The sequence below is a fragment of the Arachis stenosperma genome, chromosome 10, assembly GCF_014773155.1.
Source record: "Arachis stenosperma cultivar V10309 chromosome 10, arast.V10309.gnm1.PFL2, whole genome shotgun sequence".
In the NCBI taxonomy this organism is placed as follows: domain Eukaryota; kingdom Viridiplantae; phylum Streptophyta; class Magnoliopsida; order Fabales; family Fabaceae; genus Arachis; species Arachis stenosperma.
This window is the reverse complement of record NC_080386.1, coordinates 119,580,793-119,652,881: the sequence shown is the minus strand read 5'-3', so window position 1 is coordinate 119,652,881 and position 72,089 is coordinate 119,580,793. Positions and strand designations below refer to the sequence as shown.

The following is a 72,089-nucleotide window of genomic DNA, read 5'->3' as shown; positions in this document are numbered from 1 at the left end:
TTGTCGAATCAGACTGGTGGTGGCTAGGCTGTGTGAGCGTCACTTTGCGATTGTGATTTACGAGATTCTCTGGCTCTGCCTCTTTATCTCTGGTTCTTTGACTCTACCTTTTTAGCTCTGGAATTTGGATTGCTGCTGCTCTTCTCCTCTCCTTCACTGGTAGTTCAGGTAAGTTAAAAGCTCTTTTTTAATTTTTATCCTCTTCTATGCTCGATCTGTTGTTGTGCTTGTTTCTTATTGATTATGTTGTAGGTTGAATTGATATTACCTATCTTTATTGGCTTATCAATTATATTACAGATTGATTATATTGTTCAATTTAGAATATGGTTTTATACGAATTATAGTAGGTTTTCAAATTGAGGTTAACTTATGTGTTCATGTTCATTGCAAGCATGTATATCATATCAGTATGTTGTATGTATATGATATAGCTTCCGCATTGTTTATTGATTTTTCTTCTTTTGAGATATACAATTTTAATTATTTAGTAATCTAAAGATATTATTAGTGTATGCTGTTTTTGCTTTATCTATTAAATAATCTTTGAATTCCTTTTTGTTTAATTGGTTTATTTAGATATGGAACATGAAACTCGTATTGTGAAAGTCAAGGCTCATTTTCCTTAATATGCCTTGGTTATTTTTTAGTTAAGGATACTTCAATCATCTCTATTTTGCATTAAAGAATGAAGTCCAATTTAGTATTTCTTGTTAAAGGTGTAATTTCATTAAGAGAAATTCTGTTGTTAGGATAGAGTTTTTTTTATTAAGTATCAACACATAAAAGACATGAGGTGTGAAATATAAAGGATACAATGTGAATTAAAAAGAAATAGTATAACTTGTAAACTAAAAGAGAAGCAATTTTTTCCAAATAAAGGTTCAGAATTCAGATTGATTGTGTTTTATTGAAAGAAAAATAAGAAACAGTGAGAATAAGAATAGATAAGAAAAGTACTCCATAAAAAAACTTTGAGTACTCAATCTGAAACCTTCCATTGCACACTTGCACCAACAGATAAAAAGTGAGAGGTAATAAGATATTGTTCTATTTTATTTTTCTCTATTTTGTTGAATTACTTAAAATGCTTTATTGAATTTTTTGTTGAATTCCTTTTAACTGAATGATTAAATTGTTGTTGTGGCATTGAAGACAATTCTTGAATTTTTGTTATGCTAATATTTTTTGTTCAAATTGGATTGTTGAACTTTGTTGTTGAACTTTAGAAAAAAATTTGCTTTGCTCTATTTTGTTCTGAATTACTTAAAATTCTTTATTGAATTTTTTGTTGAATTTCTTTTAATTGAATAGTTGAATTGTTGTTGTGGCATTGAAGACAATTCTTGAATTTTTGTTATGCTAATAGTTTTTGTTCAGATTGAATTGTTGAACTTTGTTGTTGAACTTAGATGGTTGTAATTAGAATTAAACATAATTTTATAATTTTTGTTGCTGATGAGGATGGAGAAGAAGAAGATTTGGATGCTCTAATTCCAGATCCTAATTTGAATGATGCAGCAAATGGTAATAAAGTTGTTGGTGCTTCTAAGGATCCTTTAGCAATTTTTTATCTTGATGATGATGAGTTTGAAGAACTTTTCCAAGGACCTCCTCCTCTTGCTCCTGAAAATGAAGATGATAATGCAAAAGATTTTATGATTAATGAAAAATAGAAAGATTATTAAATGACTTATTTAGACTTTAGTTAATTAGTTGTTCAGTTATTTTTTAGTTTTTTTGCTATTTGAAGTTATTTGGTATCGTATAAATTTGTGAGTTATCAATTTGTTTGAGTTTGATTGTTTTTTTATAACTTATGAATGGTGACTTTTAACTTGTTATGGTATAATATTAGTTATAGTCTTTTAAATAATTTGGTTTATTTGAGATTTATTTATTATTTGTAAAATAAATTTTTGCTATCAAATTTTTCATAATTTTTATATTTTACGAGTCGCGTTTAAGTTTCGTCTTACGATTTAACGAATTACGATTCTGAATTAGATTAACGAGTCGAGATAAAAACTATGAATTCACTACCTTAATTAGGAGTCCTCATTAGGTGCTAATGGTAGCATCAAATTATTATAATAAAAATAATAATAACAACAATAATAATAAAAACAATAAATCATTGCAACAGGATAAGAGAATGAAAATAATAATAATAATAATAGAAACACTAAAACAAAATGCTAGTAATAATAATAATTATAATTATAATTATAATTATAATTTTATACTAATAATGATGACAATAATTTACGTTATAATTATAATAATAATTACTAATTTTAAATTAATATGAATACATTAACTTTGTTGCTTAAAATTACCAATTTCAAACAAATAATTTTTTAAAATCCCGAGTAACATAATTAATGGTAAAAGTATAATAATGCGACTATAATAATTTTGAGCAAAATAAATTAAATTATTAGTTTAAATTAAACTTAGTTTCTATGCGTAATGATAAATCTGTATTCTATATCATACCCAAAATTTATGCATGTCTTTTAATTAATCCATATTATCTCAACGATGTAGTAGTCATGATAATAGACAACAATTCTTTAAGTAGTTTCACTATTTAGGGGATATATATTTATATTCTTTATACCATAATTACATATATAGAAGAAAATAAAAAATATAAAAGCCTTGGATTCAAAGGAATCATGTCTCCAAAACCATTCCAAGTTACAAAATACTAAATGGGTAACTCAAGTCAATTTGAATTCAATCTCCAACAAATTAATTGCTACTTTATCAAATTCAACATCCAAATACAAGGTCACAATCAGTCACTGAGTTCAATTCAGTCCCAAATTTTCAAGCAACAAGTCCAACCAAGGTATGTCAGAAATCAAAGGTATCTAACAAGAAACAATTGTAATCCAAAACCCAAGTCAAACTATCAAACAAACATGAGTCAAAAGACCTCATTTTCTTTTGGTGTTTTATTGAGGTGAAAAGTTAGCATGGAAGCATTGTATCCATTAGAAACAACCTCATAAGAACTATGGGCTGGCACAACGTCTTCTTCTTGCATTGAATCTTGAACTATCTCCCCTATCTCTTCCGGAGTCCCTTGAATCTTATCTCGAACTAAACCTGAAAGATACATCATAAGCAATCAAGTCCAAGGTATTATAAATTATACAAAAAAACATGGTTAAGCTTAACACTATAAACGTCTTGTTTGGCTTACGTTCCCAAAGTCGTGTAAGACCTCTTTCTGTACGAATGAATTTCTCCCGAGACGCAATTTCAAGTTCAACAATCAGACTATTCATAGCATGCCTGTACAATATAATAAAGTACAATTTGAAGCAGTACAATAATTGGAATCTATAAGTCATCAACACAACTAATCAGAGGCACTTTTCATTCAACATCGGCAACATTTCAAGCTTTGAGACAACTAAAGAATATGCCAACTGAAAACCATGGTAACTAATTAAATAATAAAGTGCAAGTAACTAATAAAAAAAGGCAGAATTTGATATGGACTAAATTTTTGTTCAAAACAAGCAGAGTTTAATACGCAATTCAAATATTCAAAGGTACGGACTGATACATTCACTACCAATAAATTACAATAGTGAGTTATAGATTTCAAAATATGCCATTTCAAAATATGCCATTCACTAAACAAAACAGTCTTAATCAATATCACTAGACTATCAAAAAGTTCAAGTTTGCAGTTAGATGAACATTATTTTATTAATGATTCTCCAAAAGGGATACATGATTGACCACGTTAAGGAACATACATTGCAAAATCAAAATCAAAATCAAGCTCCAGATAGTCCATATTATTCTATCGTGGACAAGAACTTGGAAAAAAGCCAAAGAAAACAAAAACAACATCAGAAAGTGGCAGAAGCTATAATGAATTATAAAATGAATGAAGAGACAGTATTTGTAATTGGTTGCAGCTGCAAGAAACCTCTCACGAGGTTTCATGTTTCACTATTAACAAAATTACAACCACGATTTCTTTCTTTTCTCGTTATATATTATATATTTATTCAAGACTTAGTATTAAATTAGTAGTACCATATAATGGTAATAAAATAATTCAGTTCTATCTCTTTTTTCTGTAATACAATGAATAATAATATTCCACTTGAGTTATCATAAATCGCAATGTCTTGTCTACTAATTAAGGATATATATCATAAAGAGACATAACATAACCACTTGGGTGGTGACTAGTTTGTGAATTGCAACTGTTATAAACAAGTACTATCTTGCTTGATTTCTTTATTACAAAAATGAAAAGTATGACCTAAAAATTCATACAGATGAAATGGACCCAATACTTTTAGCATGAAATCAAGAGCATGTGTTAATAGAAAATTTCATAATTTGACTTTGCTAAACTATTGAAGATCTAAAGCACTTTACTCCTATAGAAAAAGATTGGGAGGTGAAGGGATCCTCTTTGTTCCTGAATTGAATTAGTAGAAAACAGTCAGTTACTAAAAATATATTTATTTTAGTTTTTGTAAATTTGAGTTGGAAAATATTTATAGAAGACTTGGTCAGCATCAAAACATACCATTTGGTGCATGCTGTGCCCTGTGGGGCTAAGTGGCTAAATAAATGGAAAAACACAGCATATTTGAGTGCCACCTCTAACAATAATAACACGTATTTGGACATGTAATAGCACGGGTCAACGTACTCTCATATTGACAATTCATACACTTGGTCCCTAAATTCAGATTTTACCTTCACCTCCTCCAGTAGTTGGTGCGAAAGAAATATCTCTGTGCTTGTTATGAACCCGAAGTGGAATTTCTTGTGATACTTTGCTCAAAATTGAATAAAATCCTACAATGTTGAGAGTCTAAAAAAATGTAAGACCTTTGGTCGTGTCTTTTGTTTACAGGATAATAAAACCACTATATTGATTGTGGCAGTTTAAAATAGTAAAAAAAAAACCTTTTTGCGGGCAAACATATGAGATTGTACTGTCCTAATTTCTCCATGCGCTATACTAATAGTATCACCCATGTGCCTGCGTGCTAAGAATACATCCAGCCATGAGTTAATAGGCGACTTGTTGAACCAGAAGTCTCTTGCAAATGATGTTGCATGCTCTAGCAAAGAGAACGGAGATGCCTGTTCAATTACCTTGCAAAACCAGATGCTAGAGTCACAAAGAAAGAGGTCCCTCTCTTCTAATTTTTCTGGTAAGTTTGATCATGTCAATCAATATATAACTCTAGGTACAGTAGATTAAACAAATGACAAATTAAATAACTTCAGGATAAAATATATTATTAACATCACTTTCCAGGTGGATCAATTGTCACTAATGAGTAATATGATTCAAGTATTTTTATGTTCTAATTTCTCTTATATGCTAGTTGCTAGTTAATAATATTGCAAGTATCTAACTCTCAACTAGACTATACATAGAATAATAGTGTACATTTCCTATATTGATAACTAAATACATCTATAAATCGACAGCCTCTTCGCAAGTATCGATGGCATCAGTGGTGGGTTCTTCTAAATTGCCATTCATTCTCAACGACAAACCTTCGACGTCACACTCAAACAACCTAGTCAAACTCAGTTCAGGAGAAAGTTCGACCTGACAATGTTCATTGTCTTAACGCATGTCAAACAAATCTCTTGGCTTCACATGGACTACTACACTCCATTACTTATCAACTTCATCATCCACATAGTATACAAGGCGAGCTTCGGATGCAAGAATATATGGTTTGTCATCTTTTCGATCACCGGTATGAATCCGATGAGAGAACTTGACCACTCTGTGTCCCAAAAAGTCTTGTTTTACGCCTCTACCAGAGGTGTTGTTTTCCCAGATACATTTAAATAAGACGACTGTGAATTGACTGCTGTAATTCAACTCAATGATGTCCACCAGCTTTTCGTAATACGAGACGCTACCAATAGCAATATTGTCGCGCTTGCTTGTGTAACTCCTAGTGTCAGAAGTGACATAAACCCCACTATTCTGGGGTTCTAAACTTAAATCCTTTTATGTTGTAAGATGTAAAGTGGCTAACTTGAACATTGGGGCCACATGCAAGGCACTGCAATTTATTCGAATGCTTGATGCTTCCCAATGGAATCTGGCAGGGGACAATTACGTGTTTCATCAGTTTGGGATACAAATGACAGGACGCAATCGAATATGTAAATGGATTAATCATAATAGGATTTACCTCAAATTTGAACCACTCGAGAAATTCTTTGTGCACAACATTGTCTATGTGAGACTGGGACATTGTTTTACTTTGCAACTTTCTCTTTGTGATGGCCCTGAAATCACTGGATAGATCACAATAATTTCATGTCAGAATTTCCAACTATAGTAGATCAATATCGTATTCCATAATTTCAAATGCATTTACTCTAAGAATTTTTTCATGGTCGAGCAATTTACCAATATGTGATGGTAAGCTTGAAATTTTCAGTTGGTGTGAGAGTTTAAAAAGAAGCAACCCCCATAACCTTTCCAACCTCTGGGAACATGGTTGCACTTTTATTAAGCATAGGTTCACACGGTCGATCGTCAACACGCATTGGTCGATTAATCCTACTCTCGACATTATCTAGTTATCTTGAACATGAGAATCTACTCAGATAAGTATCCCTCTGCAATTGAGCCCTCTGGTTGTGATCTATTACACACGTACTGCTTGAGACCTTGAACATGAGAATCTACTCAGATAAGTATCCCTCTGCAATTGAGCCCTCTGGTTGTGATCTATTACACACATACTGCTTGAGACGACATAGGTACCTTTGAGAATATAACACGTGACTTAGTATGTGTGGGTTACCGGAATAAAAAATATAAACACAAATTTATTTGATAATTACCTTTCAATTAGATATATCCACCAATAATGTACTGGGCCACCAAGGTACACCTCCTCGACCAGATGCATAGTCAAGTGAACCATGACTGTGAAGAAAGAAAGGGAAAATCATCTCCAAGCGGTACAGGGTATAAACCACATGATCCTGAAGAAGAGAAAGTTGTTGAGAGTCTATGAATTTGTTGTATATTCTGCTAAAAAAGGATGATAAATCTTCCAGGACAGAAGACACTAGGGCAAACAATGCATTCCTTAACGTAATTGGCAGTAGATGTTTCATTAGACTGTGACAGTCATGACTTTTCAAGCCCAACAACTTTCACTGTCGTAAGTCAACATAGCGAGAAATGTTGCTGGAGTACCCATCTGGAAAGACCACATTCTTGATATCCTTAGAAAAACATCCTTCTTTGGATTGGACATAGTAAAGTTGGCGGAGGGGTACTTTCCATCTTCCTTTGGCCATAATTCATGCTTGATTCCCTTCAACTGGAGGTCTTTTCGAGCTTTGAGGTGGTCTTTAGGTTTACCTTTCTCATTCAGTATGGTAAAAACTATGTTGTCGCACACATTCTTTTCTATGTGCATCACGTTAAGTTTGTGACGCAGTTCATTGTTCTCACAATATGGGAGCTCAAAGAATATACTCCTCTTCTTCCAAGGAGACTCGTCTTACACGGTAGTATGCTGTCTGTGTGTCCTTTTTCTAGCAACTGATTACAACTTGCCAAGTTGAACATGCACATCCTCTAATTGTCTCATAATGTCTCCACTAGAGAATTTGACAGGTAGACCTCTAGCATCTATCTTTCCATCGAGTCTACCCCAGTCTTTTCTATATTTGTGATCATGATTCAGAAAGCGACGATGATCCATAAAACACTATTTCTGACTATGTGTGAGTCGGTTAGTCTCAGTGTTCAAATTACACACAAGACAAGCTCTCCCACCGTACATATTTTACCCGGATAAGTTGTCTAAACCTAGAAAATCGTTGATTGTCCATATCAACGTAGCATACATCTTGAAAGTTTTTTTCTCGTTAGCATTGTATGTTTCAACACCAACCCACAACTACTTCAACTCATCGATCAAGGACTGTAGGTAGACATTTATATCATGTCCAGGCATTTTAAGACCAGGAATAATTATGGAGAGGATAAAAGAGGCGGGTTTCATGCAAATCCAAGGAGGTAGGTTGTATGGAATAAGAACCATGGGCCAAATTGAGTGCTTTGAGCTCATGTTTTCAAAAGGGTTGAAACCATCACTAGTTAAGGCTAAGCGAACACTGCACGAATTGTTAGAGAAGTCAAAATATCTTCTGTCAAATGCTTTCCATGCCTGTTGTCCCTTGGATGCCTATACATACTTTCAGAGTTACGACCTCTCTTATGCCACAACATGTCAACGGCTGTCTTACTAGACATGTATAACCGTTGCAATCATGGAACAAGGGAGAAGTAACAAAGAATCTTCGTCGTTTGCAGTTTTCCATTATTCTTCTTTACAACCATGTTGATCCCCACTCTAGAGTTCTGCTTAGTCTTTTGCTTCCATCTCGATGTCCCACGTCATTCACATTTAGACAACTCTTCGTCATTTCCCTAGTATAGCATGCAGTCATTTGGACATGCATCTATCTTTTTATACGCATATGGAGCTTTTGTATGATCCTTTGGCATCGTGCATATTGCTCGAGTTCTGCTTAGTCTTTTGCTTCCATCTCGATGTCCCACGTCATTCACATTTAGACAACTCTTCGTCATTTCCCTAGTATAGCATGCAGTCATTTGGACATGCATCTATCTTTTTATACGCAATATGGAGCTTTTGTATGATCCTCTTGGCATCGTGCATATTGCTCGAAATCCGTCATGCTCAAAGGTGTTTGCCAGCAACTCTAATATCATTCCGAAGGCCTTGTCGCTTATTCTGCACATGGACTTTATATGATACAACCTCACCAAGAAAGAAAGCTTAGAGAACTTTGAACATTCCAGGTATAACTCCTGCTCTCCATCATCAAGTAGGTCATGAAAATTGCAGGGAGTAGTGATTAGAGTTAAAAAAATACTTAAGACAAAAGTATCAAAGAGGTAAACAATCGATTCTTAAAAAAAATAAAGACTTTAAAATTGTTATAGTTAGTTAAATAAAAAAAGCTAATAGAAAAAGGAATTAAGTTAACTAGTTTTAACATGTACATCAAGCTTCTAAATATATATAAGTTTTGTTACCAACTATATGTGTACTTTTCCCGGGTTATTGTCTTATTCATATTGTGGACCCATTAGTTTAACTGAATAAAATTAAAAAAGATTTAAATCTTGGTAATTAATATAACTCGGGTAATCAACCAAAGACTTAGTTGAGTATCAAGATAAAATAGGACAAGTGCAATTTTTTGTTAGGAGATGAACTACAACTCGAGAAAGCATCAAGAACCTGCAACTCACAAAGTTAAAATTAGCACAATAAATGGCCAAGATCACTAAAAAAACCGAAAAAAATATGGACAGATTACATGGTAGTTCTCGTAGGTCAGAAAATCTTCACCAAAAATTGCACTAAAATATTATTAGGTAACGATACAATAAACTAAGAAATGTAGCAACTGAACAAGTTGAAAGGCCTTGTGACAATGAAGACCACCAATGCAGTTACTTTAGCCATAACAGATTTTTCCCAGCTTGCATTTATACATAATCTAGTGGGTTTCCTTGTGTATGCACCTATTAGTAATCTTGATTATACTATTTGGTAATACAAGCAAAAGGAGACAACTCATGTATCTACTCACTTTTTCACGCACATTTTTGTTTTATTCAAATTCAAGTTCAAATTCAAATATATTTAAGATTAGAACAATCTATTTACTAGGGGTGTTCATAAAAAACAAAAATGTGGTTAACTGGTTAAAAAATCATAACTATGTTTTGGTTAATTAATTTAATAAAACAATTTTAAAAATTATATTCATATTTTTTTAAATTAGTTAACCAAAACCAAATTTAAAAAACTGATTTTTAATCGATTAACCAAAACCAAAATCAAATTAAAATCAAAACCTAATTTCAAAACAACAATTCTTCCATATGCATACAGTACGGATAGGACACAGTTATGTATCCTCTTTCTCTTTGTCGTTACCATCAACACGGTATAAGATACAACCAAGAGTGGTGTTTACTTACTATACATGTCAAATTATGGTTGTAAAAATACTAATTGTTAAACAGAAGCATTTTTTATTTTAAGAAATAAATAAATTGTTAATGATGTTTATTCATTTAATAATTATATCAAATATTCTTCTAATCATAATAATTGCTATCTATTATGAGGTTGACGTTGAAATTAATTATTTATTTAAATATTTTATTAAATAGGTTCATGAAAAGAAAGAAAAAGTGCACGTAAGGCATACTTTACGTTCACACTAGTAGAAAATTTTAAAAAACACAATTAAGAACTAAAAAAAAATTCAAACCGTTATGAATATATTATCTTCTTCCTGTTAATTTGTTATGTGCCGTAGTTTGTAGCCCTCATTTGATGAACAATCTAAGCCATTATCGTATGTGACGGCTATTTTTTATTTTTCCAAATATTAATTTATTAAACTAACATATAAAAATTATTACATACTATATAATAAGTTATTTATTGTTTTGCTGAAGTGAAAAGTAAAAAGAAAAAGTTCAAAAAGACTGTGCCATTGTGAAGTGAATTATGCCTTATTTAAATAGGAAAGGTGTTGAAGAAAAATAGAAATATTTGTAATGGAAGAGATTTTATTATTTACAAATGTTATTCGTATCATTTAGAAAGAAAAAAATATTTTTAGATTAAAAAATTCAATTTAAAAAAAAAAGTAAAAACTTGGGTTTTTGTATGTAAAAAAATTAATTTTTGTATAACAATCAATTTTTAGGTGTAAAAACTATTTTTTTGTGTAAAAACCGTTTTTAGTATAAAAACTGATTTTTCTATATAAAAACCGATTATTTTTTTAAATCAAATTTTATTTTAATAACTGATTAAAAATCGATTTCAAATTTTATTAATCGGTTAATAACCGATTTTATCATGTACAATCAATTTGGTTAATTAACTAATATTATATTTTTGATTAACCAAAAAATTGATTTAATTTTTAGATTAACCAAACCACAAACATCCCTACTATTTACAGTTAATGGCTCCTTTAAACTTTCGCTCAAGAAATCATTCAGCTTAGATCATTTTAAAATGCTTATTAAAGGTAAATGAATGTGTCATCAATGCTCTTTAAAACTTTATCCAAATAGCAAGTTTTTTTTATTTTATTACTTTTATATTATATCATGTAAAATTGTATTTTTAATCGTCACTAATAAAATAAATTATTTTTAGAAATCTGTAAATTGTAATGATTCTTTTTTATTTTTTAATTTATTGTAACTTAATTATTAAAGAATTTCTCCCCTAATTAATCACAGTTTTTAAACATTTCTTTCTCCTCTTCATATGACCATTTCTAAGTTTTCACTATTTCACTTACATTATAAAAATAAACAACTTTATTTTTAGTGATAAACCACAAATCAATATAGAAACTATCATATTGAACTAAGATATAGATTCAATCATAAGATTCTATTATCAATGTCAATTTTGAAGTTCACTTCCAAGTTTGTCTTACTCTATTTTTTGTATGAATTATTATCTCAACTATCAATAGTCTATAATAAATTCATAATTTTCTCTTGTCCAAAAAATTCTCATTGAACATGTTTTCCAACATGCAATTGGACTAAGTGCCATATGTAGAGAATATGTAGAGAAGGGAGTTGCCATATGTAATGGTCTTCAATAATTACATAACAAAATAGTCCTATATATATAACAATATATGAGTTATACATATTCATAACAAACATCTCAATTTTTATAACTATAAACAAAGAATTACATATGTTTATCAAAGCAACATGTCATTAACCAAGGGATCAAGGTAATTATAGGAGGAACCATCTCCTTTCAAACACAAATTTACCTTCTCCTTCAAATTCAAGATATTTTCTCTAATTTTCTTTCCTTTATTCCCACCCATTATTCTCTTAATAACTATTTCTATCTCAACCCTCTTAACCTTCCTTTTCAATTTTTTCCCAACCTTCCAAACATCGCTCACATATTTAGCATTCACCTTTTGATCACCAAAATAAGGCATATAAATTATAGAAAATCCTTCACAAACACTCTCCAAAGTTGAGTTCTAACCACAATATAATGAGTCCAAAATGCACCAACAACAGCATTAGATAAATCACAACAGTATCAATTTGCTTAGATTTTGTCCCATAACCATAACCAGTTGTTTAATAGTTTGTCTCACAAAAATTATTTTATAAATCTCTTAGACACACACATATAAACACAAATACACCCATTTGGGCATATCAGAAGCCAAATAAAACTGAAAAATAGTAATCAATTAAGCTACCAAGCTTGCCCTTCATCCTTTTCCACATTGCACAATAATTCAAATATTCATAAATACATATTAAGGTTTGGTATTTTCTAAGTCACCCTTGTGTTCAAGAATGAGGTTTTTCTCCTTATTAGTTTTATTCAGTGATGACCCCAAGCAATAAACACTAAAATATCAAGATTCAAGGGATTCAAAAATTGGAGAAAATTAAATCAAAATGTTAAATTAGGAAAGAAATTTTTGGACAAAATTAATCGATCAAAGTTGTTAGAACCAAAATTCAGAAGGCACAGAGATGAAATTGATGCAAAATTAATTTATCAACAACCACTAAAATTAAATTGGAACAAGGGAGAAGAATGAACCAGAGAGAGGGGAGAAGGGGCGATCAGCAATGCACAACAGGGTAAGGGGAAAGGCTACCGACGACGACACCAGGACAGATGGTTGGGGAGGATGCCGATGATGACACGGATGTGCACGGTGGAGGGAGAAGACTTGGATGACCCATTCTACTTTACCTTCGCACGCAGAAGCTATACGGCAGAGGGAGGAGAACAGTGACGGGGAAAAACAATGACACGGACGTGGCGGTTGGAACTGACGGAGGGAAGAGTCATGACGGCGGGGTATCTCAGGGATGGTAATTGGTGCCTTTCCTCTGCTGGGGTTTTGCACACAAAAGGTGAAGAATAATGGTGCCGGGTTATTTTTGTTTGTGTATTTTAATGAAATAACTCCCCCCCCAAAAGGTTATTGCGGCGGTTAGGATTCAAAACCACCGCTACTCCGATCAATTGAAGCGGAGCCTTATTACACTACCAGAATTGCCGTTATTCTGCCAATTCACGGCAGTTCAAATAGTCGCTGGTAAATAGCCGCTGCAATTCCCCGTGTATCTTATAGTGGAGGGAGGGGAAGCGACGGGTGGGTCGGGCGGGAGGTCAGCCGACGTGGCCATCCATTCGGGGGGAGGGCAAGCGGCAAAGGTGGTCATCCGTTCGGGGTAGGGGAGGGGTTGGCCGCAGAGGTAATCGTCCGTCCGGGGGAAAAGGAGGGGCGGGAGGACAAGTGGGCTGTCCATTCAGCGGGGGAAGAGAGAGGCGGGGCGCCAAGTGGGACGTCTATCCAGGAAAGAGGGAAGGGGCGGAAGGCCGTCGTGGTCGTCTGTACGGGGGAGAAGGGAGGGGATGGATGGGTGGCCGAGGAGACCGTCTGTTAGTACGATGGGGAGGGGAGAGGCGAGCAGTCGAATGGTCCATCCGTCTAGGGTTACGGGTAGGCAGGCCGTTAAGATGGCGTCCAAGAGGAGGGAAGGGGCGGCCGGCGTGGCCGTTTGTTCTGGGGAGGAGGGAGGGGATGGGAGGCTGGCAGGATGTCTGTCCGGCGGGGAAAGGAGAGGCTAGCAGCTGAGGTGAGGGGTGTGGACAGACGCAGGCGGACGAAGTGGTCGTCCGTCTGGGGGGAGGGTAACGACATGCTGCCAAGTCGTCCATTCGTCCAGGGAGCGACCGTGGGTGCAGGCTGATCAAAGGGGAGAGGCGGTGGGCTGCCCGTATGGGGCGAAGGGTGGGGAAGGGCGCGGGTGAGCGGCCAAGGTGGCAGTCTGTTTGGGTGGGAGGGGAAAGGCGGCGGCCGAGTAGGCGTTTGGGGCAAGGGATGGAGGGGAGGGGAGGGGAGGGGAGGGGATAGGGGCCGGGCGGCCGAAGTGGCCATCCGTTCGGTGGGGAGGGGAGGGATTGGCGGGTCGATTGGGATGTCCATCTATCTGGCGTGTCGGGGCGGGCGGCTAGGGGTAAAAGGAGGGGCGAGGTGGTCGTCTATCTTGGGCGAAGGGAGGGGTTGGGATTTGCGTGTGGCACCTTCCGTCTGATGGGCGGGCGAGAAGAGTCTTTTGTTAGGAATTTTTTTTCTTTGTATTAAAACCTAGAACAAAAAAACATAACTTTTCTTAGCCAGTCAATCTGTGCATCTATTACATTCCTTGAATATCTTTATAACAAAAAATTGTAATAATTCATTTTCATATCATTTATCCTTTTAATTAAGGTGTTGGGTTGCTTTTCAAGGCTTTTATGTGCATTCAGGAGTCTCACCACACTCTTAGCATCAGATTCCACTGTCACTCTTTTTATTCCCGTCATCCACCCTAGTTTCAACCCTTCGGCGATTCCCCAAAGTTTCGCCACAAATGCCAAACAACACCTAATCTTATAATTGAATCCCGCAACCCAGTTGCCTTCATTCCTAAACAGAGCCAGCGTTATTGAAAATTTCTTGTACTGCTCTGTCGACGTTCAATTTCACCCAACCAGCCGAAGGAGGCACCTATCTAACTTGAATTTCTCTTCTTCTCTTTGGTTTCTCTAACAGGTAAGCCCTTTCAAATGCCCCTTTTTATCTCCTGCACTTATTTTATGATCTCTGTATATGGCTGAATTGATCTAGTATAGCTTGCATTATGATCTTCTTTATTTCTCCAGCACCATAAGCGCCAACAGGATATGATGAATATGTCTTTTCAATTTATTCCTTGAGTTTTTCCTAATTGGTGTGTTAAAATAATTTTAATCCAGTCATTCCAATTTTTTTGAAAGAAGCTCTACATCTCGTGGGTTTTAGAAAATTAATCCCAATAATGAAAGCTTTACTACAATACATATAAACGAACTTCTTGGATTCCTTAGCAAACTTTACAATCACCACTCCTTCCAAAAAAAAAATTAGCAATTCTTTGATTTGTCAAAAGTCTGTTGTGTATCAAGGTCCACATAAACACTTTTGTCCTTTGTGGTGCTTGCCAATTTCAAATGTAGCTCATACGGTCTTTATAGGCACTGACTAACTATTGAAGACTTTGTATGTTGATGTAGTAGAAAAGTTACCATTTTTAGTGTGTATTCATACTCTTATATCTTCCGTTCCCTCTTGGTAAGGGGGAACCATCGTAGTGATTCTCTGGACTCCTACAGATGGAAGGTTGTGGCCGAGAATAGCAAAATTTCATTCTCCCGTGTCCTTAATCCAATCCTTCACTCGGCTATTATTGTCTGTGATTTGGTTTAGAGAGCGATCTTTCAAAAGTCCTTCTTCTTTCATCCATAAATCATTCCAAAAGAGAGTATTTTGGTCATTTCAAACTCATAGTGTTTTTTTTTTTTTTTGAAAATTTGGCCACATTTTGAGCAGCTCCCGAGTTCCCTTTTTTTAGCAATTATGTTATCTAAATTCCTGTTTCCATTACAGTATTTGTGATCAAGCGTTTGAACCCACAAATTATTCGGATTCCCTTCCATTTTCCATAGGATTTTGACTAGAAAAGCATCATTCATTGATTCATTGAGTAAAGTCTCTTGAAACCCAATCTCCCTTCGTGCTTAAGTAGATACATAGTTCTGCAACTAATTAACTGCATTTTTTGTGGTTTTCTTCATCTCCCCAAATGAACCATCTTTGGAGTTTCTCCCCCTCACAACAAATACTCTTAAAAATTCTATCATCTGCATCTGACAGTTGAAAACTGGACTGACAGCTGATTGAGCTAAAGTTAATATTTCTATGAGAGACAAACATTTGTTCTTCCATCCTTTAAGTTTATTCTAAATTCTCCCAATGACATCTTTATGATTTTTTTTAATTTGTGACCATGGCTTGTAAGTATTTTTCTAACTTTTTCTGCTCTTTATAATTAGAGGATATTCCTTATAAGACTAGCCACTATTTTTTTGGATTTTTTTTCTTAGAAAATCTTAAAGATCAGTGAATTCATAAACATTTTTTGGAATTGATTATTTGAGATGAAATAAAGTGAACCCTTGTTAGTTGAGAGTTTTTGGATTGTGTTTTTTCAAATAGAATCATATTTGATTGGAAAATAAAGCAAGTGATAATTTGAGAATTTTTTAGGTTTTTCAAAGTTAAATGAGAGTTTTTGTTCTATTTCATTAATAATGTGGGACATTTTTATTGCTAAAATTAAAATTTCAAAATGCAGAAGACCAGAATTCTTTGAAGAAACCTATTACCTATGTCTTTTCAACATTACAATGTGTCATAATATGAATGAAATAAAAAAAAAACTCTCCTTTGCTTTTTTCTAAAAGTACCTAAGAATTTTTTTTTTTTGATAATTTTACCTTTTAAACTTCATTCCACTTTCTTATTAAATCTCATTTTACTTCTCACATTTAATTCTGCTCCATCCAAATACAACCTAAAGAGTTTCCGAATAAAAGGACAAGTCCCACTCACTAAAACCAGAAGATTCATCTTCCATGTTATCTTTCTCTTTCACCTCCTCAATCATGGCTACAGCTTCCTTCCATTCCAACCTACTCCCCTCATTCCACTCACAACACCCCATCCCAACCCTCAACATCTTCAACATCTCCCCTTGACCATTGCTTCCTCCAACCATGTCCTTATCAATCACCTCCCCACTCACAATAGATTTCACCCATGTCTCTAGCTCCTCGCTCGCACCCTTTCCGTGCCTCACGTAATCTGCAGGAAACCTTCCTGTCAGCAACTCTAGTATAAGGATCCCGAGACACCACACGTCAGTCTTGTCGCCAGGGCTGTCGTGCTGGCTTGCCTCGGGAGACTTGAATGCTGCCATGAATTGCTGGGCGTGGCTTTTGTTTATTGCTGGTACGAGTTGGTATTCTGTTAAAAGAGGCTTGTATGCATGATCTAACAAAACATTTGAGGATTTGAGGTGTCCATGGGGCAGTTTTTGGTCTGGAAATTCCTTGTATAAGTATGCCAAGCCTCTTGCTACTCCTTTTATGATCTTCAAACGAGTTGGCCAATCTAACGCTAAACTTCGTTTACCTGTACATTGGCAATAACAATAACGTTATTAATTATAAGAAAAATATAAAAAGACAATGAAAATACTAAATAATGTGAACAATGGTCAATTCAATAGGTATGCAGATAATTATATTTATTATTTTTAATTGGATAGTTATTTCTTTTAATTCGGTTTACTTATGCACAATTAACAATAACTGGATGTTCAATTCGTATAGATAGCTATCTTGATATTAAGATTTAGGAGGTAATAATTTGGGAGTGAAATATTTTTTTAGTTTAGGAAAAGTATAAGTAAACAATGAAAATATTAAACAATGTGAACTATGGATATATCGAATGTTCAATTCATTAGGTGTGCAGATGGTTATCCTAATATTAAGATTTAGGTGGATAATTTAGGGATATAGTGTGTTTTTACTTTATTAAGACAATTTTAGAGTCTATTGTTCACAAAAATCATTGTCTACCTAACAAAGTCCTTATTTTATTAGATCAATTCTAGAGTCTATTATTGACATTATTTATATAAGTCATTGTCTATCTAACAAAACCATTAATTATAAGGGAGACCTGATTTTTTATTAATTATTTTGTTGTTAGAGAAACAATCAAACTAATAATAATGCGTTAACAAAAACTTTGCACGTTTGAAAATTAAAAAATATTGTATAAAGCTTTTCAAGAAAAAACAAAACCATTTAATTTATCATTTAGTATATGAAAATAGGGGTAGCAAACGGGCCTAAACTCGCTGGGTCGGTCCACGTAACCCGTCAAAAAAGGCGGGATGGGCTGAAAAATTGGGACCGCTAAATAGCAAAAGCTCGTCTAACCCGCACCGCTTAAACCGTGAGGTTTGGCGGGTTTTGGCGGGGCGGGGCGGGCTTCCCCGCCGGGTTAAGGTTTTTTTTAGTGAGGGAGTATTTTTGTAAATTTTTGCCAAAACCTAACTTCTTCCAACCTAACTTACAAGAGTATGAAGATAAAAATTGAATATTTTGAATTGTTTATGTTATTTTAGAGACAATATTTATAATTATGTTTTGGATTATGTTTATTTTGCTTTGGAGAGAATATTTATACTTATATTTTGAATGAAAATTTGGTTTATAATTATATTTATTAGATATTTATAATTACAAGACTTTAATGTTTGTTAATATAAAAAATATAATTTTTTATGCCATTAGAAATTATAAATTTATTAATATGGTTGTGAAATTATATATATTATTTAGCAGTTAATAGTAAAAAAAAAAAAAAGAGGAGCTTTGGCGGGCTTAGCCCGCCAACCCGCCAACTCGCAGTTAGGCAGGGCGGGCTAAGATTTTAGGACCGCCTCACTAGGTGGGGTGGGACGGACCAGCCCGCCGAAGGGTGGGCTTCTGGTGGAGCGGGGTGGGACGGGGCGGACTTCCCCACTTGCCATCCCTATATGAAAACCTGACTGAAATTTTGTATACAATATAAAAACTTCATTAAAAATATCTATATTTATTAATTCCTTGATAGAATCGGTTAAAAGAAGAAAAAAACGAGAAGAGAATTAGTTCATATTCTTAGTGTTTCATTTTTTTTTCATGTTTATGAAATATATGTAAACATAAAAACACAATTGCTTAATTTGATAATAACTATGCTAGTAGTGTGTCAAGATCAAGAATATAACAATTAATTCAGAAATATTAAAATGCAATAATAAATGATAATCATACCATGAAGATGACTAGCCAAACTCCCATTTTGAACAAAGTCATAGACCAAAAGCTTCTCTTCTTTTCCATAGTAGAATGCAACAAGAGGGAGCACATTAGGGTGTGTCAACCTACCAAGCCTTCTCATGTGCTCAAAGAATTCTTGTTTTCCAAGCTTGTTCATGTTCTTGAACCTCTTCACCACCACAACTTGACCACTATGAATCATAGCTTTGTAGGTTGATCCAAAGCTTCCACTGCCGAGGACCTCGGCCGAGGCCCTCAGCAGGTATTGCAGATCAAAAACCTCTCTATCTTCCCTCACAAAGTTAAAGTCTTCTCCTCCTCCTCCGTGACCGCCGCCACCATCTTCAACACTCTGAATGGATAACACGGCTGTCGCAGCCTCAGCCTCAGTCGCAGCCACGTCTATGGATTTTGTTTCTATTGATATACTTGGCTCAATGGATGCCCTTGCCTCCATGGATGTCGCCATCTTGGCCTCATCACTTGAAACTGCAACACTACTATGAGGTTTTGATGCATTTGCAGCCTCTACCAGCTGATGATTAGGGTTTTTGGCTTTTCTTCTGCGATTTATGATTATGAAGAGTGCTAGGATTAGAACTAAGATAACCACAATTACCACTATGATAATTATAATTATTAGTGTGCGATGTTTGTTTGTTTTGTTGTCATTTTGAGGGGTGGGTTGTTCATTATTGCTGCAAGGGTTGCTTAGAGGTTTTCCACATAGTCCTTTGTTACCTGATACACAAGAAAAATAAAAAATTAATTATAGACAATTTGATTTTGTTGGGATTAATTTTGATGCAGATAGTGTGATTATTCATATTTATTATTTAGTCAAAAATATTATTTGTACACTAAAATCAATCACGATATATTTATGTGCAAATATATATAGTTTAACTCATTTTTAATATATATTTTGTATTTCAATGTATATTCTACTCTAGTGACTAATTTAGTGGCTAATTTTAATGTATAATAATTAACATAATTGTTCGTATATACAATTCTTTAAAAATTATAACTGGCAGAATTTTTTTAAAATAAAAATAGTTCTCTCAAAATTAGCGGATATGCATCTGTTTTCATATTGCTAAAATATAAAATATATTATATATTAAAATAAATAAATAAATATTCTTAATAAAATCATTTCTCTCTATGTCATATTTTTTGCTGGTTAGATTTTTTGTTAGATACTTTTCATAATATTTCTTTTAGGTAGTTAAAAGAGTTTTAATTAGAGCAAATTTTTAGTTAATCTTAATCAATTTTTTAAAATTATTTTTTATTTTAAATTTTAAATCTTAAATTCTCCTAAAATTTAATGAGAATAAAAAATAATTTTATAATAAAAAATAAATTAATATTAACTAATTAAAAGTTGATTTTTTATGCTTATTCTAGCTAAAATAATAAAATAAAACAAGCCGTAGATATTCATTTGTTTTTAACTATGTTAGATTTATATTAAAATTAGCAACTAAAATTAATTATTAATGTAAAATACATATTGAAATATAAAATATACATTAAAAATAAATTAAATTATTAATATATTTATACACATATATAATAATTGATTTTGGTGAGAAATTTTAATGTAAACCTAATATTTTTGTTCGTTTTACAAAGTTTTTCGAACTATCATAATTATTTTTTTTCCATCAACAAAAATGCTTTAATAAACTTAAAAAAAAATCAAATAAAATATCTCTTTCGAATAAGCTAAACTTAGCTTGTATTTAAAAAAAAAAAAATTGCCAACGTTTTAATTCTTAAGGAAACTAATAGATGGGGTGACTTGTTCAATAAAAACAAAGTCTTAGGAGTTTATGTTTAATTATTAAGAATTACAAATAAAAAAAGAATGTTGGCTTACCAGCAAATGCACTTGGATCCACATTGCTCAAGCTTTTTGGAATTGAACCCTCCAATTGATTGTTTGATAAATCAAAAACCCTAAAATCGCTATTCTCAAATTCAGGTATGGTACCATCAAATCTATTTCCATGCAAGTCCACGTCCAAAAGCCTTGGCAATTGAGCAAGAGAGCTAGGAATATGGCCGCTGAACTCGTTTTCCGCCAAGAATACCCTCTTCAGCCTCCTCATGCCGTCGAACGCACCGTCGCGAATCTGGCCGGAGAATTTGTTATTGGAAAGAAACAATCCCCTTAGCCTCTCAAGCTTCTTGAACTCCGGCATTGGACCCTCAAAGTTGTTGTTAATCACACTAAAGCTATTCAAAATAGACAATTCGGAAAGAATGTCTATGTCAATGGTGCCACTTAATCCCATGTTTTCTAGCTTTAGTCCATGAAGTTTGTCATCTTTGCATAACAAGCCGGTCCAGCTGCAAATATTGATTGACTCGTCCCAGTTTTGTAAGGCGCCGGCATCGGACAATGAGTTCTTGAACCGCAAAAGGATTTGAGTATCGTTGTCTGCCCGTGATAGCGGGGCAAACACGATACTCAGAAGGAGGAAGAAGAAGAAGAAGATGAAGCAATAGTGTGTTCTTTCATGTGCCATGATTATTTTGGCTGATCATATGATATGATGAGCTAGGTAGTATAAGAAATAGAGAGATTAGATTGTGGACGCATGTTGGGAGGAGGAAAAGGATTATGCACATGAAATTAATTAAGAGTGGTTTAATTAAGTGTTTAAACGGTGATATTGGCAATGCCATTTCTACAAAGAATGATGAGCTGGTTATGCCGGCCAAAGTTTTTGGACCTCATCAATTTCCGAAGGTGAGATAGCCTTTGTTTAATTGTTGTATTTTATAAGAGATGGTAATTGCACCACTTTTTATGAGTAATAATATTAAAAATTAACTTTTTTTTCAGTTAATATCAATTATTTTTTAATTATTTTATTTATTTTAAATTTTAAATCATAAATCTTTAATTTTAGATCCTAAATTATAAATTTTAAAAAAATAGACTAATGTTAACTAATTAAAAATTAATTTTTTATTTATACTTTCTCTTTTTATATATCTCTCTGGTATATTTTTTTATAATATAAAAGATAATTTTTTTTAACTCTTCTAGTTACTTTAAATATATACTAAAAATAATAGAAGGTGAAGAGAGACGTAAAGAAAGATAATACATATAAGATTTCTCATATATATATATATATATATATATATATATATATATATATATATATATATATATATTATATATATAATTTCTTGCTTATGGTTGGTTGGTAGCTGTTTTTCCTTGTTAATGGTGAGGATGAATGTCCCTTATTAGCTTCTTTACATTGGTTTCATACATTTTAGTTTAATTTATTTTATTGTTATTAGTGTTTACATACACTATCTTACAAGGAATTGGAATAATTCAACTATACTCTTTGGATTTAGTTTTACATTCTTTAATTCTACATGTATAATGTATCACATTAGACCTGTGGTTCTGACCAATGAATTGTGTTGACAAAAAAAGAATAAATTAATTAAGATCAGTTTTATGCTATAATTTTATTTGTTTTGCATGCTTTTGTTGTGATATGAATTTGAATATTTATAAATTAAATTAAAAGGAGATGGCTGTAAAATTAATACTTGAACGTGCTATACGACGTTTTTTTCAAAACGCTAGCTGTGCTTTATTGTAGCTTTGATGAGATTAAATTATTAATGTACTCAACTACCATTATTAATATAACGTGCAGTATTATTATGTATGTAGAGTTTGGATTATTGTTCAATTTTGTACATTAAGATGAACGACGTGCTCTGGTCATTATCGATGATAACTATATACTAAAACTAGTATATGCGATAATATGTAATTATTAATATAAAAGTTAAAGTTAAAGTTAAAGTTAAACTCATTAGAATCAAACTAATATTTTTTTTGTCATTGAAATTTTATGTCTTGTACGTCATGGAACATGGAAAAAAAAAACCCAAAGGAGTAATTGGATACTAATCACTTTACAAAGCCCATAGCCTTGTCAACCAAAAAAAAAAAAAATCCAAAACGTAAAATTTACTTATCTTTTATGATGCACGGACACTAACAAAAACATGGATACACAAATTTTAAAATCTTATAAGATGTTAAAAATAAGAGAGTAATTTGAAGAGTGCATTATTGAGTGTGAATCAAAGGTACAATGTACAAGGGTATATATATAAGTGCTAGAAGAATCAAAGCAATAAAAATACAAAATCCTACAATAAATACACAGATATACTATATAAATATAAATAATAATAATTTATTTTAATTGATCCTAATATATTCTAACATCCTCTGCAAACTCAAGTGGGAGCTAAATATACCATCTTGAGTTTGGATACTAGAGTTCGAAAACGAGTAGGATGATGAGCTTTTGTGAAGATATCTGCAGTCTGATCCAGAGTTCCAACAGTTAGGAGACAAATAGCATCAATAAGGAGACGTTGCCGAACAAAGTGACAATCAATCTCAATATGTTTGGTGCGTTCATGAAAAATATCACTATGGGCAATCTAAATAGCATTGCGGTTGTCACAAAAAACATCAGTTGGGGACGACTGAGGAGCACCCAAGTCTTCGAGAAGCCAACGAATTGAGACAACGTTAGCAGTAGTGTCGGCCAGAGCATGGTATTCAACTTCTATTCTTGAGCGAGCAGTGAACATTTGCTTCTTAGCTCGCTAGAAAATAAGAGAATCACCAAGAAACAAACAATAACCATTAGTAGAACGATAATCAGTAGGATCACCAGCCCAATCAGCATTTGAGTACGCCTAAAGGGATAAAGATAAATGGGCAGAAAAATGAAGTCCATGAAACAGAGTGCCTTTGATGTAGCGAAAAATGCGAAGAACGGCCGCACAGTGAGTAGAACAAGGAGCTGACAAGAACCAGCTAAGAACATGAAGTGGATAGGCGATGTCTGAGCATGTGACAGTCAAGTAGATGAGACCTCCAACTAACTGTCAATAAAGAGTAGGATTATCCAAAACAGTGCCATCTTGGTGCGAAAATAGAATACCACAACTAAATCAGAAACTGTATCGGGTCGTACCCAGTAATACCTCAGGAGAGTGAGGGTCGATCCCACGAGAATTGATGGACCAAGCAATAATAGTTGAGTGATTCACTTAGTCAGACAAGCAGAAACAAGTGTTTTGGTGTTCAATTTGCATTAAACAGTAAATTAGGAGAATTAAGAAAGCAAACAGTAAATTTGTATGAAAGATATATGAGACTATGAGATAAATGTTAAAGTTTTAGAGATATTTATTTTTTCAAATTAATGGTTCTTACCAAATAATTTAATCATGTAGGATTCAATTCATGGAAAACTTTAATTGATTAAACCCTAATTCATTAGTGATTTAATCTCCTCTAACCTAATAAACTGCCAATTTCTTGGTCACCTGAATTAGATTAAAGGTTTAGGTCCAATTCTAGTTTATTAGCCACATACACCCTAATTATCCAAATATAAGATGATTATATATCACGTATTATGTTAAGTCCAGGTAATTATAGATTTAGGAGGAATTACTTTCAAGCTGTTATTCAAGTGAATTAACTTTTCCAAGAATCAACAAGAATTCATGTAGAGAAAGAGCTATCTTTCAATATACTCAAATTCATAAGATGAGGAATGAAAGTAATCCTTGAATATAAATCAGTACATTAATTGGAAGTATAATGATAATAATATTAATCCATAGAATAAACAGAGCTCCTAATGTTAACAATGGACGTTTAGTTGCTCATGGAGAAAATAAACCCTAGCAGAGAAAAAGTGTCCAATTTTAAAAAAAGTGCGAAAGAAGAGAAGAAGAAGTCTAGGCTAAGATATCTTCTCCTTTTATATCTAATCCTAATAAATGTAAAATATATTTTCTAAAACCTAAAATATCTTTTCTTAATTTAAAAATAAATTCTAAAACCAAATTAAATCAAACGAAATCATAAAGATCACGCTGGTGTTATTCTTTATCAGGAGTCTGGCGCCAAACTTAAAAATTCCAAGTTTGGCGCCATTATGACCGTATCCAATAAGAGCTTTATGAGTTTCTGGCACCAAACTTGAGCTGGATCAAGTTTGGCGCCACTAAGGCCACATCAAATGTGGCGTATTATGAGTCCTGGCGCCAAACTTGGTTGGATGAAGTTTGGCACCCCTAGGTGGCGTTTGGCGTTGTGATTCCAGAAAAAAGTATATACTATTATATATTGTTGGAAAGCTCTGAAAGTTGGCTTTCTAATGTCACTAAAACCGCGTCAATTGAACCTCTATAGCTCAAGTTATGCTCATTGGAGTGCGAGGAAGTCAGCGTTGATAGTATCATCCACTTTCTTCCTTTTCTTCTACACGAACCCTGTCAAACTCGCCCGAGTGCCACCTGTAATAAATCAAATTGCAAAACAACTCAAAGTAGTATTCATGGTAACTTAAAACACTTAAATCTTGATTTAATTCAATAATTTCACATGCAGATTCAATAAGAAAAGATAAGAAAGATGCTCACGCATCACAACACCAAACTTAAATTGTTGCTTGTCCTCAAGCAACCGAAAACAATATAAACCTCAGCTGTGAATTTGCATGAGAGTTGAGTTTTTTCAATTAAGCTTCTATCTATTTTCTGAGTGGGGTTAACAACACTGTAACCATGAATAGTTTTGGCCTCTCACTATCCTTTAAAGCTTAGGAATGTTAATTTTATTTAGAATTAGAAGTTGGATACTATTATAAATTCTCTTGATTTTTGCTTTGGATTAATCCTTGAACACAACATTTTCTTGTCTTTTCTTTAGTGCTTTGCACCTTGAGTCTAGCCGTGACTCTAAATGTTTTGTCTCAAGCTTTGCTTGACACAGAAACACCACAAGCACTTAACTGGGGAACTCTTTGAGTTCGGATATTTTCTATTGAACTTTTCTAGTCAGTGGTGCTCAAAACCTTTGGTATACTCTTTATTGTACTTGGCTTTGACTCTAAGTGTTCTATCTCAAGAATTACTTGACACAGCCACACCACAAGCATATAGCTAGGAAAACAATTCTTTGACCTTTTGATCATTATTATCCTTCTTAGCAATCGATGCTTAGAGCATTGGGCCTTACCCTTTTATTTTCTTTTCTTTTTTCGCTGTCTCTTTTGCTTCAAGGATTAATTTTTTGTTTAATGTAGAGAATTCATAATAGTTCTCTAAATTCCTTTGATCCATATTCAAATATGTACTATTCATATCATGCATTCAAAGTCACAGATAAACACCACCATATCTAAGCAAATAAGATTACTCTTAAATATAAACTTAATTTCTCATGTAATACATCACTTCTTTTCTTTTTCATTTTTTAGATTCAAGTTCAGTGAGCGATGCAGTACATGAGACATCCTTTCAAATTAAGAATAAACAACTAAATCAAACTAAAACCTAAGAACTGAAAATACTGTAGATCATGCAACAGATAAAGACAAGCAATAGAAAATAGGAGATAACGAAATAAGAACGGAAGGGAAAATAGAATGAAAGGAACTCAACCACCTCAGTTATCCTGGTGGCCATCTCATTCCTCAGGCTGTGCTCCTTTTTCAAGATGATTCACCTTCTTTTGGTGCCATTGATGATCAGATAAACAGAGAACGCGCTCTACAACACTAAACTTAAAAGTTTGCTTGTCCCCAAGCAAAGAAAAACTGAAAACGGGGAGGAACATAAAAAGCGCATAGAGGAGTAAAAATGAAAATATTGCAAAAGAAGCAAGAAATGATAAAAGGGAAGAAAGATTCAAATTTAAAAAGTTTTTTTTTTGGAGCCAAACTTGAGGAACACCAAGTTTGGCGCCACCCACTTCGCAAGAGATTCTCTCAATGATGCATATGTGGCACAAAACTCTAGATTTCCAAGTTTGGCGCTACCCTTCCATCAAAGTTCTCAAAGGAATGCGTGCATGTTGGCGCCAAACTTGGATTGGCAAGTTTGGCGCCACCCCTCTAGTGGCGTTTTTTTCTTGAAACTCTTGTTACTGGTGCCAAACTTGAGATTCTCAAGTTTGGCGCCACCCTAGCCGAGTGTATTTCCCTCCAAGGTGGTCTGAAATCCCTTCTAATTGCACCTGTTCCTATTTTAGACACTCTGCATGATCAAAACATACCTAAAAAGAAGGAAAACTATAAGAAATTAAAACAAACTAAATAAAATCAAAATAAATAGAAAATTTAAAGATATGGATTATTGGGTTGCCTCCCAACAAGCGCTTCTTTAACGTCACTAGCTTGACGATTAATTTCTTGTTAAGGCGGTAGTTGATTATAGTGCTTCAACTCCTCCCCTCTCACTGTGAATTTTCTCTCCGTGTGCCCATGAAGTAGCTCAACATGCTCCAGAGAGTGGATTCTGTTTACTGTATAAGTCAACACTGGTTTACTAGTCAACACCACACTCATTCTTCGGGAGAAACCTTAAGTGAGGATTTTTTTGTTTCTCCATCCTCTAGATGCTTTCTTCTTGGAAACTTCCTCCTTAGTGGATGATGCACATTGATGAGCGGATATTTTATACGCTTTTTGGCATAGTTTTCATATAGTTTTTAATATGTTTTGTTTAGTTTTTATTAAGTTTTTACAGTTTTAGTGTTTAATTCACATTTTTGGATTTCACTTTGAGTTTGTGTGTTTTTGTACCATTTCAGGTATTTTCTGCCTGAAATTGAAGAGTTGGAGCAAAAGTTTGATTCCGAGACAGAGAAAACACTGCAGATGTTGTCCAGATCTGACCATTTTGCACTTAGAAGAGCTTTTTTAGAGGTACAGAAGTCCAAATGGACTGTTCTTAATGGCTATAGAAGGCTGACTTCCAGAGCTTTCCAGTAATATATAATATTCTATACTTTTTTCGGATTAGAAGGCCCAAACTGGCATCCAACGCCAGCTTCCTGCCCCCTTCTAGCGTCCAGCGCCCAAGGAGCAGACCCAGCGTCCAAATGCCCAGAAAGGACGCACATCATACACATTATTTTCGAGCTTTACATTGTATTCCTTTTCATCATGAGTTTCTAAATCTCCTAGGTTGAGGGGAGGAGCCCTGCTGAGTCCTATGAATTAATAAAAGTATTACTGTCTCTTCTTCGATCCGTGTTTGATTTATTTCTAAGATGTATATTCGTTCTTCAACATGGTGAATAGGATGATCAGTGACAATTAGCTCTATTCATCATACTAAGATGAACGTTCCTGACAAACACCCGCGTCTACTTGGGTTCGTGTGAATACGTGGCCGGAAAGTACGAACCAACAGCTATGTTTATACATCTCTCAGACGACTAATCTACGACTTCGTTGGGGACTTCTCGAGACACTAGTTCAGCCGATTTATGGGAAGATTAAGGTCTCCGTGGTATAGACTAGAATCCAAAGAAGCAGCATTCTATGATCCAGAAGTTTCGACCTTGTCTGCGACGTTTTGAGTAAGATCGCCAAGAGAATGAACTACTAGAGCTTCACCCTTCGTCAGATTGGATGACCATGGCAATGGTGTTTGATCTGGAGCAGAGGAGATCAATGACCACGGGCAATGTCTTTGATCACATACAGCCTGCCATTGAAGAAATCACTCACAAGCAAAAAAGATAGTGATACCAGAGTTAATTCAGAAAGACAAAGCAACTCCAATCCTCAATTATATCTATCTTACTGATTTCATTCCAATAATTCTAATAAAACTCCGTAATCCAACAACATATTGATCTGCTTGACTAAGACCTGCAAGATAACCATAGCTTGCTTCAAACCACAATCCTCGTGGGATCGATCCTGACTCGCTCAGGTATTACTTAGACGACCCAGTGCACTTGCTGGTACAGCTGTACGAAAGTGTAGGGATTCGTGCACCACACACCCAACACCAAATTAGGTTTGGTGTCAGGGAGAATTGTATTGATTCCCACCAAAGGATGCTTGAGCCTCAAATCCTGTTGTGCATTATCAGGGAGTTCTTGAAGATTTGGGTTAATAAGCTCAGTTTGCATGCACTTCTCCTCTCTGCCTGATAAATGCATAATTTTGAAGACATGAAAGACCAATTTCTCATTATGCACTTATCCTTATCGTGTTTGTATTTTTAAATTTAGGTTTGTCTATTGATGTTTTCAATGTTAGGTTAATATTATCATTTACTGCCTTTGTGAGTTAAACATACATAAGATTAACTAAGATTAATATTCACTTAATTCTGAAACCATAATTTTAAATTCGATTTGATAAACATACAAAAGATTAATTGTCCTTTACATTCACTTAATTTTGAAACTATAATTTAAAATTCGATTAGGTAAACATACAAAAGATTAAAGAAGAATTACACTAACTTAATTCTTAAAATTAAACCTAAACATACCAAACTCCTGCTCACTTCTTTTGAACCATCCAGTTCAGCCCCTTGCCCATCATCCCCTGACCGAGCTGCGACAGAGTAAAACTATCAGGTGGATTTCGTTCCGTTCGTAGGTCATAAGGGTGACCCCAAACTGAGTGACAACCGGAGTGGGCGACCCGCCTACTTATGCTAGAGCAAATGCACCAGGATTGTACTTGTCAACAACCTTGAGTCCCACCTGCAGCTGAATGAAACCACTATCACACGATGCCCGCCATGACGTGTGCCCGAAAGTAGGACCCCGCATACCATAGGCCATATCTACCGATGCCCGATGTGGATCAACCACTCTGACGGTGAAGGAATAGCGGTAAGATTTGGACAACTACCCAAACCAGTGTTGACACATTGCTGTATTTGCTCATCTCCATGACCGTCAACGGGAATTTACGATGGGATCGACGGAAAGTCAACCTATTTCTGTCCGGGCGGAATGTGATGTGTGGCTGATTATCCTGGATGGACTGACCCTGCTGGCTGTACTGAGAGTGCCGACTATGCCCACTGTGCTGACTGCAATGTCTATGATGACTGACCTCGTCGTGGTTGCTGGACTGACCGTGGTGGCTGTACTGACTGTGGTGACTGTGATGGCTACCAAGACTGTGATCTGGTGGCTGTGGTACATAATAAGAAAATGACTGAACCACTGCATATTGAGGTGGACTCTGAGGTGCTGGTGGCTGTGGCGCTGGTGACTGTGGGGCTGGTGGCTGATATGGATATTGAGGAACGTACTCCGATAATCTCAATAGATATCCTTACAAACCCACGTACCAATCACAGTACTCTGCCGACAGTCTAAAGTCCCAAGTCGGAAGGGGGTGCAAATTTTGCAACAAAGTGTCATGACAGTTGCCCCATTCTTCTATCCATCCTCCATGTAAAACTGTCTAGTCATGAAATTGTACTCTGCGAAGAGTGTTGCAATGCTCTACCAGTGGAATGTCTCTGGCTACCACCTGAAGTGGTTGTGCATACCCAAACTGACGCATCACTCGGTTTGTAGGGTGCCATTCAACACACTCGAACGACAATAATGGAGCAACAATATCATACACCTCAAGGTATCCATGTAACTCGTCAGGTATGACCAATCCTTCGTACGGCCGCCACACAAACTACCACATATTATTAGAAAATTAGAACCCTAATATTAATGTTTGGATATGGGAATGACACGAACCCTAAATATTTACCTCGGCCATGTAGTCTATTTCCTACCATAAAGTCGCTGCGATCTTTGATAACCACGCTGTGGTCCGTTTGGAATGACTCCACCTAAAACATAGTTCATTGAAAAATTAAAAACGGTTACCGTCAATCAAATATGTTGGTTCAATATAATACCAGACTAAAATAGGAACTGTTACCTCATGGCAAGTGGTATCTCAGTCGGTGGAAGGGATTGTCTCGGTACCGGCACAATACACGACAGTCGCTTCCATGCCCAAACAAACAACAGATTAAGAGGGCCATCCATCTCCTTAGTATCATACCATGATGCACGACATAGTGCCCAATAAAGATGCGCGAGACATGCTGACCCCTAATTATAAGTATGGATATGCTCGAAATTGCAAAGCAACGGTAGATATTTCGTGTGGGCATATGCGGTCGACTTATCCGTGAATAGGGTCGAACCCAACAAACAGAAAACTGGCATATGACGTATCTCTTAATAGACTCCTCAGTGTCCAATGGCTCTGCGTCTTTGATACGTCGAACCCAACCCAGTTTTATATAAGATTTCGAAGAACTATGACAACTGGTTCGCAATCGAATATCGCAATGCTTTGGCTCTGAAGGAAGTTGCTACTACTATCTGTCCAGCCGCTCACAAGCTCTCCATCAATGGGTATGCCAAATATATGAGCAACATCTTACAATGTCATAGTAACCTCACCCACTGGCAATACAAAGGTATGAGTCTCTGGCCTCCACCTTTCCACCAAAGTAGCTAATAAGGGGTAAAATCCTCTTATCACTCCAATCCTAGAAACGTGGTAGAATCTCATTGAGCGTAAATAGTTTTCGACCATCGGATTCTACGTCTACAGCGGATCCAGTTTACGAACCATTAAATTCCTGTTAAACTAGTTCAACAAAAATATATTTATTAGTTTAAATAGATTATAATTATTACACAAAAATTATTTATAAAACTAATTTATATCAATATAAATATTGTTATTTTTAATCATAAATAAAAAATATTTATTTATTTTTTAGAATAATAAATATAAATAATTTTTATATTAAAAAATAAATATTTATATTTAATAATATTTATTTAAAAAAATTATTTATTTATTTATTAATATTTAAATTATTTATTAAATGTACAGAAAAATAATTCCATTATAGTAAAAAAATTCAAAAAAATTATATATTCACATTTATATAAAACAAAATATAATTATATTAAAAAATAAAAAATATATATTTAAAAATATTAATAAAATACAAAAAAATAATAACAATACTATATTTTCATCATATGATACTAACAACAAAAATTACAAAAATTTAAATACATAAAAAATAAAATTTATTAACTTACATAATTTGAATGATACAAACTAACATTTTTTTTATTCTATTTTTTTTTAAAAAAGCATTAAACTCTTGTCTTCTTCTTTCTTCACTTCGTTTCTTCTCTCTTTAACATAGACAGAAAATTCGCTAATGCATGAAATGGGAGGTGAGCAGGGACGGACCCATGCATTGAGAAGAGGGGGCATTTGTCCCCACAAAGGTTTTTCAAAAAAAACTAATACTTACACTTATATATATAATATATTATATATATATATATATATATTATAGATATATATACTTATTATTATATTTGTTCTAAAATGAAATATAATAATTTTTTTGTATTTTATATTTAAAAAATATTTTATTCAATTTAATTTAGTATAAAAAATAAATAATAATAAATTCAAAAATATGATAATTTTTATTATATTAATTAATTAATTGATAATTAAATTAAAATTTAATTTTTTAATTAAATACAACTTAAATTATTAGTAATATTTTAAAAATTAAGATAAAAAATATATTATTATATGTTAATATACTGTAATTATTTTGGTTAAAAAATTTATTTATACCATGCATAAAGATTATAATAAATAGATTGACAATTAATGAGATAATAAAAAGTAAAATAATTGTTTAAAAAATATATAAAAAAATAATATTTAGTATGTTAAAAATAAAAATAAAAGTCATTATAAATTATTTTTGTTATTTTGATATTCTACTGTGTGTATGAAATTATATTTTGATTTTTAAATATTATAATAAGTGATTGTGTATATTTTTTAGTTCCTATTATGTATAGATAATTTTTATTTAAAATTTTAAATATATCTAAACCAATTTGGATTAGTTAAGTGATAGTTTAGTCGTTCGCTTAAGTAAATATTGGGGGTTTGAATTTCATTTCGTATGTGTAGTAATTCATTATCAGCCAATTGCAAACTGTTAAATGGAACTCAAATTCATGATGAATTAGTCCTTAATTTATTGGATATTGTAGAAAGTAAAAAAAATCTATACTAAAATTTTATTATATTTTTGCCCCCACTACTAAATTTTTCTAGGTCCGTCACTGGGAGTGAGGGACTCAATTTATAGAGTCCCAACAATGTATTTGCTGCTTATCGAGGTGGAGGAGTTATTCCCTACATGCAGTCAGCCTCCAATACACCCATCCTGTGTTGTTGCAACTCTTTAAAAAGGCGCAGAACCTCTGCAATGCCTACTTGATTCGCAAGCAACACGCCCACTGCGTGTTGCCAGGGAGTTTCCACGCCTACATGCTCGCCACATCACTATGCTCACGGCGTGTTGTTGGGAAACTGACACATCACTATGCTCACGACGTGTTGCTGGGGAACTGACACACCGCTGACAATGGATCTTGTCACCACACCCTCTGCATGTTGAACCTGATACTCACAAAGTAGCAAAACATATCTCTCTCTAATATTGAGCAAAAACACCAATACACATTCCATATGAAAAATAATTTATGATACTTTTATTTCAAAACTTTCTTTAAAGTTTAGAATGAATAATTCACTGCTGACAGCCAAAAAGAAAAAAGGCACTCATTCTTTCACTCCTCATCATTTGCACTTTATTCTTAGCTTCACCAAAACCTATAAGAACTCTCCCGGGACAAAGCAAGGTTTCTAAATTCTAACTTCTTTTTCTGTTCTTCTCTTCCCTCTTTACTCTTTTCTTTTCCCACATTTATTAAGTTTAAATTTTAACATATAATAATATCGCTGACACAATAAAACAAACACATAGCATGCATTCATTCATTCTTCACTTTCTTTCTCTTTCTCTTTCTGTCTCTGTTTGAAAACAAATGAAGCCATCATCAACCACTGAACCAACCAAATCCACCGCCACCATTTCCATTACCACTCTCTCTCCACAAGACGAAGATCAACAACAACACAACGTTCCATTGCTCATGCAGCAGCCATGTTATACAAGATCAAAGCCTATAAGCTCGGATGAACTTCGAAACCTTCGCATCATTCTTAAGTGGTGTGCTCTTGATCACTCTTATTGCTTTGGAAGAATAATTTCTTATGCATTGTTCGTCGTCCTCGCAGTGGCTGCACCTCTTCTCATCTCAATCTTTATCGGTGTATCTCACTCTGCTTCCATTGATGATCCCTTTAAATTCAACAAGCTTGTTCAGTTACCGGAATCGGCCCTTGCTGTAATTGCCTTCTTCACTCTCTCCCGTTTCTTCCGAAGGTACCACAAACACTGTTAGATAATTTTACATAAAAACGCGTTCATATTGTTAGAAACAAGACACTAAACAGAAAGGATGGTATATTATCGAATGTATTTAAGTTGTATAAAATGATACAATCAGGGTATTTATAGGTGTTAAAAGAATCGAAACAATAAAGACGTAATATTCAAATATATTAAATAATGCTAATTAATCCTAATTGATCTTAATTATATTCTCACACATATGAATGGTTAGCCATGCGAAACATCTTACAACTCACAGTGAGAGTTGAAATTACAACAGGTATGGCCTTAGGCAACTTCTATTCTTAGACATCTTACAAGATGACTCAATGTACGTTCGACGTGGCTACACACGGGAGCTTGAGAAGGCATTTAAATACTTATCATTCATAATATTACCTTCATTCTTTGTACAACTGGCACACAAGATCCTCCTCTTCACGACGGCTAAGATCACAGTCCGACACATCGGCGGTGGTCAGTTCCCTCTAAATTCAATACTCTTCCTTCTAGTCCTTGTTTCATGGGTTTACAGGACAGGGGTGTTCTTGTTAATGTGTGTGCTATTCAGGCTAACATGTGAGCTTCAGATTCTAAGATTTGAAGGGCTTAAGAAGCTATTTGAAGGTTGTGGAGATGGTTGTAATAATGAAGCAAGTGTGATATTTAGGGAACATGTTAGGATTAGGAGGCAGTTATGGGTTACAAGTCATAGGTATAGGTTCTTTATAATTGGTTGCTTGGTTACTATCAGTGTTAGCCAGTTGGCTGCTTTGTTGCTTGTTTTGGAGTCCAAATCTCACAAGACTTTCTTCAATTCTGGTGATCTTGTGGTAAATCTCTCACACTCTATATACAGTGGTCTCATTTTTAACATGGTTGGATAAAGTATTTACACAGTATTTTTTAATCAACTCTTTTTTTTAAAAAGGATAAATAGGTCTTTCATCTTTTGATTAGTAGACATTTAAATTTTTGATAATTTGAAAATACATTTAAGTCTCTGATATTTTTAAAACCTCGACATATCGATCTCTCATGTTCACCTGGTCTGTTACACCCAACGGAAAAATCAAACATGACTTCCATTGTACTGACTTAGTTAATACAGATGTATACGTGGGAAAATTTTTAAAATTGGACAAATTAAACTCATAGATCGATGTATCCAAATTTTAAAGAGATCAGAGACTTAAATATATTTTTAAATCCTCAAAAGCTTAAATCATCGCAAACAAAAAAATTAGGGATTGATTTATTCTTTTCTTTTATTTTCAAAATAAAAAAGAATATATTGGTCCTCAAAATTGCTAGTGTACAGTAATATTATAGTAAAAAATAGAGTTTTGGTGAAGAGTAAATATTATTTTTTTATTAAAAAATACTAAAAAAATTTGTCACGTTTTTTATAAATTTAACAAAAATCTTCATTTCTCACCTAATTCTATCTTTCACCAAAAAATATTATTGTTAATAAATACATAAATCGTTTAATTTATTTTTAAATATATTTTATATAAGTAAGTGATTTAATATAGTTGATTTTGTTTTTCAAACGTAACATGTTTGGTTAATCTTTATACCATCAGAAATGAATTTTAATTTGTACATAAAAAATAATCTAACATCCCTCTCTCAAATGGTTAAAAATAAAATTTATTGTTTTCAAATCTTAAATTACAACTCATTCTTTTTTTTTTTCAGAAATAAATTTATACACATATATAATAAATATAATAAAAAATTTTAAATTTTGTATGTTTCGCATAAAAAAAATTAAATGAAAAATACTAAAATATAAAGAAGAAAAAATTAAAAAATCTTGCATTTTTTATTATTTTATTTTATTTAATGCATGTTTTATAATAATAATAATAAGTAATTTTATCCACTCATTAACTATATATGGTGAACAAAATTTATCAATGTGGTTGCTCACTTACTCCTAAAACACACATTAAATATACACCAAGAATATGAAAAAAATTACTAATTTTTTTTTTTTTTTTTATCTAAGTTTGTAGTTATAAATCTTTATAGGGTCTCTCTTTGATTCAATTGAATTTGTGTTTATTATGCAGATTTGTTCAGCTGTGCAGTTAAGTGGATTCTTGCTCTGTCTAGTAAGTGCAGCAAGAATCACACACAGGGCTCAAGGGATAGTCTCAATTGCCACAAAATGGCACATGTTGGTGACTAATGCTTCTGCTGAATCAGAGCAATTTAAAGCTCAAATGATGCCACCAGAATGTGATTCTGATTCTGATTCTGATTCGCATTCTGAGGGTATATACATATCAGTAACCTCACAACAGAGACCTTCTTCTTCCTTCCAAACAAGGCAAGCTTTAGGTATGGTTATTATTATTATCTCCACTTTCATGCTATTGAATATGCAAGACTAATGCATAGAAGCATGTTAAGTTTAAGTTTGTGATTATCTTATTTAAATTTGAGTTCATTTAATTTGTTTAGTTTTAGGAATAGATTTAAGTTTTATGTTTATTATTTTTGTTTTTTAGTTGGTTATATTATAACTATTTTCAATTAATGTCGTAACTGAAATATCCATACTAGTGTATTAATAGGTATTAACGTCTTTATTAATTCACCTTTTTTTATTAACTAAATGTTTGCAACAATAACAAATGTGATATTAGTTAAGATAATAAATATTTCATGACTTTAAACTCAAATATTAGATATTGTACAAGTATATATTTTAATGGATTATATATAATGAAAGATATTAAAAAAAAAGACACTAAATTTCTTTTATATCTCATTATATATAGTAGATATAATAAATTTTGTTGTAACACATTTAAATCTAATAAACCTTTCATTCAAATGTGTTTATTATAGATTTGTTTGTAAGATGTTTTATATTAGGGATTAGGTGTTAAAATCAAATTTACAAACACATCCCAAGGTCACTAAGTTACTTTATGTACAAGAACTACAATAATGATATACAAATGATGAAATTTGTTAGAAACATTGAAATTCTTTTGGTTCTTGATGATTAAATGAAATCTAATTTCTTCTATTGATAATAATTGCAGTGACATATTTGCAGCATAACTATGGAGGGATAACGGTATTTGGGTTCCTACTTGATCGAGGATTGCTTTATACTTTGTTTGCGTTTGAATTCTCTTTGGTCATGTGGATTCTTAGCAAGGTCGTTGTCTTATCTTAATTAAAGTTTGAGATAATACTTACATTGCCTCCGCCTGAAGTTGCAAGCACGATTGAAATTGGTCTATAAAATTTCAGTTGACTCACTTTAATCTACGAAATTTGTATCCATAATTTATGTTAGTTTCTAAACTAATCTGTCTCACGAAAACATTAATGACGCAGTAAAAAGGACTAACGCTGTCACGTTGAACTATGAAAAATAACAGGGTTTTGTTTTTGACACTCAAATAAGAAAAAAACAACATCATATAAAATCTTTAGAAGCAAAAGATGGCTTAAATGATCTTAAAAGAATTGTTTTTGGCCATTTTAGCGCTAAAAATAAAAAGTCATCATTTTTCCATAATCAAGCTATTATGTCTTAAAATTTTAGAGACTAATTTAAGACAAATATAATTTCAGAAACTAATTTAAGTATTAATTCTTAAATTTTTTTAATATAATTATTATATTAATTCTTTAAGATGATACGAGTGTGAAAAATAAACAAATTATTAAAGTGCATAATGTCGCTAATTATTTTTGTTATGACTGAAAGATTGGTGTATTATTATTATATTGGGTGAAAATGGTGAATTATGCACGTATGCCTCATGGCTGTGATTGTTGCAGATAAAAGAAATTGCTACTTACGATTTTATAATGAAGATGTATAGAAAATTACTACTCAAGATTTGTTTAAAAAATCACTAAAATAAAAATTTTACACATAAATTCTATTTATTTTTTTTTTAAATTACAAAACGCTTTTCATGATTTCTTTTTTCCATAACAATCTCTTGTATTAACGAAATTTAACCAAAAATCCTCATATTTTGAAAAATCACACTTGCATTCCCTATATAAAAAAGGTTAGCCTAATAATGTATATGTGCCAACTTTTCTGCACAACTTGGCTTCAACTTCCAAACAGTTGGTCGAAGGTGAAATGCGACGCCAGCATTTTCACTTGGGGGTGTGGATTAGTGGCTGTTCTGGTTCTTTACCGGCTATATGGAGGGGGTTAGTGTTGACTTGGAAAAGTGGTGCAAAGGGGTTCTACAAAACCGACTCCAAAAATACTTTTCTTGTTATACAACAACTGTCCGCATTGGCAAATGAAGATGTTGATCTGATTGAAAAAATTCATGAACTCATGTATAAAGCCTAGTATGTGCAAATGAGTTTAATTCTCAGGGAAGCTAATGTGAGGATTTGGATAGATCATATCTGGAGATAACTCCTCTTTATACAGGTTTGACTACTTATCATATCTCTTAGGCGGTTAGAAGATCAGCGATTTTCAAATTCAAAAATCCATTAGAATTGTACTGAGTCGGATGATAGTAAAAACTAAAAAGCTTTAGGCCTTGGACTTTCGTGGAGTTAGGAGTTCCTTGTCAAATTATCGCTGGACTATTAAGGCTAGAGGTCAGGTTTGTAATTTAAACTTATTTAATATCGAGTTTTTTTAATCAAATTAGATTAATCTAGTGATTAATTTATTAATTTACTTAAACAAATATCTAAGAGTTTTTTTGGTGACTAAATAAATATCTAAGAATTTAAATTTTGTCTTTTGTATACAATAATTTATTAGCCAATTATAAATAATAAAAAAAATTTAAGAGTCAGCAATTTTATTAAATTCTATTCAGAATATAACCAGTAAAAAAAATAAATAATCTCACATTATTGGATAAAATCTCACACCATTAAAAACATTATTGATAACTAATTGATTACGTTTACATCACAAAAATTGTTAACACTTAGCACTCCTAAAAAAATCGAGTCCCCTTTAATTTATCTTCCACCAAGTTTGGCGAATACACTTCTTAATTAGCTGCACGATTGGACTATAATTATACAGATCATCAAAATCAAACATTCAAACTCATCAAATTTAGGTTCATCGGTCAAGAACTGTTAACAAATAAGAAGTAAGTCAGGCCTAATTGACAAAGTCAGCATACCATGCATTGTTGGTTTCAATCATTCCATGGTCAAAATTCTCAGGCAATCTACGTTTATTGACGGTCATTAGTTTCCAAATCTACGTGCAATTTAAACTAAACCAAGTGTACATTAAAGTAATATACAAAATAATATAAATGTTCATATACAAATATATAATAATTAATTTGATAGCCAATTTTGACAACCATCTTCAACGAACTAACAGGAATATAGGAGGAATTTTACAGCACGGTAGGTGAATTCATTCAGCTGTTGAATTGTGATATCTATATATAATATAATATTATTCATTAGATTAGATAGATAAATAAATATTCAAGGTTAACAGGGACGTTAACTAATTACACGTGGCAAAAACTTAAACAAACCACTTCTAAGTTCTAAGTAATAATTAACATTTTTTTGCCACTGAGGATTTTTTAAGAGAAAAATAAAATGAAAATAATTATTTTCAATTGTCGATGAAATTTCTCTCAAAAAATTAATATATTTTCAAGAAATTTAGGATGCCACGCTCAACTCAAAATATAGAACTTCATGTTTATTTATTATTATTATTATTATTATTATTATTATTATTATTATTATTATTATTATTATTGAAAACTGATGATGATTTAAAAAAAAAACAATTTCATCTGAAAGAAGGAATATGAAAAATAGATATAATTAAATAGCTTTTAGAATTGAAATAACAAACTTATTGTATATGAGAAAGTTTTTCTTTCACATATTTATATAACTAAAGTATAATAAATGAATAACAAGAAAACAAGTGCAAGAAAAGAAATAGGAAAATCTACTAAATGAAATTAAATTATTGGACATTTTGATTTATTTATAATTTTATTAATACATTTATAAAGAGAATTATTGAACATTGTCCTAAGTCAATTAATTAATTAATTAATTAATTTTATTTAGAGTAGAGTGAGAAAGGGGCCAAGTAGATTATAGAAAGAAAGAAATTTAGAAAAAAAAATATAAAAAATTAATTTTTTGAATAGAATTATGTTAACTTTTATTTGTTGGATAATTTAGAAAATAAAGTTAGAAATTAGGATTTAGAATTTATTAAAAAAATTTTGTATATAAGAGTAAAATGGATTGGATCACACACCTCTCCTATTAGACCATTTCTCGCAAATTGATGTCGTAAAGAGAAGATTCAAATTTCAAGCAAAATGGTGCGAGAGTGAGGAAGTCAGAGAAGTCATTAAAAAAATTTGGAGCATTAATTTTAGCAGATCAACGATGTATAAATTAGCCCAGAAAATCAAGGCATGTAGACACGGCTTGGTACAATGGCAACGCTCTAGTAAGTCTAATTCAAAGAAAGTTATAAAAGAATTGCAATAGGAATTAGAATTGTTGAGAAAAGCTGAGAGGGTTGGGGGATGGAAATTAGAGAGCTGGAGAAAAAAATGGAGAAAGTGGTCGTCCAAGAAGAGAAGTATTGGCGAGAAAAATCTAGAATCCGGTAGCTCAAAGAAGGAGACCGAAAACATCAAAATTTCCACCAAAAGTTCAAGACGAGAGCAAACCGCAACGAGATTTTGGGGTTAATTAGGGAGAATGGTGAAGTCGCTTGCTCAAGAGCTGAAATTAGTGCAGTAGCAGAATCATATTTTACATGTCTTTTCTCCTCTATCTGTCATGGAAATCTAGAAAACCTCTTCACATACTTTGAGTCAAAGGTGACAACTAACATGAATCGAAAGCTCCAACGACCAGTTACTGTAGAAGAAGTGAAAAGAGTCACTTTCAGTATCAACCCAGAGAGTGCATCGGGTGATGATGGAATGATTGTGAAGTTCTTTCAACACTATTGGGAGTTAGTTGTGAGGGACATTTTTAGAGCTGTTCCCAGTTTTTTGTTTTTTGTTTTTACAGGAGGTGAAATATTGAGAAGCTTTAATCACATCCACATTTGCCTCATCCTAAAAATTTCAGGTGCGATCAATATGACCCAGATAAGACCTATTAGTTTATCTTCAGTTGTTTACAAGATTATTTCTAAAGTGTTAGTGCATAGAATGCGAGGTATGATGAATAAAATGATCAATTTAAACCAAAGTACCTTCTTTAAAAGAAGATTTATTTTGGATGATATCTTAGTTGCACACGAATACATGCATTATCTCAAGAACAATAAAAGAGGACCTCGTAATGATGAAATGACAATCAAACTGGATATGAAAGCAAGGCTTATGATAAAGTGGAACGAAAGTGTATATGGTTAATGATGGAAAAACTTGGATTTGACATTAGATAGATTAATTGAATTCGTGAGTTGGTTTTAACTGTTTTGTTACTCAATTATTATGGAAGAACAACCCCATGGCTTCTTCATGCCAATTAGAGGCATCCGATAAGGTGACCCTCTATCTCTATATCTATTCCTAATTTGTGTAGAACGATTTTTCTTTTTGCTACACAAGGCGTAGAAAAACAGTCTTATTCAAGGAATCCAAGTATCTAGAAGGTGCTCCAAGGTAAACTATCTACTTTTTTACAGATGATTCTATCATATTCTGTAAAGCTAATAGTGAAAATTGCGAAGGAATACTAAACTTGCTAAAGAACTATGAAAGTTCCAGTGGGAAGAAAGTTAACTTGGATAAATCAGTTATTTTCTTTAGCAATAACACCCCACAGCAAGTCATCATAATCGAGATTGCTTCAGTAATGAACATTACTCACATAGGAGCACAAGACAAATATTTTGGCTTATTCTCAACTGTTAACAGATCTAAAAAGGCCATATTTAGCACAATCAAAGAGAAGTCAGATCTAAAGCTTAAGGATGGAAAAGAAGTCTATTGTCAACGAGAGGAAGACAAGTTTTGGTGAAGGCTATAGGCAAGGCGATCCCCATATATACCATGTATTTGTAAGATTAAAAGAAGAGTTTAATTTTGATACACTCACAGTGTAAAATGTTTTATACAGTTGTGCAATCATATCTGTCTTTTAAATGTCCATTCACGCGGTCAATGAAAATAGCTATTATTTTGATGATGTGGTGTTACGTAATTGAATACATGTATAAAACTACTTTATATTACATTGATAGTGCATCAAAATTCAATTCTTAAAAAAAGTTGTAGAATTATTTTTTATTCTTGTGTCTAAAGGAAAAAAAACAAAGAAAAATCAGGGACTTCTTTTGAATTCTTGCAAAAAAGATTTTAAAGCTCTATCCAAAACTAATAATATAAGAGTTTAACTAACATGTATTATAAGAAGATATGATAAATTTATTAAATTGTTATTAATAAAATATTTAAAAAATTTTTTAATATAGATATATATTAAAGTTATAAATAAAAAATTATTATTAAAAATATAAAAAACTTAAATTTTAAAGTATTTATTTTACATTTATTAAAAAATATTTAACATTTTTTATTATAATCTTATCATATATATATATATATATATATATATATATATATATATATATATATATATATATAAGATGTAAACTCCGCTAAAATTGGTAAATAATTAGAAAAATTAAAAATACAAAAATAATATAAAAATAGGGTAGAGCTCTTCAAAACGAGAATTTTGATACCAATTTTAAAAATTTTGGCCCAAAGTTGGACCGAATGGGCCGAACCGGCTGAACAATGAAACAGCAGCTTCTTCTTCCCCATTCTGCATCAAACACGCCAAACAGGTTGGGGGAGGAAGAGAGCTCCCTAACCCTCATCAAACACCCCAACCACCATAACTTCCCCGTTTGAGCTCCAATCGCCGCACCGTTCGCGGCCACGCGTCCAGCTCTACATTTCTATCAGATCAATTTCACCAGTAAGCTCCATTTTCGTTTCAGAATCTCTATCCCCTTTCTATTCTTGAAATTGAAACTCTATGGTGAGATTTTGCCAATTTTGATATTTTAGGTTCGATTTAGCTTGTGGAACTTACTGGGTTTGAGTTGCTACGGGTGTGGGAGTGGTAAGGTTTTCCTAAACTTTAATTTAATTTTGAATCCATTAGGTAAAATCTGAATTTGGGATATATGTGTGTAATAAATGTGAATTAAGTTCATATATATGCATTGAGATTGAAAAGTGAGTATTTGGAGGATTATTGGTGATTGAAGCTTGGTTTGTGGCTGGTTTCGTTGAGCTTGGGGGCCTGTATTCTAGCTTGTAAGGCTGCCTTGGATTGAATAAAGTGATCGGCCAATGTATGGTTTAGGTTTCGCGTGTTTAACATATAAGATTTTGTGAAAACTTAGGTTAAGGGACCATAGGCTAAGTTGAAATGGATAAATGTATGAAATGATTAGTTGTGTGATGATGTAGGATAAATTTATGATTGAGTTTGTATTGGAATTTATGAGTATAAGTTGTTGGTATTGTTTAATATGTGTGAGTGTAATTATTAATGTTGGGTTAATGATGATGTTGATATGAGCTAATTGAATTTGGTGGTGTGGCTTAGCTTGTTTAATTAGTTGAAGGTAGATTATGACATGGTATTAATGAATGAAGGTAATGGACTAATGAATTTTAATATGAAAGTTATGGTTGGAATGGGTGAATTCTTTGAATAATGTATGGGTTTTATGAATTGGTATGAATATTAATGTGATAGTGGATAGGATTAATAAAATGGAACTTGTTATATAATGGAGGTGCAGGTTTTGATGGTAAGAAACATGACTTTGGTGAAAATGAGGTTTGGATATGAATGGGTAAAAAGTTAATTTTGGTAAACTTTGGAAGTCCATAACTTGCTCCTCAAATTTTGGATGGAATTGTGGTTTATTTCAAATGAAAGATGGTTTTATAAGCTTTTGAACGATATCAATTTTGTAAAAAATGGAATTTGTAGAGAAAGTTATGGACGATGGAAGTTTGGTATAAAACCTGTGCTTACAGAATAACAAAATCTGGTTTGTAGCAGCTTTCTGGGCATTCTACCAATTTTGGAAAAACGTCCATCCACGCGTACGCGTGGCGTGACATTTTGACGACGCATGCGCGACTAGCCATGCGTGCGCATGAGAGGCCAATGCGCATGATCACGCGTACGCATGACTCACGCGTACGCGTGACGTGCTATTCTCACCATGTGTGCGCGACGGGGGACAGTTTAAGGTTTTCAGACTTGTCGAGTTGGCTGGATAATCGAAAGATGAGCCTCATCAGCCATAGGACAGGCATGCATCATGTGCATTTGTTTGTTTTGATTGCTATGCATTTCCTGGGTTTGCTTAACTGAATATATACCTCCATCTACCTGTTACACTTGCTACTTGCACTATCTGCTCACTACTTGTGCGTGAACTTGTTTGGTTGCTTGTCTCTACTGAATTATGGATGACGGAGTGATGGAGAAAAGGGTGAAATAGTTTGATGTTATGTTAGGTTTAAAAATTGAGTGAGTTTAGGCAGGTTTAGATTACCTACCCCTATTTATGGCTTCTGTTTAGCAATTAAGTTTTACAATTGTATGACGAAGTTCTAGGATTGCCTCTGGCATTTCCAGAACCTTATTTATTATACGGTGGTACCTTTACCATGCTGAGAACCTCCGGTTCTCATCCCATACTGTTTTGCTATTTTCAGATGCAGGTCGAGAGACTCTTCGCTAGGCGTCTGGATCTTGAAGCGGAGTAGTCCCTGGGTTATTTTGGGTTTTACGATTGTATATATATGTACCTCTGTACTTAGCTTGCTCTCCAAGAAGCTTGTTTATTTTGGTTCCTCATAAAGGTTAAGGGAGAGTTAGGACATTATTTTGAATTTTGAGTATTTTGGGATACCTGTATATGTATGTATATATATTCTCCGGCCAGCCTTGGCTTCGCAAGCTGATTCAGGGGCTAGTTATGCTTTCCTTTACTCTCTTGATTATCTTTATCATTTCCTATTAGGTTTCTTAGCACGCAAGTTATCTTATTCCTCGAGCGTTGCGCTTTTCATTTTGCGAGTTTGTTCTACCCGTTTTTCAAGGCTCCTAGTATAGTATCATTTTCCGCTATTATATGTATATATTTTACTTTGTAGAGGTCCGTAACACCACACTACCTCTGTTCTACGACTTAAGCGTAAAACTCTGTGTAGTAGGGTGTTCCACTTACGTATGTTAGCAAAATCTTAATTATTATTAGGGTTAAGTACTTTTTTCATCGCTAAGATCTGAGGTCAAAATCAAAATCGTCCCGGATATTTTTTCTTATTAAAATCATCCTCAACGTTACAAAACGTTATAAAATCATCATTTTCTACTTCAATTTTATTTTTTTTTACCAAATTACCCTTAATAACTAATAAAAATAATATGAAAAAATAAAAACAAAAATACCCCATCCCCACCCACGATATCTCTTCTCTCTCCATCCCTTTTCTCCTACTCTCCTCGAACCCTCCCCCCAAAAAAACGTAATTCTTCTTCTCTTCATTTCTGCCACCTATCATCTTCGCCCCACCTCCTTGTCCACCTTCTTCTCCCTCTCCATCATCACCAATCTCAATCTTTCCTCCATTGGCGTCGAGCCTTGACGAGCCTGTTGTTAAGGCCCTGAAGATCGATTTCACCAAGGAAAGAGATGAAATCTGCGATGTTGAAAGCTCCAAACAGCTTCAAGAATTTTTGAAAGATCGGGATGAACTCATCTTGACCTTCTTGGGAATCGGACCCAAAGGCGGTGCGATAGATGGTGTTCTTGGTAATTTTGAAAATGAGTTCGCTAGTGTTGGCGGGTTTTCCGGTGTTGGAGACGAAGAAACTGACCACTTTGTCGACTTCGTCTCTTCTTGGTGCTTGCAGCTGAAGAGCTAAGTGTTGTGTTCTGTACTATGGTAAATGAGGATAGAAAAGGAAAGAAATTTGTGGCTTCATGATTATATATTGTCTTGTACTCTTGTTAAACATAAAGAGAAACCAAAAGGGCCGTAGTGGGCAAAGCTGCGAAGGCCATGTCGGCCCAGTCGTAGGTCAGGGGAGGAAAAAGATCTCGAGGTTGGAGGGTGGAGGTGAATGTGTTTTTGTTTTTATTTTTTAATATTATTTTTATTAGTTCTTAAGGGTAAGTTGGTAAAAAAAATTAAAATTGAGGTAGAAAAAGACGATTTTATAATGTTTTGTAACGTTGAAGATGATTTTAATAAAAAAAATCGAAAAATTTTGATTTTAACCTCAAACCTTAGGTAGCGTTTGTTTGTGAGACAGAGAGACAGAGACCAAGAGACAGAGACAGAAATAAGTATTAGTATTGTGTTTGGTCTGAAAGTGTACAAGACTGAGTTATGTCTCAGTATTGTGTTTGGTTTGAAATAAAAAATAAAGACTAAATATTAAAAATTACTAAAATGCCCTTAATTTCACCCAACAACCCTAACCCCCAAAACAATTTCATTTTCATTATCTTCAAACCCTAACCCCCTTTCTCCTCTCCTCTACCCTTTCTCCTCTCCTCTTCCGTCAACGAACCCTGGAGCCCGACTCGCCGCCGGTAGTACCTCCAAGGGTCGGAACCACGAAGGCGCCTCTCCAGTTCTCCTTGGTTCATCTTCGTGGCCCCATTTGTCACCCTCGGTTTGTGACGCTGCTGCTGTATCCACGCTGGTGTGTATGTGTCACCATCGTGTCGGAGCTGTGCGTCTGGTATCTGCTGTTTCTCTATCAACGGAGTTGGTATGTTTCTTAAACTTTCAAACTTTCAAAGGTGCTCCTTCCCTCTTCCCTGTACGCTGTAAACCCTAACCCTCAGAATTATTTATAATTGTGAATTCATTTTTAGCTTAGTAATTAGACAAAGATTCTGTAGGGATCTGCTCAATTGAGGCTTTAATTAGTTGCATAGTCGTTAATTTGTTGGAATCAGATTGTGGATTAGCTCTAAAGGAAACATTGGAGCTGAATTATATGGAACTACTATTTTTTATTCCTGCTAAACAACCAAGTTGTTACTAGGTTGAGACTTGAGAATGCTGTAATTAAATGTGGGCACAACTAGGATGGTTCATTCATGTAGATGATTTTGTAGTAGAATTTTTTCATTTCCTATTCAAATGTCTTTTTAAGGGAAGCTGAAATCCTTTTGATTTTTGCATAAGTTCATTTTACAGACATTATTAATTGTTCTGTGAAATGCAGGTAGAAGTTGAGGAGTTACGGAAAGAAATTACTAATATCCAAAATCTGGTAAGAAGATGTAAAGCGCCTAACTTTTTGTACATTTATTTTAGTCTTTAGTTCACTAAAAAGATTCATTGTATGTTGCAATCACAAGAAACAAACACAACTAACAAAATGACCATATATGTTTGGTGTTGTCCGCATCAGTCCTGCATCAAACTGATTGAAATCCATACATTGTTTGTTTCTTAAAACTTTTTTTGTTTAAAAAAAAAAGAGAGAAGAACAGGTACATTATTTTGATTCCTACCAAAACAGAGTACTTTGTAATTTTGCTATGTAAATATTTGTTGATTTTTGTTGTTGTACAATACAATCCACTTTTTGAGGAGCAAGGAATTGCATATTCGCATTCATGGCTTCTTCTTCTTCTTTCTCCTCCTCTTCTTCTTTACCTGAGGTTGGGCAATCAAACTTCAATCTTTTAAATAGTTCTCAATCTTAATTCTAATTAATCATGAATCAACATTAACAACCACCTTCAAGCAAATAATTCAATAACAACCGATTCGGCATAAACAAATAAATTCAGAATTTAGCCACAACTCAACCAGTAATAGTCACAGCTTCAAACCAAAATCAGTCTCATCAGTTAATTACTTACAGCAACAAAACCAAGCACAGTCACAGCCATTATCTAAATGCAATTCATCAATTACGAATACAACAACATTTCAATAACTAACTAATGATATCTCAATTTAGTAAATAATAGCAAATTAATCACCATTCACAACTACATCTAATTTCAATCATAACTGATCATTCAGTCATCCCAATAATCATATAAATTATTTGTAGTTATCCACTTGACTTCCATGGCTCAAACGCAATGATATTCCTGAAACACACTCACCTTCAACCATGCATCAAGGACATCTTTGCTGTCAACCTCGACACATTGTTTGTCATGGTTCCAGCTGAATTCGCTACAACCTAGCATGTCAGCGGTGTACTGGTACTTCTCCTTCAACCATTTATGCTTATTCTTGCAGTGCTTCGCGGTCAATGTACAACCCAGGAAAGCCTCCAGCATCTTCAAAGCCAGTTTTTCGAATGTTCCCAGTTTAAACTGTTCACAGTCAGCCCTCTGACCGTCTACAACAAACTCCTCCATAAAGCCAACAAAAGCGTTAGTCTCTTCATCACTCCACATTCGCTTGTTCTCCATTTTTACCTACGGAAATTAAGATAATCAAAACTATGCATAAATTATGTAAGTTACAATTACTTAACACAAATGAAACAGCAAAGAATAACACAAATAGTAAAATTAATAAAACAGGTAATTCCCATTATAAATGAAACAGCAAAGAATAACACAAATAGTAAAATTAATAAAACAGGTAATTCCCATTATAAAATAATAAAATAGGTCATTGCCATTAGAAATGAAACAGCAAAAAATGAGACAAATAGTACACTTAATAAAACAGGTCATTGACATTACAAATGAAAATAAAACAGCAAACAACACAAATACGCAGTTGCCATCACAAATGAAGATGTCTTATTACAATGTTTCCACACTGAACAAGTCATACAACTTAACATTATATTTTAATTACAACAACAATCAATCCAATACAACACTACTCCGTACGACTTGCACGCCACTCTTCATACATCTCAGTTGCTATGTTGTCATGCCAGTGAGTCCACTCATTCGTGTTTTCAACCACATCAATTAAAGCATCCTGTTCTTCGTCTCCATCAGGCGTAAATTCATCCAATATGCTACCTTCCTCCTCCGGATCTATCTCCATACTCTTTCGAATGAAATTTTGCAGCAAAGAACAAGCAATAATTATTTGAAATTGTGTCTTTAGCGGGTAAAAGCTAGGGCTTCTTAAGATGGACCACCTCTTCTTCAGCAAACTGAAGCATCGCTTAATGATATTCCTTGTAGAAGAATGAACCCTATTAAAATATTCTTGGTAGTTGCGCGGTGCACGTGCTCCCTGGGCCCACTCTCTTACATGATATCGAGTCCCTCTATACGGTGCAAGAAAACCCGGACCGTTTGTGTAACCAGCATCAACTAAATAGTAATTACCTATAGACAAGTAATGCAAACAAGGTAAGACGTTGGCTATCGTGAACTCAAGCTAATTGTATAGGCTTAACTCCAAAGATGGCATAATTACCGTGGGGTATCTTTAGACTATTACGACGAGTTATTGCATCTCGAAGTACCTGTGAATCAGATGTCAAACCCTCCCATCCACTGAGTACATAGGCAAAACCCATCTCCCGGTTACACACACCTAAGACATTGGTGCAGATTTTACCCTTTCTTGTTCGGTATCTTGCCTTCTCAGACTCGGGGACTGTCACCTCTATATAAGTGTCATCTAATGCTCCCAAGCAACCCTATCATCCATAGAAAGCTATGATATTCAGATATAGAATCCTTCAGATAAACATGAATCATACACAATATCGAATAAGCTCTACCTTAAACCTTTTCCATGTGGGGTCAACACAATCCTCATCAACTGGTGTAGCCTTGGCAAACAACATGCTTTGAATCCGCATTACAGCCTTCAGAATTTTATTAAAATACTTACTAACTGTCTCGTCGGACCTACAAAATCTAACCTGTAGACTACGGTTTTTCTTGTGATGCACTAAGATAATTAAAAAGGTCGCAACCTGCTCCGGCAGGCTTACATGACCATCCTCTGTAAGTCCTCCTTGAACTTGGAGCAACTCACATAAATTAGCAAAGGCATTTGTGTTCATTCTCAACTCCCAGATACAATTCCTATCACCCTCACCAACAACACGCTCTAAAGCCTCACGTCTAATTCTACTATTCATTCTTCCGCCTAACGATAGTTGGCCACTAGTTCTATCCCTAAAGTAAACAAACAGCGTAAGCACAAAGAACAACATCAACTCTTCATGGTTGGATCTCATCTCTTCATAAAAAGATACGCATCGCTTAATAATATCCGACCGGTCCATTTCTTCCTAGCAAAATCATTACATAAAAAAAACATAAACATTCAAAGAAATCTAACACTACTGAAAAATTTTCATTAAAAAATATTTTTTAATAATGTTATAACATCCAAAGAAATGCTTTTACGTACCATATATTTTTATTAAATTAAAAAATAAGAAACAAATATTATCTTTACAGGGAATATGGACTTTGGACTTTGGAAATTTTATGAAAACTAAGGTTAACAAGAATTTTGTGTCAGTGCCTAATTTAAGCTTCCATAATTACTTTCATTTTGTGCCAAAGTAATTAGTTAATATAAGAATTGTCTTATATTTTGAAATACAAACCCTGTCATCAAACTTAGAATAACGTAAAAATAAAAAAAAAAAGAGGAAAAAGGGGCAAAACTTTAAGTTAGATATAGAATGACTAATACAAATGCAGAAGAAGTGCACATTAAATTAATAGAATGAATTATGTCAATATAGAGTGCAAATTACATTTGTAAAGTGCTGGAGCAGAAGAAAAAGAAATCCTAAATCAATTTTAGTGTTACAAACACAAGAAGCATTTCCATTTTCACTGCAACTACTTTAATTTTTATCTTCACCCATACAACACATTACAATACGCATACACACAAACACTGCATTTAAATAGGACTGAAAAAAACATACAAAAACATATATTCTATGATAAATTTTACACCCAGCAACCTTACTTAAGAATAAAAATTATGAGAATAAATTTCCTATTAAATATCAGCAGTTAATACACAAATCCTATTCTAGCAGTAGCAGTGTGAAATGAACATAATGAAATCATACAGGCCACTGTTAATAGATCGCTTTCACAAAATCTATCATGCTAAGCTATAAACATTCATGGCCCTTCACAAAAATGTGAACAGAATTTTTTGGAAGTCACATTTGTATATAAAATCCCTGCTTATAATTACATAGCCATTGGTATATTGTACGCATACCAATATGAATTCACATGATTGCAATCACAAGGGTTCTCCTATACAATAATGCTCTCACAAATAATCATACGACAGGTTTATCTTTTCAATCATAAACGCTTCCTTATACAGGGTCAATAGAGGAATGTGCTAATAAAAAAATAAAATACAATACTGATGTGATTTGAGAATAAATTCAAAAGCTTTTAAATCTATCTGGTGGGTTATGCGTATTCATCATATTCAATTGTGATTCTTTTCAAATATAAAATAAATCCACTTAGTATATAAATAAATAAATAAATAAATGTCAGGGACCAATTGGACTTTAAGCATGTGTTCTGAAATCTTATCAAGGCAATGTGTATAAAAAAAAACTAGAGTTATCATACAAAAAGTACTTTATGTTAGAATATTTTTATGCACAAATTAGATCCTGCATCTGCCATTTTTGTTGAAACAGCCAAAGTTAAAATTATATTTTAATTAGGATTTAGAAGCTTAAGCACATGTTCAAAGAGGATTAGCCTTATAAAGTTGGAGATGGTGGAGAAAGAATACTCACATAGGCTGCTCAAATCAATGCAAATTTTACAATTTCCATATAGTTTGCACCTGAAAGTACTCCTAGGCTAGAGGCAAATAGAAGTTTACTGAAGTAACCTGTTTCTACTGAAGTTTACTTCTCAATTTTAAGTTAGTAGTTTGCAAATCAAAGCCTATCAAAAGCTGGAGTGCCACTACTCTTTAAACTACAACTAACCTAACAAATTCTACCAAAAAATTTCACATTCTCGCATCAAATAGACATAAATTAGGCAAACAAAGCAGCCCGAATTTCAGAATCAGAAGATGCATAAGAAAGAAAAACAAAATAAACAAGCATGACCAAAACCAATTCATAGAAAGCACATCACACACGAAAACAACCAAACCGAAATAAACAGAGAAGAACCCAGATTACACAAACTAATGAAATCCACAGAGCATAACTAACCTAGGTTACACAAAGCATAACCAATAAACGAACGAAGGAACGAAATCCACAGAGCATAACTCGCTAAATATTAAAAACGACCCAAACCAGTAATGAAATTTGCCCAGAACTAACCTAGGTTACACAAACTGTGATGACAACGCTTTCTGATGAACGCTTTCTGATGAATTCAACAACGCTCTCTCAACTGGGTTCGTCGGACTTAATCCTGTGAAGGAGCAAACGAATACTTGAGAAATCGTGGCCTATGAAGAGGAACTTGAAAAGTGCGACTCACTTACCTTGCAGTGGTTACGACGACGGCTACGACAGAGCTGGGCTGACTAGCGACGCAGATATGGAAGGACTTCAAACATGAATGAGAAGATGGAATGAGGGTTGCTTCAAACTGAAGCCCTAATTTGATTTTAAGAAAGGGTAGATGTTGAAATTAGTTAATTATAATAGGAGTATTTTAGATATAAAATAATTATTCAAGTTTCTGTCTCTGTCTTTAAAAATCTCAGTCTCTAGTGTCCTTACTTTTTGGAAGTACTGAAATATTGAAATTTTTGAGACAGAAACACAAAGTTAAGTACCAGTCTCTACCTCAACAAACATAATACTGAGTTCTTGTCTCCCAATCTCAATTTTAGTCTCTACAAACAACACTACATTAGAGACCAAAAAAATATTTAACCCTTATTACTCCTTCTCTAAAACTTAAACCTGATTGAGAGGACAGACAAAAACAAGATTCAGGGAAACGTTATACTTACTAAACCAACTGGATGTTACTAATATACCATGATGATTTTTATGATTGCATTTGTCTTTCTTACCTACAATCTTTCTTTCCCGTTGCTTCCTAATTCCTATGCGTGAATAACTCACATAATTTAAACATGACGAAACGTATGTTAGTTTACCACACATCTACCCACAAATTAGAAAAAATAAAAAATAAACATCGCACTCACACATTTGACATTTCTTATTTGTTAATTAATACCATGTGTTCATATTCATACTTACCAAATTACTCAATCCAATGCTAAAACATATGCTAGATGTATATTTTATTTACGAATGTTGTTAAATTTTCATATTAGCATTCTAAATTTTAAACACAAAAATAAAGGGAAAAATTGGGAGCTAATATTTTTAATTAATAGTCAATTAATAACAAAAGTGCAGATTTAATTACGTATTAATTTTTTAGTTAAAACTAGGGTTGAAAGTAAGTCAAACTTAAACTTGAATCGGATAAGTTCAACTCATTAACTCGTGAGTTCGATTTTATATATATATTAAATTTATTTTTCCTCAAAGTTAGGAGTAAGACTCAAACCCAAAATCTCTAAATGAGGATATGAAGATTATGCCATTTGAATTATAACTCATTAATATATATATAAAATTATTAATACACATATCTTATATGTATTTAATTTATATTTTTAATATTATATATAGTAATATATAATTTTATCATATATTAATATTTTTAATTATTTAAAATTTTATATTTATTTTTTATATATAATTTTAATATAAGATATAAATAAATAATTTATAATTGATAGATAAATAATTTATAAAATTAATTTTTAATATTTTTTAAAATATATAAATTATAATTTATTAATATAAAATTATAGATTATACTCTTATTATTTGAGTCAACTCATAAACTTAAGCCTGCTTATAAATGTTGAGTGAATAGAATTTAAATTTAAAAAATAGATTTGATGGTTAATAAATTGAGCTGTGAATCAAGCGGTTCAAGTTCAACTCACTTTTAGACCCAGTTGAAACCATGAATGTTCTACGCGGAAAAAGTTTCGAACTGTTGTAGTGTTGTGGACACGGCTAGCTGGAACCCTATTAATTCTATGGAACCTAACCTCTTTACCTGCCAACCATATATATTTGTGTGTTCATATAATAACATGTCCAGGTTCAATGAACCTATCTCACTCCCTCGCCCTCTTCCTTTCATTTTTTTACACACTGACTTAGACTTTATTCAAATCAATATCCACGCATCAAGCAACTTGATTTAGAATGCAGTTGCACGCAAATAAATGTCAATCTTGTCCAGGTTCGATGAACCTACCTCTCTTCAACACACTTTCCACACTTTCCTATTTCACCACCTATGCCATTCAGTTTTGACTTTTGACTGTCCGAAAAAAGGAAAAAAAATCCATCAATATAACTAACAATTAAGAGTGATATTTATAATTATTTTTAATAATTTGTTGTCAAAACAATAATGTTTAACAAAACTAGATAAATTCATAATTAGTTTTTTAATAATTAGTTTTTTTTTCTAATTATTCTTTCACTTTATCATAAATCAATTTATCCAATACAAAATTCTTAAGAAAATTCTCTATAATCAATAATTAAATACTGATAGTACTAATTAGGAGTAGATAATAAAATCAAATGCTTTTATTATTTCTTAATATGTAACTAATAAATTAATATACATGCATAATTTCCCATCTAGTTAACTGAGATTCCAATAAAAACAATATACTCAAAGAAGTATTTCTCATTTTAATATATTTTTGAATTTAAAATACTGATAATTTATATGCAGAAAGTGACAGTTTTTTTGGTAATAAGGAAAAATGACACTTTCTTTTTCCTTTTTTAAATCGGTTTACAATATGACAACAATAATATAATAATGGTGCGTTGCCCAGCTTGGGCACATTCACATGCACGTGGGTCACGTGACAAGCGTGCTTCCCTCAGCATAAATACGAAGCATTAGGAGATTTGACCACCTCAGCTGAAAGAAGAGGAGAAGCGAAGAGAAGAGAGGGGGAGAGAGAAAGAAGGGATTTAGAGAGAGAAAACACAGGAAAAATTCGAAACCCTAATTCCCAAAGCTAAGCCCTAATCCTTTCTCTCATTCCTCTCGTCGTTTCTCTTCATCCAATCGCCACCGCTAAATCCATTCTTTCTCACTCATCTTCATCTCAATTGTATGAATTCTTAACCATTTCTTCTTCCTATTATTATATTGTTGGTTAATTTTACTCAATGCTGGTGATTGTTGTTGTTTGAGCTACAAATTTGAATATAGAATTGTGTGTGGACAGAGAAGAGTTGAATCTTAAATTTTCGTATTGGTAGATCGCAAAGGGGTTTATACTTGAAAGACTTAGCAAATCCGTGATTATGGATTTCATTTTGGAACACCTTCGACTTTCTTAAGTTGGATTTTCAAAGCTTAGTTGTTGAGACATTCTTTCCATTTTGTGATGATAATCTTATCAGTTTATTGAATCTTAACAAATGTTTTGGGTTTCTTATGGTTTGGGGTGCTTCTAGCTGTATTCAAGTGCTGCTACTGCTCCGTTTGATTTTTTTTTTTGGTTAGTAGTGTTTGCCTTTTTTGTTAGTTATTTTATTTCTGGACTTCGTGTAGTGTTTATTTTTTTTAAAAAGTAGTTATGTGGAAATATCTGTTGCTGTTTCTATTTGATGAAAACCATTCACCCATATTAAGTTTGTTTTTCGCTTTTCTTTTTCCCAGAAAACTCAGCCATGGTTTTCTGGGTTTTTGGCTACGGTTCACTTGTGTGGAACCCAGGATTCGAATTCGATGAGAAAATTATCGGCTACATTAAGGATTACAGACGTGTATTTGATTTAGGTAACATAAACGTTCTTCCTCATACACGGTATTTGTATTTGTGCATATCTTTCTCAGTTGCATAAACTGGCATTTCTTATTGGCAGCATGCATTGATCACCGGGGTACACCTGAAAGCCCTGCAAGAACTTGCACGTTAGAGGAGAAAGAAGGAGCAATTTGCGTAAGGGCACATTTTTTTCCTATTGAAAATGTTGTAGCTATAGGTTTGCTTTGGTAATCTATTGCCTTAAGCAGTGGATGATTATGTTGGTTTTTTCTTATATGTATTTACTTCTTTCCAATTTTGTTTCAGTGGGGTGCTGCTTATTGTGTTAAAGGTGGCGCTGAGAAGGAAAAACTTGCTATGCAGGTGAATTTTCCATAACCTGAAACTATTTCCATATTTAACTGTATTCAGCAATGCATAATTATATAGTAATGATTTTGAATCTTGAAACTGTTTCCTTTATATTAATTTAATGTCAATTGATAATGATGGTATCTTCCATGCATTTAAGGGTTTTTTTTTGGTATATAATTGTTTAAGGATTCTTTTGCCATTTGTGTTATACTAAAATGCCAGGCACTGCTTAAGAACTGAATACTTTTTTAGAACTAATGGATGTTTGTACTAGCAATCCTTGCATCCCCATTTAGGTATTAGCTTCACATTTTCACTCTTATTTGTTTTGGTAATAGTTTCTTCTAATCTTTGGGTCTTGTAGTATTTGGAAAGGCGAGAATGTGAATATGATCAAAAGACTCTCGTAAACTTCTACAAGGTGAGTTACCTGCAAATTTTAAGGAGTTCTTTGTAATTGCTTTCTATTTATTTAACTGTTAATTGTTCTTATTATTATTTCTAATTTGTTGTCTTTCTGATTTTTTAGGAAGGAGAGACACTGCAACCTGCTTTAACGGGAGTGATAGTGTGAGTTGTCAGATATTGTTTTCCACTTTGTGATTTTCTGTAGCTGATTGATCAAGCAATGCAGTTACTTGTTTATGTAATTTAGGTTTATTTCTCAACTATGCTAACGGAACTTTCATCAATTTGTTCAGATTTACATCTACGCCGGATAAAATTAACAACAAATACTACCTGGGACCTGCCCCTCTTGAAGACATGGCTAGGTAAATCTTCTTTCTACATTTTCCTTCTATTTTTTAACACAATCATTTCTATGCATTCACAATCTAATGCTGTCTGCCATTACACATATTAAGGAATATAGAAGTTATGGTGGGAAGTTATTAAATATGATTTGACACTTGAATTTTTATTGTTAGTTGAATAAATTTACTTTATATTATCAGTTCATAGAAAGTAAATCCATTTTTTAATGTGGAAGCCGTGTTCTATCTCTGGGCTTACCAAGTTCTGCTTATTTATTTCAGGCAAATAGCAACTGCCTATGGTCCTTGCGGAAACAACAGGGATTATCTTTTCCTTTTGGAGAAGGCCATGTACGATATTGGTAAGTCATCTGTAGCATCCACCTTTATCATTTCTACACATGAAACCATAAAGCATGTTAATGAGTTGCGATGTTTGATTTTGCAGGCCACGAAGATGACTATGTAATAGAGCTAGCTAATGAAGTAAGGAAAGTACTTGGAATGGGGAAGGCACTACCAAAGGACAAAAAGTTGGTTGGAGCACCATCACAACTTCAACACCCTCCTCATGTACCTATTCCAACCCTTCAGCTTCATCCTCTTCCAGAACCCATTGCTTTGGATAGCTGATATGACCAGAGGTTACTGAAAGATGATGCTGAATTATGGACTAAGCTAATTCACCCTGGATCCTGCTAAATGCTAACCCCATTCAAATTCTTCTAGTACCCTTTATTTCTCAAAAGAAAAGCATAAGAAATATATAACTGTTCTACCTGTTTTGACTAGTTTTAGAGGCACTCTTTTAAGCCTTTCTACGGAGGTACTTCTCAGGTTTGGTGAGACAAAATAAGACCATGTTTTGAATTAGAAGGAATTTGAGGATACTTTACACCTGCAGTGCGATTATTGAAAATGTTCCGAGGCATGTAATACTTGAGTTAGTAATGTATACTTGACTACTTGAGCTTTTGTTCAATTAACTTGACTTTTCTTTGTCTTGTCTACTTGGATGTACCGCGTATTTTATCTTATTGTTTCGGGTTGTAACTTGAGAGTGGGTTCTTGTCTTATTGATGAAGTTTGCAATTGAGTTTGTTATCGGTTGATTGGAAGTGCCATTGCAAGCTCTGATGTTATATAAACTTTAAAGAATTTGTCATTTTCCACTGATCAACTTTGGGTTAAACGACAAAGTGAAGATTGCAAATAAGTTTTGATTCAACAAATAATGATCATATAAGACTTGAAGCCCAAGTGATCGAGTCCATCGTCCACTCGGCACAAGTCAGCTCATTATACTCACAAATACCTCCACGTTCAAGAGTTAGTTACATAAATAAGAAAAACAAAATCCATCATAAAAAGGGTGAAACATTCACTGATATTTCATTGTTTTGAACTAATATTGTTGCACGATCAGAATAATTGTTAGATCATAAGATTGGAGATCTGACAACCATAAACTATGGTATTTATTCACGTTTTAGTCCTAATTATATATGTTTATTTTTAGTCTAGTACATTAACCTAATATTTACAAAATGAAACAGAGTCTTTATCCAACCGATCCTCTGTTAGCACTGAGTGGAGGTGATCGAACCAACCAAGAGCTTAGTAAGATCTGAAGCATGCAGTGCAAACTGTCACTAAAATAAGAACAAAACAGATAAAAATTAGACTTAGTTTCAGCTATGCTTTTCTTCCTTATCAGCACCTTTCCCTTGGTTCAATCACTATGTTCTCTTCGTCTCTTTCCACCACTGCTATTTCTTCATTTGCATTCATAGATCACATTGCAAGTTCGGACACTTTCTATTATTCGATCATAATTCCTTATTTACTTCCTCTGCATATGTATATTCTTTTGTATCCTCCATAAGATATATCTATTCCTATTCTGGTGGAAAGGAGAGAAGAAAATAGAGAAAGGTTGAGTGGGATAATAACAACAATAATTTTGTATAAAATTCATGGTTAATGTAGTAGACAGATAATAAATACCACAGAAAAGTTTAGCTAAAATATATATATAAAAAAAAAGAAAGAAAAAATCTAATCAGCAGTTAACTATCAAGAAAAAAAAAGTGTGTCATCCCATAACATTAAATATGATCTCACACTATTAAAAATACTAATGATGATTAATTAATGATTATAAATCACCAAATGTACTAGCCTCTAGCACTACTGTAAAAAAAAAATAGGTGCTGCAATTGATATTGGTTAGAGATATCATGATCCAACTATCATTCTAATTGTATGCCAATATTAGTAGCGGCACCCAACACACACCTAAGAGTTTTATTGACTATTAACATGATTAATTTATAAAATTAGATCAAACCAATTCTAAATTGAAAGATTTCAATGTCTCAAATTCTTCCTTTAATTAGGTTTTGATTTTATCTATTTTCATAAACTTCTTATGTTAATAGTCAATTAAGACTCTTAAATATGTGTTAGCGTGCACTTAAACGTGTTACATTAACAAATTTTGACACCATCAACAAAGAAAGTAACCGAAAGACTAACATGACTAATTTAAAAATTTTAAAGGATGAATTTGATTGAAAAAATTTTTCAAAACCAATTTAAAGAAAGAGTGATTTTTCAAAGACTAATGTGACCATTTACTCCTTTTTTATTCTAATTAGCCATCCTATCATTTTTTATTGGAGATATTTTTTTTAAGACAACTACTAAAACGAAAATGACAAAAATATATTTTCATATAAATGCTTTGTTTAAAAATATAACTTATTTACTTAGCCATATTTTAAATAAAAATAATATTTTTATAATATTAAAAAATCTAACTATACAATCCATAAAAAAAATATTTTTATACCAAGACAATTATGAAATTCAGTATCCACCTTTTTTCAATTCACTCCAATGACTTACGATACAATAATTTTTTTCTGAAAGCAAATTTCTATATTTGCCATTACATTTAAAGATCATACGTGTCACTTGTTATAAGATTATTTGTGAGTGAAACACATAATATTCTTAACCACCTAAAACAATGCCACCACAAAACTCACCATATATTTATTATGAGATATGCAAAATAAACAAAATATTCAATGATATATGTTATATAAGATCTTGCTTGAGGAGCAAGCAATTGCTGTAGTTATATACAGTGTCATTCTCCCTCATTTTCACACGGAAAGTGAAACCCTAATCCCAATTTTCACTTCATCAATTCATTGAGATCTCTCTCTCTCTCTATTCTCTAAGAATGCGTTGCGCTACAAATCCAATATACCGGTTTCCCAAACCAGGGAGAAATTGGTTGGATCTTCCCTACGAATTGACAGTGGAAATCATGTCGAAGGTAGGTGCGTTTGACATCTTCGCCAATGGCGTCGAAGAAGTGTGCACTCTTTGGCATAGGGCTTGCAACGATCCGTACACGTGGCGGACTATACATATCGGCAGCTACTTAGGGCGCGGCGGCCCCTTCAAACGGAAGTTGGTTATGATGCGCATATTCGACGACAGTTTTCGCCGTGCAATTCGCCGCAGCTGCGGCCAGGTGGTCGATTTAAGTCTCCAATATATTTTCCTTGTTGATATGTACGTACATTTCTGCTTCCTAAGCTGAAAATTTAATTTCCTTTCTTCTTTTTGAATTTTATCTGTTCCTCCAACATTTTTCTTATGGGTATCGCCCTAAATTTTCTTGATTCGTCGTTGCAGGGGATGTAGTCTGCAACAACTACGACGGCTACAACTTGTCAACTGCGATAATACAAAAATATTGATTAAGATGGCTAAAGGATTTCCTTTGTTAGAAGAACTTGATATCACTCTGTGCGATATATATAAAACTAGTGTTACTTTAAAAGTCATAGGCCAACGTTGTCGTCGTTTAAATTCATTGAAATTTAACATGAGTGGTTCTAAAGGTAACCAAGACGCATATGCTATTGCACAAAATATGCCAAACTTAAGGTATCTAAAACTATGCAGGAACAATTTGGATAATAATGGCTTGAGTGCAATTTTTAGTGGTTGTCCTAATCTTGAATATATAGATTTAGGATGGTGTTCCAATGTTGATTTGGATGGGAGCTGGTTGGGGCAAGAATATGCTGACAAAATTGTGGATTTAAGATATTTGCATGCATCCATGGAGGACTACTGGAAAATGTATGATAGAGGTTCACATACTTGCCTAATGGACTATTATTACGATATGCAATTTGGTGAACCTTGGGATGAAAGAGGGATTCTTATTGATGAAATTGAAGATTTAATACTTGTATCTGAAGATGAATTAAAATTAGAATGGAAAGAGGAAGTAGATGGCATATGTGAAATTGCAATACTTCAAAGATGGCATAGGTCAAGGAATGTTAATAGTTTCAAGGAGTTTAGAAGATACTGTCAAGAAACCAAGAACACGAAATCATCCAATGGCAAGAAACATGGAAGAAGGGCTTGGAAGATTAACTATAAGAGTCTATATCTTTAGTCTAAGGAATCCATTTTTTTTTATCTTTAATCTGGTCACTACCTTGTTCTTCCAATTACTGAAATCTGAATATCAAATTAAAGGAAGAACAAAGAATGCAGATCTTGGTCTCCAGCACCTGCTCCTCTTGATCTCTGTTTTTCTCCCTTTTCCAATCTCACTTTCTTTTCCTGTTTCTGAATCTTGCTTTCTTTCTATGTTTCTTTTAATTGGAAAACAAAGATAAATAAATTGTTTTTTTTTCTTTTGATTTGTGTTTCGTTTCTCTAAAGAAACAGAATTAATTGGTTTATGATCTTTTGCTTTAGTGAATAGTGGTGATGGATGGAAGAACTTGATACTGATTTAATGTGGTGATGAAGAAGAAAGATAGAGTTAAAATTGTTGTTTTACAATTTTTCTACCATTTACTTACTATTATCACTTATTAATTATGCTACACATTTATAATTTTTTTTAGATTTATCATGATTTTGATTGATAAAAACTAAATATTTAGATATTATAATAGAAAAATTTAAAAACTAAATAAATAAATTATGTACTAAAAATATTTAGATTAGTATCTAAAACTAATTAAGATAACATCTAAAAAAATTATCAAAAAATTGTGTTTCACTACCGTGTGAATTATGAATAGAACTCATTGTATCGCATTAGAGATTACATCTTAAAATATTTTTGTTCTTTCTCTTTAATTTATTAATAATATAATTATCAATTTTTTTCAATCATTCGTCTAATTACTTTTTTTTTATCAAAATTATTATTGTTATGAAATTCATGCTCATAATATACTAAATTAATTTTAAATCATTTCAAACTAACATACATCATGCTAAGAGTCAATTCAGATTGATATTTGAAAATGTATCTTTTTTTTAATATATATTTTTAATAAAAATATGTTAAAATATGTATTTTATATTCGTATAGGGTTTTTAAGAAAAAAATTTAAATATTAAAAGTAATTTTGTTTTATTTGAATAGAAAAAGGCGTATTTTTTAAAATTAAATTACATAAAAAAGACATGTCAAAAAATAAAGTTGCATCATTTTCAATTTTTGAGAAGCTTTTAAACCATGTTCGTAATTTTATGAAAGTACGATATTCTTATTGCAATTATACATAATCTTAAAGAATATCTTATCATAATTGTGAACACTTTAATTGTGCTTTTTCTTAAAATTAATAATTCTATCTTTATGAAGGATTTCAGGTCTATTAGCTTGTATAATGTTGTTTATAAAATTATCACTAAAGTATTGACTAATCAACTTCGGCCTTTTCTTCCAGATATTGTTAGTCCTTTACAAGGAGGTTTTATTCCGGGTCGTGGTGCTCCTGATAATATTATTGTGACCCAAGAAATTCTGAATTTCATAAAGCACACAAAATCCAAAAAAGGTACTCTTGTTTTTAAAATTGATATTGAAAAAGCTTATGATAGAGTGGATTGGAGGTTTTTGGAGAGTACTCTCACTGCTTTTGGTTTTCTTATCATCATTATTAATTTGATTATGAATTGTGTCCGTATCATCTCTTTCTATTATGTGGAATGGAAATAGATTGGATAGTTTTGCTCCTAGAAAGGGGTTAGACAGGGCGATCAAATATCTCCTTACTTATTTGTACTTTGTATAGAAAGACTTGCTTACTATATATCTCATAAGGTGGTCGAGGGTATGTGGAAACCAGTTTCTATCATTAGGGTTGGCCTAAAATTTTCTCATTTGATGTTTGCAGATGATCTCTTACTTTTCTATCAGGCTACAAAGAGTCATATCCAAATGGTCATGTGTTCTCTTAACATTTTTTGCAAGGCATCTGACATGAAAGTAAATCTTGAAAAATCTAAAATTTTTTGTTCTAAAAATGTGACTGCTCGTAGAAGAGATATTTTTACTAGTGTTTCTTCAATACATTTTGCTTTGGACTTAGGAAGATATCTTGGAGTTAACCTTAATCATTCCTGTATCAGTAAGGCTTCTTTTCAATCGGTGATTGAAAAGGTGAGGGAAAAATTAGCTAACTGGAAATGAAGGCTTCTAAATAAAGCAGGGAGACTTTGCTTGATCAGTTATGTTGCAGCATCCATTCCTATCTATCATATGTAGGTATCTTTTTTTTCAAATTGGGTTTGCGATAAATTATCTTCTATGATGAGACAGTTCCTTTGGAAGGGTCAAGTTGATGGCAGAGGTCTTTCTCTTGTTAATTGGAGGACCGTGATCACTCTAAAAAAATTTGGTGGCCTGGGTGTTAGAGATCCTGTGTGTGTTAATATATCTTTACTTGGTAAATTGATTTGGTAACTTTTTCATTGTCAGGACAAGCCTTGGGTTGCTCTATTGAGGGTGAAGTATCTGAAGAATGATGGAGTTTTAGATGGCCCTGTCCCTTGCAACGCTTCTCATGTTTGGAAAAGTATCTCAAAGGCTTTTGGTGCTCTTAAGGATGCCTTCTCTTAGTGCGTTGGGTCACTTGATCAATCTTCTTGGCTTGACAATTGGAGTATTGAGGGCCCAATTGCTCAAGATGTCCCTTTTGTACATATATCTAACTCTGATTTAACTATTAGAGACGTTTGGAAAGATGGTCAATGGAATCTCCATAATGTTTTCTCTAACATTCCAGAAGATGTCAAACAGCATTTGAATGCTTTTAATCTGGATTTGAATTCTGGAGAGAGTTTGGGTTGGTCGTGGAGTGTGGCATCTTCTAGACTCTACTCAGCTAGGAGTAGGTACAGTTGGTTAGCCAAAATAAAGTTTGATTGGAATGAGCATGATAATTGGTAGAAGGTATGGCGACTGCATATTCCTGAAAAGTACAAGTTCTTGATTTGGCTCAATCTTCATAATGCTATTCCTACGGCAAAGTTTCGTTTGGGTCGTGGCTTAGCTTTATCTAGCACCTGTCATCGGTGTCAGAATGGTTCTGAATCCATTCTTCGTTATCTTCGGGAGTGCCCTAGTGCCAAGGAAGTCTGGAACTTTTTAGGCATGTATATTCAGATAACTCGGATTTACGTGATTGGCTCTACAAAGGTGCAAGGTGTGGAGATATTTTTCTTTTCTTTTCGACCTTTTAGTGGATTTGGAGAAGCAGGAATCATGACTTATTTAATATAGATGACTCTTGGAGTGCTAGTAAAGTGGTGAGTTTGATTTGTACTTCAGTAAGGGAGTTTAACACTATTTTTGCTATGCATCAATCTTTGTCTCCTCCTTCGCTTTGTTTGCATTGGGTTCCACCTCCAGTTCATTCTGTTAAATTGAATTGTGATGCTAGTTATTTTGCTCCTTTTGGCTATGCTGGTTTTGGTTGTATCATTCGCAATTCTGATGGATGTTGGTTGAAAGGTTGCACTGGAAAAGTCGAAGTGTGCAGTGTTCTTTTTGCTAAATTGTATGCAATTTGGAGAGGTTTACTTCTTGCTTGGGATAGTGGATTTCGTGAGGTTATTTGTGAAACAAACTGTTTAGAAGCTCTTTTCTTGGTAAACCAACGAATGCTTGGTAAGGATATTCCGAAATGGGATTTAGCAAAGCATATACAAGAGGTTATGAATTAGAATTGGAGAGTCTCTATTCTTTTAATTCTGAGGAATACAAATAGTGTTGCAGATTGTATGGCTAAAGCAGCTGTTTCTGGTGCCGACATTCACTCGTATTGGAGTCAACCATGGAGTGAGCTTTAACATCTAATAGATTTAGATATGAACCTAGCAAATTAATTTGGTTTTGTCTTTATTTTTTTCTTTCTTTTCTGTTTAGTCACTGAAAAAAAGATAAAGAAAAAAAAGTAAAGTATAACTTTTTGTTCTCGAAATTTGTCAAAAATTTTAAAAATATCCTTAAATTTTATTTTGTTTCAATTTTATCCCAAAAGTTTTCGATTTGCATCATATATACTCTCGACGTCTAAATTTTCAAAAAATTTAAGACAAATCTAATAATAATGCATGAAAATTACGCCTGATTTGCTTGTGTTTAGGGTTGTTCTTATGAAATTGTTGTTAAATTGGTCTTAAATTTTTTAAAAAATTAGTCGTTAGGGGTATATTTAAAGCAAATCGAAAACTTTTGAGATAAAATTAAAACAAAAAACCTTAGGGGTATTTTTAAAATTTTTGTCAAACTTTAAGGATAAAAAATATACTTTACCCAAAAAAAATCTCTATAATTAACATGACGCTCATAATTGACCACAAATAATAAAAAAAGTAAAGATCTAGAATTAAATTTAAAAAGGGTTGATAGGCATTATAATTTGCTGTGTAAGGATAGTGATAAATTCACATTTCATGGTATTTATCTGCTTTAAATGAGTGAAATTCATCGACTTTTCTCATGTTTATTCATTGAAATAGCATAGTTTTGTGAATTTCTTCTAATTGTGCTTAATGATTAAAAATATACATTTAGACTCTTAAATTGCTAAATTTAATTCACTTTAATTCCATTTGATGCCTTAGTGTGTTTGTTGAGTGATTTTAGGCTTAGAAGGCAAGGATGACTTAAAAAAACATGCAAAAGTGGAGAATTCATGAAGAAATGAAGATTGGAGTTCCTTATGGCCATGCGTACACATGAATTTCAAGTTGCGCATACGCATAACTTATGCTTACGCATGAATACCAATTTGCACATACGCATGGTATATGCGTATCAAGGTTCGAAAAACCGGACCGGTCATCAAACCGCTCTAACTACTGGTTCACTTGTTCACTGGTCCAACCAGTCTAACCAGTGGTTCAATCGGAAAAACCGTTTTAAAATAAAATAATAAATAAATTATAAATAATCATCCTAAATTATAATTATAGTATAATATAAATATTAAAATAGTTTTCAAATCTAAAAAACTACATTAAATGTCATCAATCAAATTCATATAATCTTATTAATATACAAACTCAAGTTAAATAGTATAAAGAAATATCAAATATTAAATGTCAATATAAAGATTTATCAATCATCAAAATCTCAAGATGTTCTTGTGAGTTTCTTTTTTTTTGGGATAACTATTTAAACATATTATGTAATTATGATTTTGATTTCAACTATTGTGCTAAAGAAACCTTCAAGTAACAATGTCTCCTCATCCAGCCCCTCCAATTTCTTCAGTTAAAGCCATAACAAAAAGAATGGTACCAGAAAATGAGGTAGTTAATGGATCATCAAATGAGAAGCTTTTTGTTATTGTAAGTGAAGATGAACAGGCCAATGCACAAGTTTGAATGTAGCAACTTAACAGAGCCAGAAAGAAAAAAGAAGCAGCAACAAAAGTTAAATACCAGCAACAAATAATCACTCTGAACCCTGAAATCAATAACTATTTCAAAAAAATTTAGAAACATCAAACTTAAAAATTAAAAAACGGCAATAGCAGCATAACAAATCCATTTTAATCAACAATTTCAACAACACAAAATTAATGATTTAATTAATTTCAAATTCAGAAATCATAAATCAGAGTATCAGACATTCAAAACACTAAACCTTCACCCAGCAATTACAAACAAAGCCAGCAAAACTAGCACAACCAGCAACTACAAATCAAAGCAAAACCAGCAACTACAAATCAAAGCCATTAGCAAATTTGAACAAAATAATTAGGAGCCATCAGCAAAACCAACAATTAGAAAACAAAGCCAGCAATTTCAAAACACTAAACCTTCACCCATCAATTACAAACAAAGCTAGCAAAACCAGCACAACTAGCAACTACAAATCAAAGCAAAACCAGCAACTACAGATCAAAGCCATTAGCAAATTTGAACAAAGAAATTAGGAGCCATCAGCAAAACCAGCAACTAGAAAACAAAGCCAGCAATTACAAAACACTAAACCTTCACCCAGCAATTACAAACAAAGCCAGCAAAACCAGCACAACCAACAACTACAAATCAAAGCAAAACCAGCAACTACAAATCAAAGCCATTAGCAAATTTGAACAAAAAAAATTAGAAGCCATCAGCAACTAGTAAACCAGTAAAATGCCTCTGCCAACGAGCAATTAGAAAATACTAAAACAGAGTAATAATAAGTTTGAAAATAGAGAAACCACTAAAGCAGAGAAAACCCTAAAATACTAACCTGGGTAATTACAGATCCATCAACAAATACATTCAGAACCAAACTTCAAACCAAGACCGAAGAAGAAGAATTGAAGAAAAATGGAACAAAAATTGAAGAAGAAAAGAAGACCGAAGAACAACAACTTCAGATCTTAAAACCAAGAAAATGACTGAACATTCAGTGAAGATGAAGACATGAAGCGACTAACCTGGGTTCCGTGTTGAGAAGCCAGCGAAGTTGAAGACGACGTGCTGAGCTACTGGGTTTCGGACATGGGGAAGAGGAAGAAGCGGCGACACGGAGGACCTGGGGACAGCGGCGGCGCTGAGGGCCGGGGAACAGCGGCGGCGCTGACGACCTGAGAACCGCGACGACGATGAAGGGCTACTAGGCTGGGAATGCTTCAAACTTCAGATGGCTAGGGTTCACCAGAGTGGAGTGAGACTGAGATGAATGAATAGGGGAAGAAGGGGGTGGTTCACGAGTGGGTCCGGGTCGGGTTTCATTTAAAAAAAACAATTAAAAAACGGCGTCGTTTAGAGGAACCGACCGGTTATCGGTCCGGCCCAATCGGTCGGTTTTTGGCCGGTTCATCGATTTTCCAACGGTTTTCTCTCCAGCGGTTATTGGAGGAAGACCGGACCGCTTGCATTGCCTGTTCGCGGTTAAACCAGTTGAACCAGCCAGTCCGATCCAGTTTTCAGAACCTTGATGCGTATGCATGACTGTCAGCACGTGATTTACTTAAAATGGCATGTGGGTCACGATTTCAGGACTTTTTGGGGCCCAATCCAACTCATTTCTGAAGTATTTGATGCTGAATTCAAAAATGATCATGAGCGGAGAATTAGTATAGTTTAGAGCATGTTTAGGTTACATTTTTAAAGAGAGAAGTTCTCTCTTCTCTCTAGAATTTAGGGTTCTTAGGTTAATTTCTCCTTATATCTAGGTTTTAATTCTTGTTTTAGTTTTATTTTTTTTATAATTTCTTATTTTAATATCATAATTTGCCTAGTTTTTCTTGTTAATTTCTCTATTTTGCTACTTTTTAGTTTATGAATAATTGTCAATTTTCAATTTTCTTTAATGCAATTTGATGGTTTATGTTCTATTGCTATTATTATTATTATTATTATTATTATTATTATTATTATTATTATTATTATTTTCTTACATTTAGTAGTTTTAGATTTTGTTAATTCTTGCCATTTATGATACCTTATGTTTATGCACTCTAGGTGTTTGATATAATGCTTGAATTAGTTTTAGATTCTTATCATTTAATTTTTTGCCTTTTTTTCCCTTCAAACCCCTTATGCTCATAACCGATAACATGCACACCTCACTGCAATTCACTTGAGAGACGATCTGAGATTTAATACTCTCGATTTTTATTAGTTTGCATTCGTGACAACCAAAATTAAACTCTGACATGGGTCAATTACCAGTTTAAAACTATATTTACAACGAGATTCGAGTTTTATAACTTGTGAATTTTTGAACCGATGATTGGCTCTCGTCAGGTAGGATTGACTGTGTGTACCCATTGGAGGATAACTCGAGAGAGATATGGGATTGTATAACCAATTATTCCTTATAATGTTCATACCTCCAGTATATATAGCACAAGGATTTTCTAAAGGTGGTGAATAATTTGGAGGTAATCCATATTGAGGCCATATAATGGGAATGGCCGTAGGAATGTCCTTTGTCGACCTTTGACCCGAAAGACTGGTCGAAGCCTCTATTTCAAGAGCTCTAGTGGAATTTCCACTGTCACTGTTTGACGTACTCATCGACGTTGAATCTCTATCTGTCATAATTAATCTACCACTGCGTAATTGCCTACATCTCTCGACACAAATTTAACTAGGAGGTATCACCAGGCGTGCTAATTTGTTTCACTCATTTTTCGATCGACTTTAACAAGTGGTGTAAAAACAAGTTTGTATCAAGATCTCAAGTATCGGTGAGCAGATACGACTCCTTTGAAAAAAGAGTGAGCTCAATTCGGAAATTACTTAATTAGTGCCGAAGCAATTTATATTGAGATCGCTAGTGGCAAACTTATGATAAGCGATAAAAGAATGAAGCATCAAATAGAAAAGATGATGAAAACGTAAAATATTAACTAAATCCAAGGAACAACAAAATATAAAGGAAATAAATAAATAAATCGAATAAGCAAAAGAAAGCAGATAAAAAAATTGACTTTCAACACTTACATGCACTTGCACTTCATGTTCTTCCGTTGCGTCGCAGAGACTGGAAATTTCATGAGTTTATGTAATGATCTAGTGTTCCTGAAAAATGAAGTCTCAAACCTCTCCTGAATTTTCACTATTTATAGACCATGAAATTGACTGATCCTGGAGCATGTCGTCCACGGTCCCATTTCCTCATTTTTCTCGGCCACGACCTTGCCTTGACCATGAAAAATCTTTATCTCCAAGTTTTGACATTCACTTCTCCCTTGGTCTTCAAGTTTTGACTTTGCTCCTCAAATCTCGTTGCCATGTTCCCTTCTTCGGCTTCAAAGATCGAGTAGCGAGCCTTGATACCCAAGAAAAATTAATAACTACCCTTAGATTGCGACACTCTTTGTTTCATCTTTCGTCAACTTTGACTTGCCCTTTCTACTGCCACAGTCTAAATATCACGTTTATGGTCGAAAAATTTATTTTTTGTACCAACAATTTGCAACTAAAATTTGTGTAAATACATCTCATTACTATTACAAATGAGGTATTGTTATGTAAAATTGTAAATACTTTTAAGAATATATATGTTTTGAAGTGATTATCCAGACTAATGAGGTCGAATAAACTTGTAATAAAGGTAATCCAAGGATCTTGTGGGCGCGTTTGGACAGTGGTTAGGGATACTTACAAACGACTTCAAACCCAAAGTCACCAAGTGCATGAATATGATGAGTGTCATTTAGAACAAAATGTTACTAGAAATAAAAATTTATAGGCAAACTAAGTGCTGATAACTATTACAAAATAGGATTCTCTATGACAGGTTGTGTGATAATTAATGTCGTCAATGACGAAATCTTTCTTGTAGTAGAAAATCTTTGAATGAAAAGTTACCAATATGCTTTCCAAAGTCAGCATAAGTAACAGGTTGAAAGGTCGATAGAGAGACTTAGTTACAGCGAGGTACCTACTCTGGCCTTTTGGGCCTATTTTAGACCTTAGTCGACTGTAATTTTTTTCGATAAGATAACGGGAGTATCTTCCATATAGGCTTGTGGAAACTTGAGCTACTAGCTCATTATTCATATAGGAACAATATATATGAGTAAATAATGAATTGAATTTATTTATTTAAAAAATTTGGCCTTTTATTATTGAAAATTAATATTGTTACTCTCATTTTTTTTACGGTTTTTTTTTAAATGAGATAAAATATTAAAATTATCCTAAATTTTGAAAATGTGATAAAAATATCCTCAAATATTATAAAACGTAATAAAAATATCCAATGTTAAATATATATTCTTAAAAAATATTTTAGAAATTGTATTTTATTGTAATTTCTTGTAAATATAATTAGAAAAATAAAAAATTTTTAATCCTTAAAATTTAGTTATTTTATGCTAAATGTGTGTGTCTATATATATAGTCAATAATAAAAAATACTTTTAAAAAATAAAAAATCTAAAGACAAAGTTTTTAATTTTATATTTAGTTTTTAAATAATTATTCGAATATTTTTGGAAAATTAAGGATCAAATACATAAGTTGTATAAGTTGTTTGTCAAATATAAAAATTTGTTTACTACTTTTTATAAATAATAAAAGTAGAAAATATTTTTGTGGATATATCTTAAAACGGACGTCATTTGATACTCTATCCTTTTGAATTTTTTATAAACTCAAACAAGTATATAATGAAAAAAATTATGTGATCGTGGAATGATATTATTAAAAATAAAATTTTATATTAATATTAGTTACTAAAATCAATAATTATATATTTGTGAATAAATATATGTTGTTGAATTAATTTTTAATATGTATTTTATATTTTAACATGTATTTTTTACTAATAGCTGATTTTGATGTATACCTAATATATTTGTATTAAAAAATAAAGTTAATAGTCAAATAAGTCCCTAAAAGATATGTTGTTCTCTAAATTTATCTTTAAAATATTTTATCAATCAGATTAGTCTTTCAAAAATTTTAAATTAATCACGTTTGTTTTTCCATCACTCTATTAACCTTTTTTATCAACGAATAATCTCTGCATACAAGCAATTAAGGCATACAAGCTATACAAATCCTTCACCCTAAACGCGCCTCTTGTGGCATTTGTCTTTCACGCGCCTATTTAACAGAATATTAAATCAATCCAAATCAATTAACGCGCGAATATATAACTTCCA

The 72,089-nt window shown here is 33.1% G+C and overlaps 6 protein-coding genes across 6 annotated transcripts; 4 read left to right on the top strand and 2 right to left on the bottom strand.

The window, feature by feature from the left end:
• Positions 1–16,567: 16,567 nt before the first annotated feature.
• Positions 16,568–21,518, bottom strand: LOC130957574 (pollen receptor-like kinase 4). The gene is made up of 3 exons (XM_057884418.1): positions 20,782–21,518; positions 18,888–19,634; positions 16,568–17,187 (listed from the first exon to the last, which is right to left on the bottom strand). Exons 1-3 carry the CDS (start codon positions 21,431–21,433, stop codon positions 16,568–16,570), a joined length of 2,019 nt encoding a protein of 672 aa, XP_057740401.1. The 5' UTR covers positions 21,434–21,518.
• A 1,881-nt stretch (positions 21,519–23,399) lies between these two features.
• On the bottom strand, positions 23,400–29,577 carry LOC130957573 (uncharacterized). Its single transcript, XM_057884417.1, has 5 exons — positions 29,463–29,577; positions 28,782–28,928; positions 28,578–28,645; positions 28,332–28,478; positions 23,400–23,567 (listed from the first exon to the last, which is right to left on the bottom strand). The coding sequence occupies exons 1-5, from the start codon at positions 29,575–29,577 to the stop codon at positions 23,400–23,402; spliced, it is 645 nt and encodes a 214-aa protein (XP_057740400.1).
• Positions 29,578–33,812: 4,235 nt separating this feature from the next.
• LOC130954523 (uncharacterized) lies at positions 33,813–37,323 on the top strand. Its single transcript, XM_057881273.1, has 4 exons — positions 33,813–34,112; positions 34,402–34,954; positions 36,203–36,473; positions 37,187–37,323. The coding sequence occupies exons 1-4, from the start codon at positions 33,820–33,822 to the stop codon at positions 37,321–37,323; spliced, it is 1,254 nt and encodes a 417-aa protein (XP_057737256.1). The 5' UTR covers positions 33,813–33,819.
• A 17,805-nt stretch (positions 37,324–55,128) lies between these two features.
• Positions 55,129–58,118, top strand: LOC130956033 (gamma-glutamylcyclotransferase 2-1-like). The gene is made up of 9 exons (XM_057883056.1): positions 55,129–55,342; positions 55,897–56,016; positions 56,103–56,179; positions 56,312–56,368; positions 56,724–56,780; positions 56,889–56,929; positions 57,061–57,132; positions 57,397–57,476; positions 57,563–58,118. The coding sequence occupies exons 2-9, from the start codon at positions 55,908–55,910 to the stop codon at positions 57,745–57,747; spliced, it is 678 nt and encodes a 225-aa protein (XP_057739039.1). The 5' UTR covers positions 55,129–55,342; positions 55,897–55,907; the 3' UTR covers positions 57,748–58,118.
• Positions 58,119–60,304: 2,186 nt separating this feature from the next.
• LOC130956213 (putative F-box/LRR-repeat protein 9) lies at positions 60,305–61,848 on the top strand. The gene is made up of 2 exons (XM_057883264.1): positions 60,305–60,705; positions 60,829–61,848. Exons 1-2 carry the CDS (start codon positions 60,368–60,370, stop codon positions 61,604–61,606), a joined length of 1,116 nt encoding a protein of 371 aa, XP_057739247.1. The 5' UTR covers positions 60,305–60,367; the 3' UTR covers positions 61,607–61,848.
• Positions 61,849–64,815: 2,967 nt separating this feature from the next.
• On the top strand, positions 64,816–65,310 carry LOC130957572 (uncharacterized). Its single transcript, XM_057884416.1, has 2 exons — positions 64,816–65,128; positions 65,237–65,310. Exons 1-2 carry the CDS (start codon positions 64,816–64,818, stop codon positions 65,308–65,310), a joined length of 387 nt encoding a protein of 128 aa, XP_057740399.1.
• The last annotated feature ends 6,779 nt before the right edge of the window (positions 65,311–72,089 follow it).

What these genes read in the sequence shown, in the direction of transcription:
- LOC130957574 (XM_057884418.1), bottom strand. Translation starts at nt 21,433, where the DNA reads ATGGCACATGAAAGAACACACTATTGCTTCATCTTCTTCTTCTTCTTC. An exon ending in GGATCCAAGTGCATTTGCTG is followed by an intron (nt 19,635 to 20,781) that starts GTAAGCCAACAT and finishes CTTGTGTATCAG; the next exon opens with GTAACAAAGGACTATGTGGA. An exon ending in TTTGGCTAGTCATCTTCATG is followed by an intron (nt 17,188 to 18,887) that starts GTATGATTATCA and finishes GCCAATGTACAG; the next exon opens with GTAAACGAAGTTTAGCGTTA.
- LOC130957573 (XM_057884417.1), bottom strand. Translation starts at nt 29,577, where the DNA reads ATGGCCTATGGTATGCGGGGTCCTACTTTCGGGCACACGTCATGGCGG. An exon ending in GAATTATTGGAATGAAATCA is followed by an intron (nt 28,479 to 28,577) that starts GTAAGATAGATA and finishes CTTCAATGGCAG; the next exon opens with GCTGTATGTGATCAAAGACA. An exon ending in CTCAAAACGTCGCAGACAAG is followed by an intron (nt 23,568 to 28,331) that starts GTCGAAACTTCT and finishes CTTATTTTCTAG; the next exon opens with CGAGCTAAGAAGCAAATGTT.
- LOC130954523 (XM_057881273.1), top strand. Translation starts at nt 33,820, where the DNA reads ATGCAGCAGCCATGTTATACAAGATCAAAGCCTATAAGCTCGGATGAA. An exon ending in CTCTCCCGTTTCTTCCGAAG is followed by an intron (nt 34,113 to 34,401) that starts GTACCACAAACA and finishes AAATTACAACAG; the next exon opens with GTATGGCCTTAGGCAACTTC. An exon ending in CCAAACAAGGCAAGCTTTAG is followed by an intron (nt 36,474 to 37,186) that starts GTATGGTTATTA and finishes TAATAATTGCAG; the next exon opens with TGACATATTTGCAGCATAAC.
- LOC130956033 (XM_057883056.1), top strand. Translation starts at nt 55,908, where the DNA reads ATGGTTTTCTGGGTTTTTGGCTACGGTTCACTTGTGTGGAACCCAGGA. An exon ending in GCTTTAACGGGAGTGATAGT is followed by an intron (nt 56,930 to 57,060) that starts GTGAGTTGTCAG and finishes CAATTTGTTCAG; the next exon opens with ATTTACATCTACGCCGGATA. An exon ending in GAAGGCCATGTACGATATTG is followed by an intron (nt 57,477 to 57,562) that starts GTAAGTCATCTG and finishes TTGATTTTGCAG; the next exon opens with GCCACGAAGATGACTATGTA.
- LOC130956213 (XM_057883264.1), top strand. Translation starts at nt 60,368, where the DNA reads ATGCGTTGCGCTACAAATCCAATATACCGGTTTCCCAAACCAGGGAGA. An exon ending in TATATTTTCCTTGTTGATAT is followed by an intron (nt 60,706 to 60,828) that starts GTACGTACATTT and finishes TCGTCGTTGCAG; the next exon opens with GGGATGTAGTCTGCAACAAC.
- LOC130957572 (XM_057884416.1), top strand. Translation starts at nt 64,816, where the DNA reads ATGCATCAATCTTTGTCTCCTCCTTCGCTTTGTTTGCATTGGGTTCCA. An exon ending in GGTAAACCAACGAATGCTTG is followed by an intron (nt 65,129 to 65,236) that starts GTAAGGATATTC and finishes ATAGTGTTGCAG; the next exon opens with ATTGTATGGCTAAAGCAGCT.